Below are 72,089 nucleotides of genomic sequence, written 5' to 3' on the forward strand. Positions count from 1 at the left end.
CTTTATGCTGCCAGAGTAGTGCAATGGGGCCTGACTGTAGGCCAAGACTTGGCCCAATCAATATTCAGAACAGGGTGAGGTTACCTGTTTACAAATGGTATGACATTTTATATATCCATTCACTGCTTCCTACATTATTCCAGCTACAGAATACACTGCTGCCACCACCTTTGCTCTCACAAGAGTTTGCCAGGGGTTCACTTCATTCTGAGGGATTTCCCTGCTCTCTAAATTATCTTCCCATTTTTATTGCATCATTGTATGTATTCCTTATAAAGAACAAGCTTTGTCTGGATAGTTATACCTCAGCTTCCATGTCCTCATTCCCCACCCTCTCCATCCCACCCCCCTCATTGGTTTATGTGGTAATCAATACACGCCCATGACAGGGATTCACTTGAGTTAATGATAAAAGCTCCATTTCAGAAAACACCATGTTCTCACAACAGTCCATCAGAGTAGCTAATATAATCTTGAGACACTAGGAAGTAAGTTACCTAACAGATCTGTTTTACACCCGATAATATAGGGGGGGAAATCACTGTATTCAAGAAATTCAGAGTTCTTCTGCAGTCTAAATTATTGTCCTTCTACAACAGTCACAAAGGTGCAAATGTCTGGGGAGCAACGTGTTCTGCAAATCTTACTGCAGAGTTAATGTGCTCCAGTTAATAACCTTGAGCAACTGAAATTCTCCAAAAAAAAAATTATAAAAAGTTTTTTTTCTTTCCTTTGTTTTCAGAATAGTATCCTGCCACTAGCTTATGTCATTTGATGGATAAGATCAGAGATTGATTACCTACACAAGGATTTGGTACATGGCCCAGACCTCATAAACCAATGATTTATATATGGTGCCACTCCTAGAAATGAAAAAGAACTTTTGGCTTCTCTTGGTAGACAAGAATGGCCTTGGAGAGGTCATAGGGGCTTGAGTATGGACCCTCTCCAATTAAAACGTATTGGGGGATCTGGCTAACAGATTCTAACAGGTCTTTTTTTACAAACATCCATTTTTTCATGTACAGGTGTCTTGGCATATGTTTTTAAACCTCTCTCTGTTTTTTCATGCATGTAGCTCTGTTTCTTTATCATTTGTAGCTGTGGTACTACTTAGCAGTCATTGCTTTAGAGATTCTGGACCAATCGAATTGGTATCCCTGTATAGGTGAGGAGGGTCTTGGTTAGGCCCCTCTCTAATTATTCATGTGGGACAACACATTGGAACGTTTTAATTAACACTTAGATTTACAAACATCCATTTCTTCCTCCTTTGCTCATATTTTTAAAATCTCTCTCTCTCGTGACATTTTAGCTTTTCTCATTATTTTAGCTGCAGTTCTTTTTCATTCCTAGTGGTGGTGCTACATACAAATCATTGGTTTAGTGTCATAGGCCACATAGTAAATCTTATTGGCTTTCTTCTCTAGAGCTAATAGGATATTGGTCAGGCCCCTCCTGCAGTTAAAACACATTGGGTTGTGTAACAATGTCCCTCTTTCATCATATCAGGGCTCGGCATTTTTCCCTCTGGCATTGAGAGGGCTGTGGTAAATCAGTCCCACTCTCAAGGTTTAATACTTCACATTGGTTTCTTTACAGGATAGGCCTTAGGGGTGGCCTGAGGGCTTTTTTAAAAAAAAGCTAAACAAAAACTTTTCCTAACTCCGACAGGAGTAGTGCGTCTTCTTAGATGGCTACCAATCGCTAGCTACCCTCTCTAACCTATTGTGGGCCCAGCTATGATGGCAACCAAGACCCCCTCTCCAATCACAAATAAACACAAGATTTCCCCTTGTAGGGGAAAAACAGCTCTTTACCTACAGGAAGCCTTTCCCCCTCACTGCACACATCCCTTCCACAGTTTGCTTCTCATCCCTCCTCCCTTTTCTCTCTCCCTGGAAGAGATTTTTAAAGGTCACAGGCTGCTCTTAATTAGTCTCAGGTGTCCATAATTAGCCTGAGGTAACCTCTCTCAGTTCATAGGAAAGAGGATTTTAACCATTCTGGCTGATATACCTGCCTTCGGCCATCTATAACACCAGGGAGAGGATGTTGGCTGAGGAGCTTGTTTGCGACTGTGGGGCCTATTTCCAGTCCTCCCTCCATTCACGTATCCAAGCAGAGTTCCTCTGGGCGGCATCCACTGGCTCCCTTGACACCTTTGAGGAGCAGTGGGCTCTGTCTGGGATTCTCTGCTCAGTGTCCCCTTCAGGTTCTCTCTTTTTGACCCTATCACCTTCACACCCGCCTTTATTTTATTTTTTGTTGTCCCCCCGTAATCAGTTGAGTTCCCGGGTTCAGTGGATCCTTCCCAAAGGCTGGGGGAGGGTCCTTTGGCCGTGGGCAGGCTTATGCCCGCCCACTTCCCCTGGAATTTTTAATAGGACCAGCCTTCCAGTTTGAGGAGCAGTGGACGCTGTCTGGGGTTCTCTGTTTGGTATCCCTTTCCGCTTCCCTACTTCTGACCCTTTGACCTTCACACCTGTCATTATTTTTTCTGTTGTCCCCCATAATTATTTGAGTCCCAGGCTCAGTGGATCCTCCCCATAGGCTGGGAGAGGGTCGGGGGAGGGTCGGGGGAGGGTCCCGCCCACCTCCCCAAAACCCATTTGGACCATCGTTTCCTGTGACGTTACTGCTGCTGATGTCATCCTCCTTATCTTATCTCCCCAATCTCTTATCTCATCTACCATCTTATCTCATCTCTTTTTGACATGATACTACTCTGAACTACTCTTCAGTTCAGTCAGTTGAAACAAACTGGTGTTGAACAGGGCTATATGTTTGAAGCATTCTCCATGACCGAACTCTTAGTTTTGTATGTGCTATGAGCTTTCTTTAGTGAAGACCAGGTCAAAGAAGTGTGCTCTTCACTTACAGTGCAAAGCAATGAGGTTTCAGGTAGTTCTTAGTATCTAAAGGAGTTTGTTCCAGAATCTTAGATCTGCCCCTGACGATCCTCAGCTACACACACAATCAAGCTTCACCCTTGCAGGGAATCATTTAATTGTGCCACAGAAATGGAGTTAATGACCACAATCTTCATCCAAATGTGTGAGGTTTGTTTGAGATCCTGGATTAAAACTATTAAGGGCCTTGAAGATAAAGACTGAAATTTTTGAACTTTATGCAATATTCAATGGGGAGTCAATAGAGTGATGATAGGATGGGTTTGTTGTAGGGCTGTCAAGCGATTTAAAAAATCGTGATTAATCATGGGATTAAAAAAAATAAGCGCCATTAATTGTGCTGTTAAATAATAATAGAATACTATTTATATAAATATTTTTGGATGTTTTCCACATTTTTAATTATATTGATTTCAATTACAACACAGAATTCAAAGTTTACAGTGCTCACTTTATATTTACTTTTGATCATAAATATTTGCACTGTAAAAATAAGATAAATAGTATTTTTCAATCTACTTAATACAAGTACTGTAGTGAAATCGCTTTATCATGAAAGTTGAACTTACAAATGTAGAATTATGTACAAAAAAAAACTGCATTCAAAAATAAAACAATGTAAAACTTTAGAGCCTACAAGTCCACTCAGTCCTACTTCTTGTTCAGCCAATCACTCAGACAAACAAGTTTGTTCACATTTGCAGGAAATAATGCTGCCCGCTTCTTGTTCACATCTTGCATCTGGCATGTAAATATCTTGCAATGCCGGCTATAAAAGTGCCATGTGAACGTCTGTTCTCACTTTCAGGTGACATTGTAAATAAGAAGCAGGCAGCATTATCTCCTGTAAATGTGAACAAACTTCTTTGTCTGAGCGATTGGAGGAACAAGAAGTAAGACTTAGTGGACTTGTAGGCTCTAAAGTTTTAGGTTGTTTTGTTTTTGAGTGAAGTAATGTAACAAAAAAAATCTACATTTGTAAGTTGCACTTCCATGATAAAGAGATTGCATTACGGTACTTGTATGAGGTGAATTGAAAAATACTATTTCTTGTGTTTATCATTTTTACAGTGCAAATATCTGTAATAAAAATAATATAAAGTGAGTACTGTTTACTTTGTATTCTGTGTTGTAATTTAAATCAATATTTGAAAATGTAGAAAAACATCCAAAATATTTAATAAATTTCAATTGGTATTCTATTTGACAGTGTGATTAATCACAATTAATTTTTTTGAGTTAACTGTGATTAATCAACAGCCCTACTTTATTGTAACCTGTGTTGCTGAGTGATTTGTCCAAGGTTACAGAGGAATTCAGTGGCAGATGCAGGAATAAAGCTCAGGTCTCCTGACTAGTACTTTGGGCCCAGTTAAACATGCAGTCTCCTTGATTTACAAAAAGGGTGCTTATCCATACACTCCAGGCACACTTGATATAAATTTTAAAATGCAACATAATTAGAACTGAGGAAAAAACTGATTTTTCGGTTTGTTGGCCAAACCAAAAAAATCCAGCAAAAGAGTTGGTTTATTTTAAACTTAAACTGATTTTTTGTTTTTTTCACGTCAAAATGAAAAGCTAAAAAAAGTCATTAGGAACAAACAAAACATTTCAAACCAACTTTTGTTTTTTTTGAAAATGTCATTTTGAATTGGCATTTTGTTTGGAACATGTGGATTTGAAAGAAAATGTCCAAATGAACTATTTCAATGTTTTCCAAAAGAAAATTTCAAGGGGCGGGGGGAGAGTTGGCCAAAATTATCCACCAAAAGTGGCTGAATTTCCTAGTCACTGAAATAACTTCATCCATCTTTATAAACAATGCCCTAAGTAAAACAGGACCATTTAATATAACCCACCACCTCCAGAAATCCACACAATATAAAAACTCAAATCTCCCTCCCCTTTCAATAATCCTCCCCCCTCCCCCCATTTTATAGGTCCCCTCCCCATTTTCAAATGCCTGGGGGGCAAGATTAACTTTTCAACTTTCTCCTTTTTTTGTTTCATGCACTTTTAGAGATTTTGGTGTGTTTTTTTTTAATTTTGCCACAGTAAATAATAATAATTGTTAGCATTTATATACTGCTTTTTGTCCATAGATCACAACGTGTTTTACAAAGGTGAGTAAATATTGCAATCTCAATTGTACAGACAGGTAAATTAAGGCTGCTAAATTTCGGTGCCTCAATTTTTGAGTGCTAAGCTTTAAACAAAAGGGTAAAATCCTGGCCCCATTGAAGTCAAGAGCAAAACTCCCATTGACTTCATTGGGGCCAGTATTTCACCCCTAGGGCCTGATTTTCAGAGGTGCTGAGACTCTCAACTTCAAATGAAATCAATGGGATCCTATGTGCTCAGAGTATCTGAAAATCAGGATCCATCTGTGGCTGTCCCAAATTGGGCACCCAAAATCTGAGGCACCCAAATTTAGGGGTGAAATAAAAGCCAGAAGTTTCAGTTTCATCACTTTAACACAACTGTGCTATTCAGTGCTGCATTGCTGGATACAGCTTGATCCTCCTCAGGCCACTGGAGGGAGAGAAGGGGATGTGACAGGGATCAATAAAGTTATTTGGACAAGATAGAGGAAGTGGGGAGTCTGTCTGCTCTGATAGCTCACTTTAGTTTACCAACAAATATAATAAGTTTTGACATTTTGCCAACTTTGCCATCCAGGGGATGCATGCCCTGACTAATCCAGTGTTATAATAGAAGGTCTGAGGCAAGGGGTGAGCAGAGTCTGTTCATTTTTTATGGCAACCAGTGGAAATGACAATAAAGATGTTTAGTAGAACAGATTAGATTTAAGCAATCACCAAAGGAATCTGTTTATTTGCATGGAATTTATTATTCACAGTGACTGGTTTTCTTTACAGTGCATAGGGTGCACAGGTAGGGATAATTTGTGTTTGAAAATGCATTCACTTGAAGGGCCAAGAAGAGCAAAAGGTAAGATTACAAACTCAGAAAAAAATATTGCAAGAGTGGAAGCAGTGCAGCACAATAATGGATTCGCTTATTAGAGCTAGGTAACTTGAAATTTGAACAGCCACTAAAATTAAGGTTTTCTGATAACTCTAAGAATGGAATAGATATCTATTGTGAGTATGATGCTTTTTTTATTTGTTTTTCTTACTTCTGAATAATAAATGTCTTTATTTTTATGTCTCTTGACTATTTCCGAAGGGACAATCATCTGAGGGTATGTCTACACTACGAAATTAGGTCGAATTTATAGAAGCCAGTTTTATAGAAATCGTTTTTATACAGTCGATTGTGTGTGTCCCCACATAAAATGCTCTAAGTGCATTAAGTCGGTGGACCGCGTCCACAGTACTGAGGCTAGCGTCAACTTCCAGAGCGTTGCACTGTGGGTAGCTATCCCACAGTTCCCACAGTCTCTGCCGCCCATTGGAATTCTGGGTTGAGATCCCAATGCCTGATGAGGCAAAAACAGTGTCGCGGGGGATTCTGAGTACATGTCGTCAGGCTCCCCCCCCACCTCCGTGAGAGCAACAGCAGAGAATCGTTTTGCGCCTTTTTTCCTGGGTTACCTGTGCAGACGATATACCACCACAAGCATGGAGCCCGCTCAGCTCAGCTCAGCTCACCGTCACCATATGTCATCTGGGTGCCGGCAGACGTGGTACTGCATTGCTACACAGCAGCAGCTAATTGCCTTTTGGCAGTAGACGGTGCAGTATGACTGGTAGCCTTCATCGGCAATCTGGGTGCTGGCAGACGTGGGACTGCATTGATATACAGCAGCAGCTCCTTGCCTTTTGGCAGTAGATGGTGTATTATGATTGGTATCCATCATCATCGTACTCCTCAGTGAGTTCGATCAGAGGCACCTGGGCAGACATGTTTTGTCTCCTGGAGACTCAGTCCTGCCGGCAGTCCTACTGAACCGTCTTGACGATGATGGCTAGCAATCGTAATGCAGCATCTTCTGCCAAGCACCCAGAAGATGCCGATGACTATCAGTCATGCTGCACCGTCTGCTGCCAGCCTAAGATGTAAAAGATAGATGGACCAGATTTGTTCTGTATTCATTTGCTTCCCCCTCCCTCCGTGAAATCAATGGCCTGCTAAACCCAGGGTTTTGAGTTCAATCTTTGGGGGGGACATTCTGTGTGACAGTTGTTTATGTTTCTCCCTGATGCACAGCCACCTTTGTTGATTTTAATTCCCTGCAAGCCATGTCGTCACTCGCCCCTCCCTCCCTCCGTCAGACAATAGTTTTGCGCCTTTTTTCAGCCCAGACGCCATAGCACTGGGATCATGGAGCCTGCTCAGATCACAGTGGCAATTATGAGCACTATGAACACCACGCGCATTGTCCTGGAGTATATGCAGAGCCAGAACATGCCAAAGCAAAACCAAGCGAGGAGGTGATTGCAGCGCAGCGACGAGAGTGATGAAGAAATTGACATGGACATAGACCTCTCACTAAGTACGGGCCCCAGCAATGTGCAAATCATGGTGTTACTGGGGCAGGTTCATGCCGTGGAACGCCGATTCTGGGCCCAGGAAACAAGCACAGACTGGTGGGACTGCATCGTGTTGCAGGTGTGGGGCGATTCCCAGTGGCTGCGAAACTTTCGCATGCATAAGGGCACTTTCATGGAACTTTGTGACTTGCTTTTCCCTGCCCTGAAGTGCCAGAATATCAGGATGAGAGCACCCCTCACAGTTGAGAAGCGAGTGGCGATAGCCCTGTGGAAGCTTGCAATGCCAGACAGCTACCGGTCAGTCGGGAATCAATTTGGAGTGGGCAAATCTACTGTGGGGGATGCTGTGATCCAAGTAGCCAACACAATCGAAGACCTGCTGATATCAAGGGTAGTGACTCTGGGAAACGTGCAGGTCATAGTGGTTGGCTTTGCTGCAATGGAATTCCCTAACTGTGGTGGGGCGATAGACGGAACCCATATCCCTATCTTGTCACCGGAGCACCAAGCCACCGAGTACATAAACCAAAAAGGGTTCTTTTCAATGCTGCTGCAAGCCCTGGTGGATCACAAGGGACATTTCACTAACATCAACGTGGGATGACCAGGAAAGGTACATGATGCTCGCGTCTTCAGGAACTCTGGTCTGTTTCAAAAGCTGGAGGAAGGGACTTTCTTCCCAGACCAGAAAATAACCATTGGGGAGTTGAAATGCCTATAGTTATCCTTGGGGAACCAGCCTACCCCTTAATGCCATGGTTCATGAAGCCGTACACAGGCAGCCTGGACAGTAGTCAGGACCTGTTCAACTATAGGCTGAGCAAGTGCAGAATGGTGGTAGAATGTGCATTTGGACGGTAAAAGCGCGCTGGCGCAGTTTACTGACTCAGATAGAGCTCAGCGAAACCAATATTCCAATTGTTATTGCTGCTTGCTGTGCGCTCCACAATATCTGTTAGAGTAAGGGGGAGACATTTATGGCGGGGTGGGAGGTTGAGGCAAATCACCTGGCCGCTGATTACGCACAGCCAGACACCAGGGCGGTTAGAAGAGTACAGCAGGGCGCGGTGCGCATCAGAGAAGCTTTGAAAACCAGTTTTGTGACTGGCCAAGCTACGGTGTGAAACTTCCGTTTGTTTCTCGTTGATGAACCCCCACCCCTGGTTCACTCTACTTCCCTGTAAGCTAACCACCCTCCCCTCCCCTCCCCTCTTCGGGCACCACTTGCAGAGGCAAGAAAGTCATTGTTACTTCACATTCATGCATTCTTTATTAATTCATCATACAACTAGGGGGATAACTGCCAAGGTAGCCCGGGAGGGGTGGGGGGAGGAGGGAAGGACAAGGACACACTGCAGTTTAAAACTTTAAAACTTTAACTCTTATTGAAGGCCAGCCTTCTGATGCTTGGGCACCTTCATCTGGGGTGGAGTGACTTGGTGGCCTGAGGCCCCCCCACCGCATTCTTGGGCATCTGGGTGAGGAGGCTATGGAACTTGGGGAGGAGGGCTTTTGGTTACACAGGGGCTGTAGCAGTGGTCTCTGCTCCTGCTGCCTTTCCTGCAGCTCAACCATACACTGAAGCATATTAGTTTGATGCTCCAGCAGCCGAAGCATCAACTCTTGCCTTCTGTCAGCAAGCTGACGCCACCTATCCTCTTCAGCCCGCCACTTGCTCTCTTCAGCCCGCGACTCAGCCCGCCACCTCTCCTCTCGTTCATATTGTGCTTTTCTGTAGTCTGACATTGACTGCCTCCACGCATTCTGCTGTGCTCTGTCAGCGTGGGAGGACATCTGGAGCTCCATGAACATATCATTCCAAGTCTGCCATTTTCTCCTTCTAATCTTCACTAGCCTCTGTGAAGGAGAAACATTTGCAGCTGGTGGAGGAGAAGGGAGAGGTGGTTAAAAAAGACACATTTTAGAGAACAATGGGTACACTCTTTCACATTAAATTTTGCTGTTCACATTACACAGCACATGTGCTTTCGTTACTAGGTCGCATTTTTCCTCTTATATTCAGGGCCTGCCGGTTTGGTGTGAGAGATCACTCACGCAGTATCAGGCAACAGAATTCGGCTTGCAGGCAGCCATGGTAAGCCACAGTCTTTTGGCTTTGTTAACCTTCATAACATGTGGGAATGGTTTCAAACAGCAGTGCCCTCATTTCCCATACCAAGCACCCGTTGGGTTGGCCATTTAAAATGGGTTTGCAATGTAAAAGGAGGGGCTGCGGTTTCCAGGTTAACATGCAGCACATACCCAACTAACCCCCCTGCCTCTCCCACACCCAATTCTCTGGGATGATCACTTCACCCCTCCCCCCCACCACGTGGCTAACAGAGGGGAATATTTCTGTTCAGCCAAGCAGGAACGGGCACCTCTGAATGGCCCCTTAATAAAATCACCCCATTTCAACCAGGTGACCGTGAATGATATCACTCTCCTGAGGATAACAAAGAGAGATAAGGAATGGATGTTGTCTGCATGCCAGCAAACACCGGGACCATACGCTGCCATGCTTTGTTATGCAATGATTCCAGACTACGTGCTACTGGCCTGGCGTGGTAAAGTGTCCTACCATGGTGGACGGGATAAGGCAGCCCTCCCCAGAAACCTTTTGCAAAGGCTTTCGGAGTACATCAAGGAGAGCTTTCTGGAGATGTCCCTGGAGGATTTCCGCTCCATCCCCATACACGTTAACAGACTTTTCCAGTAGCTGTACTGGCCATGATTGCCAGGGCAAATTAATCATTAAACACGCTTGCTTTTAAATCATGTGTAATATTTACAAAGGTACACTCACCAGAGGTCCCTTGTGTGCCCTCACGGTCTGGGAGCATGCCTTGGGTGAGTTCGGGGGTTACTGGTTCCAGGTCCAGGGTGATAAACATATCCTGGCTGTTGGGGAAACCGGTTTCTCCGCTTCCTTGCTGTGAGCTATCGTCATTGTCTTCATCATCATCTTCCTCGTACCCCGAACCCGCTTCCCTGTTGCGTGCTTCTCCATTGATGGAGTCAAAGCACACGATTGGGGTAGTGGTGGCTGCACCCCCTAGCATGGCATGCAGCTCTGCGTAGAAGCGGCATGTCTGTGGCTCTGCCCCAGACCTTCCGTTTGCCTCTCTGGCTTTGTGGTAGGCTTGCCTTAGCTCCTTAATTTTCACGCGCCACTGCTGTGCATCCCTGTTATGGCCTCTGTCCTTCATGGCCTTTGAGACTTTTTCTAATATTTTGCCATTTTGTTTACTGCTATGGGAGTTCAGCTAGCAGTGATTTGTCTCCCCATATGGCGAGCAGATCCCGTACCTCCCGTTCGGTCCATGCTGGAGCTCTTTTGCAATCCTGGGACTCCATCATGGTTACCTGTGCTGATGAGCTCTGCATGGTCACCTGTGCTCTCCACGCTGGGCAAACAGGAAATGAAATTCAAAAGTTCGCGGGGCTTTTCCTGTCTACCTGGTCAGTGCATCTGAGTTGAGAGTGCTGTCCAGAGCGGTCACAATGAAGCACTCTGGGATAGCTCCCGGAGACCAATACTGTTGAATTCCATCCACACTACCCCAAATCCGACCCGGAAAGGCCAATTTCAGCGCTAATCCCTTTGTCGGAGGTGGAGTAAAGAAACCGTTTTAAAGGGCCCTTTAAGTCGAAAAAAAGGGCTTCGTCGTGTGGACGTGTCCAGGCTTAATTCGATTTAACGCTGCTAAATTCGACCTAAACTCATAGTGTAGACCAGGCTTCAGTAGGTTATTTCCCAGCAAACGGAATTGGGAATGAATGAATGAATGAAATACATTAGAAGGAACAATACAACTTAGTTTTCTGTATTGTCTTGTGAAAAATATATCTCTGGATGCTTTAGAGTTGGAAATATAGTTACAGAGTTAAATTACAAAGAACAGAGGGAAGAAGACAGTAAGTGTCACGGGGACAGAGAAAAAGGTATGTTTTCAGAGGAGATTTGTAGACAATGTATTAATCAGGCAGAGAGGGATTTGGAATATTCTGTTTGGCAGGATACACAGAGGAGAAGGTTTTTTCACCAAAACTGGAAAGATCATAAGCAGGGTGCAAATGGAGATGGATACTAGATGGGTGGAGGAAATTAGGAAAAGTAGATGAGTAGATTCATATATTCAACAAAGAGCTGCTGATTTTCCTCTGAGAGCCTTTTCACACCATTCTTTCTTACTGTTGAACACACTCTCCAAAACACTGTCACACGCAATCTCTTCTGGCACTTAGGTCTGTAAACTGGGGTAATCTTCAACTCCTCCCTGGTCCCACATGCCAATCCTGTGTCCACATCTTCCTGCTTCTTGCTCCACCAGATTTCTAAGATTTGATCTTGTCCATCTGTCCAACTAGCTAAAACTCCTTACCAGACCCTCATCATCACCCATCTTGATTATGGTAACCTCTGATTCTCACATCACCCTGCTCAAGTCCATACAGAATGCAGCTGCTGAGATCACTTTCTTTACCTGGTCAATCTGATCATGTCACCTTCCTCTTTGAATCCCTCCACTGAATCCCCCTTTTCCATGGTATCAAATTCAAGTTTCTTGTTCTTTCCATAACTCTGTTCCTCCCTACTTATTCAGTCTTGTCTCTTATGGCATTGCTCCGTGGCCCCTCTGCTGCACAAGTGATGCCAACCCCAGTTGGTTGTTTCTTTGCATATTCCACAACTCACTCTGAACTTTTTTCTGTGACACACCATGCAAAGAATATTCTTCTTGGGATGGTCTACCATTCTCTCCTCATTCAAATCTTTCCTCAAGATTCACTTCCTCTGAGGCCTATAAACAACCTAAACAATCTATTTAACCTTCTGTTCCTTTTTTTTAAACTAGTATCATCCTGTATGCTAGTCTTTGCTGAGTAAATATGCAACGTTATCAAGGTTTCCCCATGCTTCCTTCCCAGACCTCGTTCCCCTATCCTGTTCTGTTATTTATCCTCTCCTCATTGCATCATGCCTGAAATTAGATTGTGAGCTTTCTGTGAGCTTAACTACAAACTGTTGGGCATTGTAAACAAAATTAAAATAATAAACTTTGGGGACCTCTGATTATAGGCTAGAGTTGGGAGGCTCCAAAGAGATTGAATATTTTGACTATTCTATAACCTACCTCTGACCATTTAAGGAAGTACTACCTCAAAAGAGAGGTTACATGGAGGGATGTCACAGAATCATGCAATGCCTTTTGGGTCTTGAATTAGATTCAAGTTTGAATGGATTCTGATTTAGCCTGCAAGCTAAACATTATGGGCCAGTCCCACATCCCAGGCTAAGGATGGTGCAAAGAGAGGATTTAAAGCTTCTCTAAAGGGGTCGATGGCATTTTCCTGTCATAGAGGAGTCACCCGGTGGCATAAAGCTGACATAGCCATTTCCATGCCATCTACTTCCCCTGCCTTATATGTAGGTGAACAGTCAAGGACAGGAGGGCTGTGGGTGGAGCACACCACGCTCTGACATTCCAGTTCTATTCCAGTCAGCATGAATTAGAGTAGCTCTGTGAATGTTCTCATTTGTACTGGGAGATGAACAGTGGTCATCTGGTGGTCCCCAAGGCAAGGACAGGTGGAAAGGTAATGCAATGCCTCCTCTGCCTCATCCTTTCCAAGTTTGCTCAGTATCCAGCCTATCTATTTAAGTAAATAAAAATAAAAGGCCAAATCCTGGCACAGTGGTAAGCACTTACAGCTCTTGGACACTGAAGCCAGACAAATTCAGACTAGAAATAAAGTACAAAGTTTTAAGTGAGAGTAATTACCCACTGGAACAACTTATCTAGGGATATGGTGGATTTTCCATCACTTGAAGTCTTTAAATCAAGACTGGATATCTTTCTAAATGATACGTTTTACTTCAAACAGAAGTCAAGGGCTTGATGCACAGATTACTGGCTGAGGATCTATGGCCAGTGTTATGCAGGAGGTCAGAATAGATTATCATAATGGCCTTTTGGCCTTAACAAAATCTATTAATTGCGTGGATAATCCTGGTCACTAAAGTCCTCTGTTTATTCACAGATGTGGCACAGTATGGGCAGCATGAGTGCAATATTCCTTGTACTGTCCCATTAATGTTACTTACTCCTAATCTGAACTCCTTTTAGGAGTCAGATTGCATTTCAGCCACCCCACCATTTAATTCATGGTTCCTCAGAGGTATTTGTTAACTAGAAACAATACAACCAAATTCATTTCACAAATGCTGCTGCACAGCCATTAGAGTCTATGAATTTTATTCATTACTGACACGAACCAGATTTGAACTTGTGATCTAGAGGGGAAAGGCTTTGTGTAGCATGACCAGCCCTGTGGCATCCAGTAAACCTAGATGTGTTCTTACGGTTATTTTAACTCTTACTTTTGGTAGTGTACTTCCCCAAATACACTTCCATTTCCCCCTCAGAGATAATCCTAAAGCTGTGCAACCCCTGTAGTGCCATATCCTGTCCCTTTTTGATAAGTCATGTGTTTCACTTAATAGAACACTGGCTGTTGACAGGCACTAGTGGGGATGAAAATGTCCATGCTTCTTCTTTCACTTGACATCAGCAGACACAAGCAAGAAGCATCTCAGTAAGTGGAACCTGCAGGCAAGGGTCACTCTCTATGCCTCATCTTTTATCTGATTTCCTGACTTTCCATCACCAGCATAGCTGGTTAATGTTGTTGTGCTTGCTGTTGAAGGGAGAGACTCAGCAGCGAGGTGAAGAAGGAAGACCGCCCAGGGACGTCTTCTCTGGTCATAAAGCTTTTAGAGCAAAGGTTCCGCTGTCTAGTAGCACTGCATGCTTCATACATTGCTACCTTCCTGAGTGAACAGGAATAAAAAAGCCACCATTTTTGAATGGGTTGCAATGAAAACACTATTTCATCCACAGAAGAAGGAACAAACAGATAAAAGTGCTAGTAATGGATCAAGAATGCCCTCTCTTCCCTACACTGAACAAACTTTAAAGCCTGCCTTCTACAGGAGAAGAGGTGGTGGTTGGTATAGTCAGAAGGATGAGCCTGGATGAGGTGGGGGCATGGATGATGCAATCAGAGAGATGGTAAGAGACACAGATGATGTGCTTGAGGTAAAAGAAGAAGAGAGTTTTGCATTGTGCCAGGTTAGCTTGACAACTACAGGATATATGTGAGGGAGACTGAAAAGTAGGAAGGAATGGACAGGACAGAATTCAGTAAGAAATCAGAAGGGAAGGAAAAGGCTAGGTAAGGAGACAGGTTTACTCAAAAATGTAAATATGAGAGATTAGGAAGCAGCCTGGCTGTTGAGAAGATGGGGCATAGCAGCTAGATTCAGTGTCTTTACACACAAGAGAGAACTTCCCTTATGTGGTTAGAAATTCCCATGTGTGTTTGTAGCTTCCTGGTTTTCATGGATCTGGGCCTTGTTTTCCTATAATCTACCCCTCCAGCTGGGAACCCTAACATAGGGATGGGAATTGATGATGGTGTGGGAGCCGTAACAGGAGAGAGGCCGCTGCTGCACGGGCATTCCCTCTCTTCTCTGTGTCCCAAGTGATTCTTGCATTTCCTCTGAAAATTTGGAAGCCTGACTTTGTGTCTTCTACTGTATTATACAAGTCACGCACCTGGAAAATGTCCTGTCATCCAGACAAGGAAGCAATACCAGTTACTACTTTGCAATTTAAATACATTTGGGGGAAAAAAAGTAACTCAGATACTTTGGCTGGGAAATATTGACTGGTTTGATATTTTTTACATATGCTTCCACCTCCATTTCTTTGAAGAGAGCTATTGAATATTTATACTCTTACACCTTTACAATTACTTAAAATGCATCCTTCTTTTTACCTCTGTTTTTCATTGTGTTTCCTCTTTTGGTGCAAAAACAATTACTCTACTGGATTCAAGATTTTTTTTTCCCTTAAGTTTCCTTTTTTAATAATGAGGTCCTGTTAGCAAATATGTATAAATAAATATTTACTATATTGATACGCACAACTAAGTTGGATTATTGCAATGTACTTGGCACAACCCTTGGAGAGCACTTGGAAGTTATGATTGCAGATGACTGCCCATTATATAGCATTAGCAGCAGGAAACGTACTATGTCAGTTCTCTAGGATTTCAACAGGCTTCTTTTGGCTTTGGGGTACATTTCAAGAAGTTACTGATCTACAAAGACCTCACTTAGGGCCTGGCTGCTTGGGAGACCATGTCTATATTTACTGTGGCTGCATATTAGGCCCAGTGAGGCACTCCAGCTAACAGACTTTATTTTGTGTGTTGACAGCTGATGTCAAAGCACTCTCAGTGGAAGCCTTCCCCCAACTCTGGAATTCAGTTCCCTGCTTGGTACAACAAAGCACTGGACAAAGTCTGATGACCTTTCAGCCACTGTGCATGGCCCATCTCTTTTCTCAAGTGTTTCTTTGAAAGTATGTGTAGGTGGGGTGAATCATTGTTTGTTTGTAGGGCAATGTCCCTTTTTTCTGCTCTTTGTACTAGCAGCAAAAATATACAATACTGTATTTTCAATTCTGCTATACTCTGTGAGATAATTCTGATAGGGAGCATTTAAAGTACAACATATTTAGTCAGACATTTAGCTCAAGGACTTTTTTTCCAGGGAACAAAGGAAAAAATCACGTAACACAACACCTTATAGCCGTGTATATTTAGCAAGACTCCTGTAATTTGAGAGCCAGAGCTAAATTTGTCCCTGCTGTAGCTCTGTGAACTTCAATGGTGCATGCCAAAGGTGAATATGAGTAAGTAAATGGAGAGTAGGGACTCACAAAAAACACATTCACCACAGGTGAGATTCTTGACTTGGATGTCTTTAGCCTAGCTAACCAGTCTTCCACCATTAGTGTTTTTCTTCTATTGCCTGTACAGTGTTTGAGGTAGGTGTACATTTCTGCCCAAATAAACTCAAATCAGCTTATTTATTTGAGCTCAGGCATGTTTGCTTGCCACTACCTTCCCTATTTATGACTACCCACTTACATTTTTTCTTCTTTTTCTGTAAAGTATATAATCTTACAGAGGCAGCTTGTCTGTTCTGACAGCCAGCGTTAGCTGAGAAACGTTGCATTCCTGCTGAATTCTTCTACGTCTCCCCCACTCCACACACACTCATTTATTATTTTGCTACCAGTTCTGCTGCAGCAGCAGCAGCAAGGTGAGGACGTGATCTCTGGTTTTGCATACTGGCTGACAGCTGCTTTCAGTGAAGTGTAACAGCCTAGAAGAGAGAGGAGACAGTGCTCTTATCAGTGCAGGAACAATAGCTTTGATTTGTTTCCCACTGAAAAGTGAGCTTTGATAAAATTATGCTGTTTTGATGCTTTGATGATCCAGAACAACCTGTCTATTTTCTGTTCAACTGTTTCCTGAGTTTCAGCCAGACACAGACATAGTACAGTGGGACAGTTATTCATAGCATTGTGAGATAATGAAACAAGTAAATATTCAAAGAGTATTTGTAGCATTCATATAGGGCATTGATGTTTTTTAACAGAAGCAGGGTCTGTTTCTCATTAACACTAACTCCCTTTTTAAGTCACTCTAGCAGGGTAAAGGGTCATTAAAGTGTATGATTATTACTATGTGTTCATAATACTAGTACACCTAGGAGCCATGTAAAGCATGTACAGCACGTCAAAAATTTCCAAACTTTCCACTTCCCTATCTCCCATTATATTTTAAAACCAGCTAATGTAAGGTTGATTAGCAGTACTAATATCACGTCACTCCTTCAGCAGTAGCCCGTTTCAAGGAAAAACAGCAGATCCCAAATTCAAAAGATTAAAGCAAACCTATTGGGACTGAAAGTCTGCTTTTGAAGATACAATGTAACAAAGAAAACCATTACATAAATTTATATATGATGTGAGGAGTGTTTTTTTTATGGGCCAGGATCTAAAAGGTTCTCAAGAAATATACTTGGAATGCACACACTTCTTTGAAGTGAATGTATAAGCAACACACAATAAGGGCTACATTTTCCAAAGGGCTTCCCAAATGTGTGTCCAGAAAGGTTACAGGCACCCCCTTTTTCAATGCATAAAACCCACATGTGTTCTTGCAAATCAGGGAAATGTAACTATAATTATATATGCCCTTTTGTATCAAAATGAGCATTATCCATATATCCAAATGAGCATTATATAAGTGTTAACTATTGACAACTGAATTTTTATTTAAAGTAATCATTATATAATAGCATTTCACATGCAGTAGTAATTCAGCGGGTCTTCACTAGACCTGCTAAATCAACCGCCGATGCATTGATCGCCACAGTGTTGTTCCTCCGGTAAGTGTAGACAAGTCCTAAGAGCGGCTATAGACGTCTCTCCAGCAGCTTTTAATCGGTATGACATTGCAGTCCTCAGGGCACCGGCTGTCGCTTACTCATGTCAAAGTTCCTTTGTTCAAGAGTTCCTGCCTGAAGGTCTCCTGAGGTTGCAAGCAGAGCTCCTGAACTTAGTCAAACTTGTTTACACATTTCTCCAGAGTGGGGGGGTCAGAAACAGTCTCCCCACATTGCTCAAATCCACTGAATTAGAAGCATTGCTGGACTCTTGGAGAGACCTCCCCTGGAATTAATCCCTAAGGTTTCATACAGCCACCCACACCACACTACCCACCACATCCACATAAACATATATATAACATTCATAAAATTAATACAGAGCTCTACCATATTCTTCATAGCTATTCATTATGCAGTGATAATATTACAATGAAGCTATTATAATGCAGTGTCAGTGCATACGGTCATTTGAGGAGTACTAGACTGAGCCGCAAAATAATCATGGCAATCTCCTCTCTCTGCCTCCTCGCTGCTGGGAGAGAAAAGTGCTTCCCTCTCCCCGAACCTTTATGGCTGCTTGCAGGGATGTTGTGGAGGTATCTGGTAACTCCAGGCTATTTGCTTTGGTATTCTCCCTGCAGTTTTACACCATAAAGGCCAGGAAGAGCAAGGAGGGCTTGTACCAAACCCAGTGGCCTCCACAAGATCTGCATGCAGGCCACAAATGTTTCCTGTGATTCAGAGATGCAGGTTGAGTATTACTAGTCTGTATTATTCTACAGTAGAACTATGTACAGTAACTGCTAAAACTATGTGCATGCTCTGTGACATACAGTACTAGATGCAGCTACAGCCTAAGCAAACTCATTAGTAAGGCCCCACCAAATTCATGGTCCATTTTGATCAATTTCATGGTTGTAGGATTTTTTAAATCGTCAATTTCATATTTATATCTGAAATTTCAGGGTGTTATAACCGTGGGGGCCCTGACCCAAAGAGGGCTGTGGGGGGGTCATAAGGTTATTGTGGGGGGGAGTCACAGTATTGCGCCCCTTAATTCTGTGCTACTGCTGACAGAGGTGCTGCCTTCAGAGCTGGGCAGCCAGAGAGCAGCGGGCAGTGCAGAAGTAAGGGTTGCATGGTGGGGGAGGGGTCCTCACTTTTGTGGGGGGGCAGGACTGGCCTTACGAGTGGGTGATAGCCCCCCCACACACACACACAGCCCAAGGCCCCTTTAACTCCCAAGCGCTGGGCCTGGAGCTGGGGAGGGGCAGAGTTGGGGGCAAGAGTGCCAGAACCATTGTAGAAGTGGGAGCACCACCAGCACCAGAACCAGGGGGCATGGGCAATGCCCCCCACTTTTTAGCATGGGCATAGTTTGAGGGACAGAGCATTGCTCCCCCCAAACTGCAAGCTTCAGGCAGGCACAGCTTCTCCCTGTACAGTGACTCCTTCTCCTGATGGGGGCAGGAAGCAAGGTGGGTGTTCAGAGCTTCCTGCAATAGGTGGAGGTTTGCAGAGGTGGGTCTGACCTGGTTCCAGGAGCAGACCCTGCAAGAGAAAAGGAAGTCCTGTCCCTCTCCAGTCCCGCCAGGACTAGTAGCTGGAGCCTGGCACATGGTAGGAGTCCCCAACCGGAGCACCCCCCAGCCCTGCTCCTCGCCAGCAGATTTCACAGAGGAGACCAGATTGCACGCTCTGTGATGCGTTTTTCATGACGGTGACTTTGGTAGGGCCCTAGGCATTAGTTATGGTAGCACTCTGCTGTGATGTTTTTCACACAAAACTTGTGGAAAAGATTGGTAAGTAAGTGGGGAAAAGCCAAAAACAGAGAGTTTATTTCTAGTTTCTAAATTATGCATGTTATCTTGAGAATCTTGATAAAATTTTGCTCACTACGAATTTGGGGACTCTGTACTAGAGAGTTCTCTTCAGACAGGGACAGATTACAGGGAGAGGACGACTGAAAATGTTTTTAGCAGAGTGAATGGTGATTTAGCAACTCAGTTCACTGTAGCATTTAGTTATGCACCAGAATGCCCAACCCCTCCTAGCTAACTTTATCAGATCTTGGCTAAAAAGGCTGGTCTCTTATTCCATTTTTTTCAGTTCTGATGTCAGTGTGAAGGAGGAATTACTCCTATGACTGTGGAAGGAAGGTCCTGTGGTGTTTAGATGCTGCATGTGATTATTAGAACTGGGAGCACTGGCTGTTGGGAGTCTGAAAGGACAGGAAACAGGAAGGAGGGGGGAGGAGTTGAGGAGGCTGGGAGAGTTACAGAGTGTGCAGCTACAGCTTGGAAAAGAGACTTCCACTGTAAATAAAGTTCTGTTGAAGTTTTTTAATACTTTGCTTGGTGGATACAACATTTTGGCGACGAGGATGGATCTTCTGCCTCTGAACCCACCTGCACCCTTTCTGCAAAGCCCAGGTGAGCCTCCAATTGCTTTTACTGCCTGGATCCGTATGTTTGAGACTTATCTGCTTGCAATCAGTGCTACAGAGATTTCTGAAGTAAGAAAGCGTGCTCTGCTAATCCACTGCCTTGGAGCAGAAGGGCAGCGTATATTTTACACTTTTCCCCTTGCAGATGATAAATATGAGACTGCACTCACTGCGTTAAAGAACTTTTTTGTGCCAAAAGTGAATGTAGTAGCTAATCGCTACAGATTTCGCCAGGGTGAGCAGAAACCAGGGGAGACTATAATGCAGTATATTGCTTCCCTGAGGAGTCTGATTGTAACTTGTGACTTTGGGAATATGGCAGATGAGATGATTAGAGACCAGCTCATTGAGAAAACAACAATGCTTCATGTAAGAGAACACTTACTTCTAGAACCACAACTTACACTAGAAAAAGCAATAACCATTGCTACTCAGACTGAGTCAGCTACAGCTGAAGCCAAAATAATGAGCCAGGGTACAGGAGGCCCAGTCCAGGCTGTGACTCCTTTGCAGAAAAGCTCACTATCACTGCAGACAAACAATTGCAAAAGGAAAACTAATGAAAAGCCACTGAATCAGCAAATGCTAAATACAGTAAAAGCATGCTTTCGCTGTGGATCCCCACAACATCTTGCAAGCTACATAGGATGTCCAGCAAAAGTAGCTCAGTGCAATCATTGCAAAAAGATTGGGCATTTTGCTAAAGTATGTCGCAGTAGCCAGTTCAATCAACAGGTGCATGCAGTTACAATACCAGATGTTACTGTGCTGAGTGTAGACAAAATATATACTGCACATATTCCAGAACAGATAAAGTGCACTGTAAATGTTTCTGCCATACCCTCAGGCAAATCACACACTCTTCAGCTAATGTTGGACACTGGCTCAGCAGTATCTATACTACCTGATTCCATCTATTTGCATTACTTTAAAGATGTGCCTCTTACTGAACCCAAACTTCACTTGGTATGCTATTTGAAAAACCATATTCCAGTACATGACTGCCTGCCAGCAATAGTTACTTTTGGTGATTGCTGTGTAACTGCAGAGTTCTACATTGTCCACAAAGGCACTCCTATGCTTGGCAGAGATTTATTAGCTGCTTTAAATCTCAGGGTAGTTAATGGACGAATTGATCTTCCCCAGCAAAGCACTCTTGTGGTACACACACCAGTTTCAGCTGGGACCCAACTCCAGGTTGAGGAGAAACTCGGCTGTGCTTATGGGTTTCTGCATAAAGCTAAAATGCGGAATAATGTGTTGCCTGTACGACAGAAATTACTGTGCTTACCATTTTCAGTTAGGGAAGCTGTTTCAGAGGAACTTAGAAAACTAGTTCAAAAGCACATTATTGAAGAGATTAACTCCTCGGAATGGGTTTCACCTATAGTAGTGAGACAGAAGAAGGGTGGAGACATTCGCCTTTGTGTGGACTTAAGGGAGCCAAATAAAGCTATTGTGATTGACAGCCATCCTCTTCCTCACATAGAGGAAGTATTTGCAGAACTCCGTGGAGCAAAGATGTTTTCTACTCTTGATTTGTAGAGCACATACTACCAGGTTATGTTGCATGAAGATAGCAGAGACCTCACAGCATTTATTACACATGAGGGACTATTTCGTTTTAAACGTGTTCCATACGGTCTCGCATCAGCCCCAAATGCCTTTCAAAAAATGATGTCATTGATTCTGAAGAATCAACATGGAGTTCAGTGCTATTTGGATGATATTATTGTGTTTGGAAATACTACTGAGAAGCATGACAATAACCTACAGTCTGTACTAAACTGCATCAGCAAAGCAGGCCTCAGGCTCAATAGGTCCAAATGCAAATTTAGACAAACTGAACTCTCCTTTCTGGGGCATACAATTTCACAGGCTGGACTAAAACCTGATCCAGATCATATCCTGGCAATTTCAAATGCTCCTCCTCCAACAGATTTGCAAACCTTCCGTTCCTTCTTGGGTCTTACCTCCTGCTGTGCAAAATTCATTCCCAGTTATGCTTCTGTCATTGAATGTTACGAGAATTACTACGGAGAAGTTCAACCTTAGTGTGGACAACGGATGCACAAGTTAGTTTTGAAAGGGTGAAAGACTTGATTGTACATAGTCCAGTACTTGCATTATTCAGTCCCGCATTGCCCACAATTGTAACTACTGCTGCATCTGATTATGGACTTGGGGCTGTCCTCACACAACTTCATGAGGACAACACAGAGAGGACTGTTGCATTTGCTTCAAGGACACTAAGTAATGCTGAGAGAAAATATTCTACAGTTGAAAAAGAAGCACTTGCTTGTATCTGAGCTACTGAAAAATGGAGAACTTACCTGTGGAGCCACACGTTCAAGTTGCGCACAGACCACAGCCCTTTGACAACGTTGCTCACCACGAAAGGACTGGGAAGAGCAGGATATCGTATTGTTAGGTGGTCTGCAAGACTACTCTCTTTCAATTATGAACTGGAATATAAGCCTGGAAACAAAAATGTGGTAGCTGATTGCCTTTCTCGCCTGCCTTTGCCTTCACCAGATGGTCCACCGGAGGATGAGGATGTAGTAGTTGCGCTTATTACAAGCACTCTTACTGCAGTTACAAGAGAACAATTTCAAGCTGCTTGTTCAGCGTGTCCAATTCAACAAAAATTACGGGAATTTCTGACAAAGAGATGGCCCAGTAACCCTAAAAACCTTGACCCAGTTTTGCTGCCTTATTTTAGAGTTTGGGATGAACTTTCTTTGCTCGATGGCTGTGTGCTACAAGGTACACACCGGCTACTTGTGCCAGAAGAATTACAGTCAAAACTCATACACCTGGCACATGATACTCATCAAGGAATTGTCAGAACCAAATAATGACTACGGGATCTGTATTGGTGGCCAGGGATGGACTCTCAAACTGAAGCACTCATAAAATCCTGTGTCACTTGCCAAATGCATGATAAGACAGCAGTGACATGTACCCCTCCATTACAGCCTGTTCCTCTTCCTGAATCTGTATGGGAAAAAGTGGCGATTGACATTGTAGGACCCTTTGATACTGCTCCACTTGACTGTCATTATGCCATCACTTTAATAGACTATTTCAACAAGAGGCCTGAGGTGGCGTTTACATCGCAAATTTCTTCTGCTACAGTAATTAAGTTCCTCTCTTCAGTTTTTAGCCGGGAAGGTAACCCCAAAGAACTGGTTTCAGATAATGGTAGTCAATTTACTTCCCTGGAGTTTGAAACTTTTCTAGCAGAGAGGAACATTTTACACAGGAGGTCATCCCTATATTACCCTCAAGCCAATGGGGAAATCGAATGGTTTAACAGAAGTTTGAAAGAGAGTTTGCAAACAGCTAAACTGGAAGAGTGATTGTGGATGCCCTTCACTACTGATTTCTTGCAAGCATACCGGGCTACACGACATGCCACAACGCAAAGATCACCCACAGAGTTACTTCATGGGAAACAGATGACTACTAAACTGAACATTGCTGGATTGTTAAAGGCACGACCTGATACCCCACACAAGGATGATGTGAGAAAGACAGTTGAACAGAACCAAGCAAAAGTCTAAGGCTTTCACAGACAAACGGCGGGGTGCTAAGGAACCAAAGTTTGAGTGTGGTTCCTTTGTTAGAATACGAAAACCTGGACTCTTACGCAAAGGGGACCATAAATTCACAGCTCCTTTTAAAATCATAGAGAAGAAGGGACCTTACACTTATCGACTTTCTGATGGGCGGGTATGGAATGCTTCTTATCTTGCACCTGCCTATGCACCAAGAGGAGATTATGCCAACACCCAGTCTGCATTGGATAACTTCACTGTAGAACCAACACAACAAGACATTGCACTGGAACCAGGGCTTGAGAGACGGCCTGTCAGACTCAGACGACCACCTGCCTGGACTAAAGACTATGTTATGTAGTATCTACAGTGTTTTCAGTGTAATATTCTTGCCTACAGTATAGTGTCTTGTTTCATATTTGTTCCTGTGGTTAGAACAACAATGTTTATTTTAATTTGGAAAGTTTCTTAAGAGAGGAGGGAATGTGGTGTTTAGATGCTGCATGTGATTATTAGATCTGGGAGCACTGGCTGTTGGGAGTCTGAAAGGACAGGAAACAGGAAGGAGGGGGAAGGAGTTGAGGAGACTGGGAGAGTTACAGAGTGTGCAGCTACAGCTTGGAAAAGAGACTTCCACTGTAAATAAAGTTCTGTTGAAGTTGTTAATACTTTGCTTGGTGAATACAACAGGTCCCAATGACCAAGTAGCTAAATAAATGGAAGGAGGCAGGAAGTAAATGTAAGGGGACTGTTGACCCCTTACTACAACTCAGTGGGAGTGTTTTGCCAAAAGAAAGGGGAATGATCGATGGGAAATCAGGACCCTGAGACTGACAGTTTCCAGGACCAATGGGAAGAGGCCAATGCTCCAGGTCAGCCTGATTGACAGGGCAGGCAGGCTAATCAGGGAGTCATGAGGCCAGGGGGGTCCCATCCTCCGTGTGAGCTGGAATTGCCTGGGTCAGACAGAGTAGGGCGAGCTAGGGAGAAAGCAGGGGCCCAAGCTGAGCTGGGGAGCAGGGCCGTGCCAGATCCAGAGGGGCCAGAAAAGCATCCAGGAAGCAGGTCAGTGCTGGGAGCAGAGCCACAGAAGCAGCCCAGAGAACAGACCTGTGCTGGGAGCAGAGCTGTAGCAACCAGAGCCAGAGGGGCCAGAGGAGCAGCCCAGGGAGCTGAAGGCAGAGCAGCAGCTGTGCTGAGGCAGGGTGGAGCTGGAGCTGGGGCTGGAGCAGTCCGCAGCTGAGTGCGGTGAGCAGCTGGGGAGAGCGAGGGGGACCCTGGGCAGCGGGCCCAGCGCAGGGAGATGCCCCTGGCCAAGAGGCCTTGCAGGCCAGACTTGGCGGGGGATTGTAACCCTGACGGGGCGGGAATGACACTGGGAAGAAGGGTCCTGCCCCCTAGAGCCTGAGGGTGTGTGGCCACCACCAGAGCAAGTGTCCAACCCTGCAGCATAGCCAGGGCCTGGGATGTGTGAGGGACAGACAGTGAACTTCCCTGACATTCCAGAGACACTGGTTGTGACGTCCCTGTGCCACAGAGCAGGGTTATGTGCTTTCCTTTAACCTTTCCCATTTTTTCCTTATTTTTTAATTGACTGCTGTTTAATAAATTGTATTTTCTTTGAACTATATGTAATGATCAGTAAGTTGGGGAAGCATCCAGTGATCACGACAAGGTTGGGGGTTGAGCCCGCCAGGAATCCTGGGCTCAGCCTTGTTGGGTTTACAAGGACTCTGCCACACAGGAGAGTGGAAGGAGAGCCCTTGAGGTCAGGCAGGCCTCTGGGTAAAGGAAGTGGGAGATCCCTCAGATTGGGAATTGGTGTGGATCCCTCAGATTGGGAATTGGTCCTGCTTTGAGCAGGGGGTTGGACTAGATGACCTCCTGAGGTCCCTTCCAACCCTGATATTCTATGATTCTTTCGCCAGCCCATTTCACCATGGTAGTGTATAAGCCAGGAAAGTTCCCCACAATAGCAGGACCATTCCCCAACTAACATAAAGGTGCTAACAAAACAATATGAAAGTACTAAAGGACGAGTGGGCATTACTCATGGAGGTCTGAATAACACATTTTGATGTCTGTGTCATTTCACATTTGCCCAAGACTTTGCACATATATACTCATGATTTTGAAGATAGAAACAGTGAGTCAGGGAAAAGCTTGAATCAAAGTGAATGTGAACTAAGTAGAAAGAAATAATTACAGTCATGAATTCATGTCATGGAAGGTGGTAAGACAGGGCAGGGTGAGCAACAGAAGCAGAGGAGGGACCTAAGGAGCAACTGGGTAAAATTGTGATGACCTGGTGACAAATAAAATGAAGGTTATTTATATTATCTTTAGCAGCTACATCTGGTGTTCACAGACGCTCCCATGAGAGTTTATTTAAATCTGCTGAGCACTGCCTGTTGATATTATTCTGCAAGAACCTGTGCATTATGTATGAGATAGCTGCACCTTGACTTAACAAGGTAAAATGCAAATGCTCCTCCATGACCGTGTATGAAACTGGTAGTACTGGTCTTATAGATTTTATAAGTGGAAGTCAGGGATAAAAGAGAGAGTTTGAATTAAAACACAGAAGTCATAATACTAGCAGGACAAACTCTCAATAGGGTTGCTAGAGGTCTGGTTGTCGGCTGGAATGCCCTGTGAAAAGGGACCCTGGCGGCTCCGGTCAGCACCACTGACTAGGCCATTAAAAGTCCGGTCAGCAGCGCAGCAGGGCTAAGGCAGGCTCCCTGCGCCACATGGCTCCTGGAAGCAGCGGTATTCCTCCTCCAGCTCCTAATGTGAAGGGGCAGCCGGGGGGCTCTGCGTGCTGCCCTCACCCCAAGCGCCAGCTCTACAGCTCCCATTGGCCAGAAATCGTGACCAATGGGAGCTGTGGGGACAGCACCTGTGGATGGGGCAGTGCACAGAGCCACCTTGCCGCAGCTTCACATAAGAGCTGGAGTGGGAACATGCCGCTGCTTCCAGGAGCTGCTTGAGATAAGTGCCATTGGGAGCCTGCACCCCTGACCCACCCTCCCGTGCCTCAACCCCCTGCCCCAGCCTGAAGCCCCCTCCTGCACCTCTCATTTTTAGCCCCACCCTACAATTCACACACCCCATACATAGCCCATAGCCCCTCCCACACCCTAACCCCCCCCTGCCTAAGTCCAGAGCCCCCTCCTACACTCTGAACCCCTCATCCCTGGCCCTGCCCCAGAGCCTGCACCCCCAGCTGGAACTGTCACCCCCTCCTACACTCCAACCCCCCGCCCCAGCCCCATGAAAATGAGTGAGTGAGGATTGGGAGAGCAAGTGACAGAAGGAGGGGGGATGGTGTGAGTGGGGGTGGGACCTCAGAAGTGGGGTAGGGACAGGGCCTCGGAGGAGGGGCAGGCAGGGGGTGGGGCAGGGGTGTTTGGTTTTGTGTGAGTAGAAAGTTTGAACATCTTGAGAGTTAGGGTTGCCGAGAAGCATCCAGAAATTGGAACCTGCATGCTAGAAATCTGGGCTAAAAAAAAATCTCAGAAGTTGCTTTCTTGAAAAATTTTCAGGTTCTTGTGGTGTTGGCTGAATCATAAATACCACGCGAATAGACTTTTATGCAATATTTCAGTGTTTCCATTTCTGATCCCGGCCCACCACAAGGTAATGCAGGAGTATAAGGAAATGCTAAAAAGAAGTGAACTTTTTCATCTCTTACTTCAGTTCATGCTTTGAAGAAAAATTTGGGTCAGTACTTGTTTTATCGAGTTTGTCTCTCAATCTTAGCCCAAGATACTGGTGCATAAATCAAATAAAGAAGAAAATCTAGGATCCTTAAAATGAAAGAAGAGCTAGATATGTGCTGAAGAAAGTCTGTTACCTGTATTTGTCTCTGAGAACTATTAGTTTTACATGGTAGGGAAAAAATTCACCCAAACATTTGTCCAAGTAGTGCAAGGTCTTCTCACTTCAAAGTGGGATTTTTTGTTAATCTGCTTTTAGAGAAGAAATGTTATGAGCCAACATGTATCATGATGTGTCAGTAAATTTGGAATACTGTAAAGTTCAGAGCTGCTTGAGTCATATGTTTTGGTTCAGGCCCATCTCTAGTGAGAAAGGCAGTCTTTTTCTGGTACTTCTCTGGTTACCAAAAGCAGTAACACCAGAAATCTGGAGCCAAGAACCTGTCATCATGAAGTTCTGCTCAGTTTTACTCATCCAAAAAATGTCCATGATCCAAAGTGTTGATTGCTTCTCTGAACTGACCTCCTGGCCCTTTTAAGTTTTGCCAATCACTACATAAAACTCTTAGACCAGAGTCAGCCACTTCCCACACAGATCCTAATAGCCAGGGTGACTCTGCAGCATCCTGCCGCAGTTTCCCTTTTCAGGACTCCTTAAATAAACCCCAACAGACCAAAGTACTTGACACATTCCCCTTTTGGGCCTCATCTAGTTGTATAGAATTCAAAACGAAACTCAGTTCTGGGGCTTCTACCCTTTTCCCAGGAGAGGATCCAAGCCTTCCAGCTTCACTCTCTGGCTGGAGTCTTGTAGGCCCTGAAGCCTCAGACTTACCTACAGCCTTCTGCTCTCTTTAGCTTCACTCTGCTACAGCTTCCTCTTCTTATTACCTGTCTCTCTGGCCCTTTTAAGAGACCAGAAACCCTCTATGGGTATATTTACACAGCCCAGGGCAGCAAGCCTCAATCAGCATACTGAGGGGCACTCTAAAAATAGCTCTATAGATAGCACTTTGAAGTTGTGGCTCAGGCCTGAAGCCCACCCTTCTCCCCAGGCTTCAGAGCCTGAGCCATAGCATCTACACAACTATTTTTAGCACAGTACATAAACCCTGCTAGACTAAGTCACTCAACCCAGACGGGGAGGCTCACTGCCCTGGGCTGTGTAGACCCACGTTAACAGGACCCATCAAGAGGCTGTTAATGAAGTGCACGTGGACTGGACCAATGCCTCTTAAAGGGTTAAGTGCACAAAGTGACACAGAGCACTATTACATGCAATGGCGTTCGAGTCACTTTTAACTTAATTGGTCAAGTCAGTTCCACAATCCACCAATGAGCTGTTCCATAGCTATGCTAAGATATGAAATAAGGTCCCAGCCCTGCAAACAAACACTTGCTTAATTTTTAGCACATGAAAAGTCCCATTGACATCATGGACACTACTTTCACCCTTCAGGATAAGCATGTAAGTGTTGCAGGATTGCAGCCTTTGGACAAATCTAAATTGTTTCTCTTGCAATAACAAACCTCTAAAAAAAGGGAGTTAATTTTGTTTTAAAAGTATGCTGGAGGTTAAAAGGATGCTCTGTATGAATATAATGAAAAATTCTCTTTCCACATCACAGAATCTGCTGGCAGAACTGGACAGTAATTGGAACACTTGTTGACAACCTCAGCAGAGGCGCCATGGACCTACCTCCTATTCTTAAAATGGACCCCTGTATGTTAGGGCTCAGGTACATAGGCTAGGTAGTATGAGGAATGTGCCCTGCTGCTGCCTATGCTGTGTGTGAGGTTTCTTCCCCTGAGAATGCAGAAAGAAATTCACTTTTCAGCATTGACCTTTTGGAAACTTTTTTACAAGTACAAGTTTCACTTTAAAGAACATTTGCTAGTGTTAATCCAGGGAGAAATCAAACACTCACAAATCAGGAATTAACAATTTATGTCTGTGTGGCCCCATCCCTTGTTTGCCACACACCATTCAAACTCTGCTCTGAATATGGAAATATCCATTTCCTCATTTGTATGGTGGTCATCACTCTCATATCTGAGTGCTTCACAGATATTAGTGAAGCACTCAGATACTTCCCAACACCCCAGTGAGATATTGAGGTTTTTCATATTCCAATTTAGCTTGGAAAAAGCGATCCATATTAAACATGCAAGCATGTTTTCTTTACCAAACTCTGCATTGATTTGCTTTGAGATCCATGAAGAATCTAAGAAGCTTTCAGGCATTACACGCAATTATCAAGCTGACTGCAAAGTCTAGAACAAAAATAAAAGATTACTTAGGTTCAGGGTGTTTCTTTGTCATCACTGTCCCTGGAGTCACTACGAATCAGCTAAATGCTGCATATGGTATGCTGTAAAAAAAGCACGATGACAGTTTTCTTCCAGTAGTAGGACCAGTGACTAATGCAGCTCTGCTGTATTTTGTCTCCCTTTGCTTTGATGAGTCACAAGGACTAGGTAATGGTGAACTCAGATCCTTTTCCGTCAGGGATTGATTTGAATACATGTTAATTTTTAAGGGCCGTATTCACTATAATCCGGATATTACATATTAAAGGAGGCGTACAAAATTACTGCTTTTAACAGTCTTTCCATCTGAAAAATAAATTTAGTGATAAGATGAAATCATTTCTTCTTGTTCAGAAAAATAGGAGGAGCTTATATATCAACTGCCCTCAATGACTTCAATAGGAATGTGGGGATTGAGTAATAGAAAGGATTGATCAGTCAGAGACAAATCTGCTCAGTACCAAGTATCTGGGTTGATGATCTCTGTGGAGGCAGAGGCAAGAACAGGTCATGCACTGGCAGCAGATCTGATCCTCAGGGCTTGTCTACATTACCCACTGGATTGACGGGCAGCGATCGATCCAGCGGGGGTCAATTTATTGTGTCTAGTCTGGATGCGATAAATCGACCGCCAAGCACTCTCCCATCGACTCCTGTACTCCACCAGTGTGAGAGGCGCAGACGGAGTCAACGGGAGAGTGTCAGCTGTTGACTTACTGCAGTGAAGACACCACAGTAAGTAGAGCTAAGTACGTCGACTTCAGCTACATTATTTACATAGCTGAAGTTGCGTAACTTAGATCGATCCCCCACCAAACCTCAGCTGCTACTGTCTTCATAGCCAAAGTAGCCTCCATGCTCTTTGCACCCCCACTCTTGATGGTGAAGCTGTATAGCAGCACACCCAAACCAATCATGATCCCCACCCAGCTCTACCACCTGACTTACGCAATTGCATTGACTGCCTCTTTGAAACTAGGCTATTGAGCTCTCTTATCTATCTCCCTGTACTCTGGGTTACCACATAGTATCTCAAAGTCTCACAAGCTTTAATGTATCTGTGCAACACACCCGTGAGAAGGTAAAGTGCTGTTATCCCCATTTTTCAGAAGGGGAACCGAGGCACAGAAAGACTAAATGGCTTGTCTAAAGTCACACAAGTCTGTGACAGAGCAGGGAATTGAACCCATGTCCCCCCTCTAGCATCCTAACCACTGGATCATCCTTCTTCTCTGCACCCCTCCTGAAATCCAGCACTCAAACATTGAGCCATGATTTTATAATCTCTGGAGTAATCTGAGTTCATAAACCAATGAATGGGTTACACCCATCCATGAAGGTAGTTTCCTATAACTATATAGGATTCCTATATATATATATATATATATATACACACACACACACACACACACACACACCCTTAGCAAGTATTCCAAGTTTATTTCAATACAAATTACTCCTAGGAATTTGAAATATTCTCCATTCTACATAACTGTTTCAGAAGATCACATGAGACAGACCCACTTGAATAGTAATTGTTTATATACAATAGGAGAGTTTTTCTAATGAGTTCAGTTGTCACAGTCCCTGGGTACACTGCCCTTTGAGTCGTTTTGCAGTCCCCCATGTCTCCACTTTTTTGGGTTGGACAACGTGGTCCAGTTGCTCTCCATGTGTGTCTTGGATTACAGGCCCCTGATTGTCAACCAGATTTAGCAGGCCCAAAAGACTTGATACCTTCCAGACATTTTCTTTGGAAGCCTGTGGACAGTAACAGCATGCAGTGACACAAAAGCAGCTTCTTTATTTTCCCAAAAGATGCATAGCACTTAGAGAAGTGAATTTAAAACGACAGGGACCTCATGTATGTTGTCTCACCCATGCTTGGCATTCTCCTCTGGCTCCTGGTTTGGGCTGACTTGGTCCCCAGGAAGAACGAGGAGCACCAGGGCTAAGTTACAGCCTGCTTGCTGTCGGCCTGCATCAGTCTGTAGCCACTGACAACGTCCTCCTCCCTGTGTAAAGGGCAGATCCTTTACAAAATTACTGTCGTTTGATCCCTGGATTTGGCAAACAGGCCTGTCACCAATATTGAGGCTGAGGAGTCCCCCTTCATGGCTATAATCCTGGCTATTGTGCTTGAGGGGAAGGTCTTTAAAGCAGAGTTTTACCTTTCCTGCCAGGTTTCTTTAACAACCCCTTTTGAGCTAATGATGCATTCAGGCAAAAAAATATCACATGGGTAACTATCAAAATGAATAAAAATGAATGAATTTAAAAAAATGAATATTTCCCAGTTCTCCACATGTCATCTGAAAAGCCAGTTTACATCATCTTAGAAAATGCTTCTGAAGAGACCATGAATATTAATTTCCCAAGGAAAGATGTATTAATATATTTTATAAGAGTCTGCACATGCATGCCATTGCTTTTTCTGGTAACCTGATGCCTTCCTAATTTTGAAAGTAAAATAATTGGGGCAGGGACTATGTCTTCTGAGCACACTGACTGTGTTTAGTAGGTAGTGCAGACAACAAGGTTAATTTGTAATAGTTTCATGAATGTGACCTATCAAGATACTCCAGACATTGCCATATTGGGTTATTACAATGTGGAAATGGACTGGTGCCATTTCATTGGGAGCTGTTGGGAAACAAGCAGGAAATGAAACAATGACAGAGAGAAGATCTCAGAAGAAAACAAGGTTCCTTAGAAGAACAATGGGTGGCCTATTAATTAGAAAGTGCCTACCTGAATCCAGGTTAACAGGCTTTGTTCCAGGTCTGATGCCGGAGATCAAAGGACACTAAACTGTTCAAAACCACTGCTGAGAGGGGGAGGGGAGGCATGAGTAGTCAGCAGTTGCTCAAGGGGCGACATTGCAGGAGCAACACCAAAAGAGAGAGGGAAAACTGAAGCAGGGCCAGCTGTTCGTCTCAGTCCATAAATAGAGGTCTGTCTGGAGCTTATCAAAAACTAACAAGGAAAGGATAAGATTTAGGTAAGACCTAGACATGTAGGCCTTTTGTTGTTTTAACCCTTTTCTTTGCTTTTTATGTATCTTTGGGTGAATAAATGTTCCCCTGTGAGTGCCTCAAAGTAAAGCTGTGTCTGAAGTAGACTGCACAGTGGTACCTGTGCACTTACCATGAAGGAACATTCCAGTAGCACTATGTAATCCAGCATGCAAGGAGCTCAAAAGTCTGCAGTGCAGGGGTATCATAGCACCAGTAGACGCCAGTACAGCCTGGATAAGCAGCACGGTGGTGGTAGAGAAGCCACAAGGCAAATTGCACATCTGCATAGCCCCAAAGCCACTGAACCAAGCATTGAAAAGATGCCACTGCCCACAACTGATGAGGATATCTGGCCACAACTTTTCAAAGCCAGAATCTTTACAGTCCATAATGTGAGGAATAGCTTTTAACACTTAAGCCTAAATAAATTGTCCAGCATGCTGATAACTGTTGCAACACCATTTGATTGCTACAGATGGCTGTGCATGCTGATGGGCATAAGCCCAGCACCAGAGGTGTTCCAGAGAAGACTCACCCAAGTGCTGGAAGGACTGCCTGGGGTGAAAATAATTGAAGATGATATCCTCATTGTAGGTAAAGGGAGTAAAGATACAGAAGCTTGACAAGTCCATGACAGAGAACTACATTTTTTCCTACAGTGATGCAAGGACAAGACCATGAAATTCAACCCAGGAAAAATGCAATTTAAACAGAGTGAGCTGACATACATTGCACATCTGCTCAGAGCAGAGGAATTAAAAAACAGATCCCAACAAGATCAAGGCAGTCAGAGACACATCAGAGCCAGTGGATGTGAAAGGGTTACAGTGCTTCATATGAATGATACATTTTCTGGCCAAATTCTGTCCACACCTGGTGCAGTAGCAGAACCCATACAAGGCAGGATATTGAGTGGGATTGGGCAGGTCCTCAACAGCAAGCATTTAACACAATGAAACTAATGATAACAGATGCCCCATCCTGAAGTACTACCAGCCAAGAGAGCCACTAATACATCTCTTTTGCAGGAGCAGCTGGTCACTTATGCCTGCAGGACCATGTCAGAGACTGAACAGGGGAATGTCCAAATAGAAAAAGAACTTCTGGTTCTGGTATTTAGAGTGGAGCAATTCCATCAGTACAGCTATTGCCCCCCAATAATAGTACAATCAGACCACATACCCCTGGAGATAATCATAGCAAAGCCCCTTTTTAGTGCACAAAAGAGATTGTAGCACATGTTGATGCACCTCCAGTGCTACCAGGTAGAGAGATCAGATTTTGTCCATGAAGATTACTGGCATTTGCTGACACCCTGGGCAGGGCATATATACCCAGAATCTGCTAGTTTGGGGAAAGAGGATCAGGACAGCAAATCCATTAACATACTGCACTATCTCCATTTCAACAGCACAGCTAGAGGATATCAAAGAGGCTACAGAAAAGGATGGGAGTCAAGAGAGAGATACTAGCAGAGTGGCCAGAAGACAAAAAAAAATTCTAGTAGGAGCAGAACCATATTATCAAATTAAAGATGAACTGAGCATCTAGGGTGCAATCATATTTCAAGGCGAGAGAATTTTTTTCTCTTCCACATTACACAATGTATGTCATGAAAAAAATGCATGCCTCACACCTGGTCATTGACAGCTGTTTTAGATGGGCTTCAGAGTGTGTTTACTGGACGGGAATGAATACACAACTCTGCTCCTTGACAGAAGGGTGACACCTACCAGTCATGTGATAATTGTCATCAGAAAGACTTTTATCATACAAGCTGCCCACCCGATGATAGGAAAAGGTGGCAGCAGACTTATTTACCTCCAATGAAAAGTAGTACTTGATTACAGTGGACTACTATTCAAATTTCTGGGAAGTCGATGCCCTGCCTAATACAAGAAGAAATTCAGTCATTGGCAAACGGATGGCCCACTTTGCAAGATATGACAGTCCGATCACTGTATTCACTGACAACATACCCTAATTTATCTCAGAAGAATTAAAGGAATTTGCACACAAATGGGAGTTTGACCACCACACCTCCTCCCCAGCATACCCACAGAGTAATGGTAAAACAGAATTAGCTGCGAAAACAGCTAAGTGACTGTTACACAAGGAAGTTTCTTCTGATTCAGACCCCTTTTTAGCATCTTTGGCACACAGGAATGTGTCATTACAGGTGTACCAAAATGCTCCAGTTCAGGCACTGATGGGACAAAGGTCCAAAATCCTGCTCCAATGAGATTAGATCTGTGCAGCCAAAAGGATGGAGATGCCGCTGAAAGATGACCAACAATCAGAGAAAGCAGGCACTAGAGAACAACTGGTCAGCTAAGGACCTACCAGTCTTGGATACAGGCACTCTTGTGATGATCCAGCCATTAGAGAGACACCATTATGAGTGGACTAAAGGAATCGTGAGGAATGCAGTGGTAACCAAGTCATATGAGGTGATGCAAAAGGAAGAGAAGACACTTACAAGCCAGCAGACACTACTCTAGAGAAAGCCTACAGAGATACAGAGATCATCCACGATCTCTTTCTCCACAAAGAGAAAGTTTGTTAAAGATAGGTGACAGTGAAACAGGTAAGTCTCTCCCAGGGTGGGCATCTGTGAAGAGACTAAACTATCTCGAAGACTATGTAGCTTGCTGAGTCTGTAATAAAGATGAGACTCCACCTCAGCAATGTGCTAGCAACCTCTGGCTGAAGGGACACAGGGCATCAATTATTTATTATAATGTAAATGTTAACATGTTGTTAAAATAGGGAAGCTGTATCATGATAAGTGGAACTAGAGTCAGATGACCCATGTTCCCTGGAGGGACTGGTATTGAGAGGACACCAGGAAAACAAGTAATATGGGGAGTTGTGCTGGTAGCAACTAGCCATGAAGACAGAGCAGTCCACTGGGTTTAATAAAATTTTACTTGTTGTGAATAAAACATCCCTTATGGCCCCCCAACCCCCAGGTTGTACAGGCTAAGCCACTAGTCCGTAATCTGGCCCTTAAGAAGCCTGTGGTTAATTGTTGACAAGGAACAGCTGTGTCTTGATGACTACGGCAGTCAGAGGAGGGTACATTGCTGACAAGTCACATTTTTGTTTGGGGGAGGGTTGATTTTATAAAGTAAATGTGTATGTGCTTAGGATTTTTCCCTTAGTTTGTATGTTAAATGTTTACAAAAGCACCTTCACCCCATGAGGGTGGGGAAAGCATTATAGCCCTGCAGCAGAGTCCAAATAACTGTCCTTTTCCTCAGGGCGGTATGTCCTAATGGTCAGAGTCAATAGGAACACCCTTCGATGCAGGGCAGTATGACCCAGTGGCCAGAGTCAGTGGGATTGCCCTTAGCCTTCGGGCAATATGGCCTAATGGCCAGAGTCAATAAGACCATCCTTCAGTGGGGTTCTATCTGAAACATGCTGACTCGGTTCCCGGTTTCACAACCAGATCAATGTTTGGTTCCCCTGAGGTACTTCCCACCCTGTCTTCCGGCTCTGTAGGCTGTAGGTCCTCTGGGTCTCCAGGGTAGTCGGCAGGTGATGCTCCTGATGACTCCTTCCCCTCACAGGCTTCCATAGCCTGGGTTTTGACTCTTTTGCCTGGGTCTTGGTGTGGCTGGACTCCGTGGTCTGGGGCTCTGACAGCTCCTGGCTAGGAGCCTGCAATACATGTCCTCTCTCCTCTGCGGTCAGAACAGACTGAACTGGGCTGCTCACTGTTATACTGAGATTCCAGTTGGAGCATGCCCAGCAGGGGCAAGGGGGCCGTATGGGGTTAAGCCCTTTCTGTCCAGTACGGGGCAGGTGTACCCCATCACACAGAATAGATGTGTCTCTACAAATAGAAAACAGACCACACAGGCATCCTGATGGAGATATCTACAATGCATAGTTATAGTTTAAAAATACAACTTAGTGCTATCCATTACTGGATCTCTGGATGGCAGCTGATCTCCTTGATGAACAACAAGGATAGAGAGAAGCCCTTGGCCAAAAGCATTTTTCAAGTTTGTAAAGTGAACATTTTTATAGAATGAGCAAACCAAATGGCCTTTTTACCCTTGATCCAGACCAGAATTTTCATTCTGTTTCTATGTGAGCCCTGAAGCTGTGAAAAAAAATGCCTCATCAGCATCATTTAGGTTAATGTCAGAAGAAATTAATCATTAAAAAGCTGTGACTGCAATAACTATGCCATCTCTGTCGGGGAAAGAAATTAAGGCATTCCCCTCTGTCCAATGGTCACTCTGTGCACAAGGGGACTAGATGTATTTAGTGGAAATAGATCTTTCCTGATATGGTAAGGCTGGAGGAGATAAAGAAATTCAGAACTCTGTTTTCTCTCTCGTATGTATTAAGAGGAAGAAATTGGATGCAGTTGCCTGCTAAAAGCTACTCCATACGTTATAATACTATATTAATACCTGTCTATTAAATGCAGCGATAAGTACTTGCAAGAGTAACTTTTTGTTATTTTTAAAGGTTCATTTTTCCCCTTTGTGCTGCCACTGCCACTAGCAGAGTAAGTGTAGAGAGAACATCCCCTCAGGAAAGGAGTAGTTTTAAATTAACTGAAATGCACTATGGCTTCAATAGACCTATTAAAGGAACATTTATTTTCCACCTTCAGCTTCATGAACTGCTAACTCACACCAGACTCGGATATCAAAATGCAACATTTATAAACAGAAAGATGTGAGATAACCTTTTTGCACCTCAGTATTAGAAATCTCTTTCTTTATACTCCACTCATTACCACTTTAAAGGAGTGTCTTACAACATTAAAAAAACAAAGGTGTATAACTTTGTGGCTTAACTTTCTCTCTCTCCCCCTACCCATTAAAGCCCAGTTCAGCAAAACCTTAAGCATATGCTTAAGGGCTTTGCTGAAATTGAGTGTGATGGGGTGGGACTCACCACTGCGGTGCCTCCTACTGGCTGTCTGGGGAATTAGCTCTGCACCCTCTTCTGGTGGTGTCTCACCCACCATCACCTCTGCTTCTGAACCCATGTCACTCCCAGGACCACAGTGTCCTCTTCATAACACTGCCCTCCAGCTGTGCCACACTCTGTGTTCTCCCCTTCCTGGGGACCTGCAATCTCTGCCCAACCACTTCCCTCAGTGGCAACTGCAGTCCATTGCCCCGGGGCCATTTCCCATCCGGCTCCAGCACCGTCTTCTGCCCTTACCTTAGGGCCTCAGCCTGCAGGCCCCAGCAGCCATCCAGGAGCTCTCGCTAACTCCCTGGTCCGCACTTGCAGCACTGAATTGTCCCAGGTGCTGGGGCTTCTTCCCTCTGCTAGGAACCTGGGCTTCTCCCCTCAAGATCCAGTCAGCTACTGAACTCTGCTCTGCCTTGCAGCCCTTCTTATATGAGCCTGCCGGGCTAGGATTGGCTGGTCCTCTCAGCCCCTTTCTAATTGGGCTGCCTCCGGCGCAGCCTCCCTAGTGCTGCTTTTAACCCCTTTTCTGCCAGTGAGGGGCAGCCGCCCAATCATAAAGCCAGTGCTTTTAATTAAGGTTTTAAATAGGGCTGTCGATTAATCGCAGTTAACTCACATGATTAACTCAAAAAAATTCATCGTGATTAAAAAAATATATCACCATTAATTGCAGTTTTAATCGCACTATTAAACAATAGAATACCAATTGAAATGTATTAAATATTTTGGATGTTTTTCTACATTTTCATATATATTGTATTCTGTATTATAATTGAAATCAAATGTATATTATTTTTAATTATAAATATTTGCACTGTAAAAATGATAAACAAAAAATTGTATTTTTCAATTCAGCTCAATTTCACTGTAGTGCAATCTCTTTGTCATGAAAGTGCAATTTACAAATGTAGATTTTTTTTTGTTACATAACTGCACTCAAAACCAAAACAATGGACTGAGTGGACTTGTAGGCTCTAAAGTTTTACATTGTTTTATTTTTGAAAGGAGTTATTTTTTGTACATAATTCTACATTTGTAAGTTCAACTTTCATGATGAAGAGATTTCACTACAGTACTTGCATTAAGTAAATTGAAAAATACTATTTCTTTTATTTTTACAGGGCAAATATTTATAATCAAAAATAAATATAAAATGAGCACTGTACACTTTGAATTCTGTGTTGTACCTGAAACATCCAAAAATATTTATATAAATAGTATTCTATTATTGTTTAACAGTGAGATTAATCGCGCTTAATTTTTTTAATCCTGCAATTAATCATAATTAATTTTTTTAATCGCTTGACAGCCCTACAACAAACCCATCCTGTCATCACTCTATTGACTCCCCATAGAATATTGCATAAAGTTCAAAAATTTCAGTCTTTATCTTCAAGGCCCTTAATAGTTTTAATCCAGGATCTCAAACAAACCTCACACATTTGGATGAAGATTGTGGTCATTAACTCCATTTCTGTGGTACAATTAAATTATTCCCTGCAAGGGTAAAGCTTGGTTGTGTGTGGGGCTGAGCATCATCAGGGGCAGATCTAAGATTCTGGAATGAACTCCATTACATAATGTGCTAAGAACTAGGTGAAACCTCATTGCTTTGCACTGTAAGTGAAGAGCACATTTCTTTGACCTGGTCTTCACTAAAGAAAGCTCATAGCACATACAAAACAAAACTAAGAGTTTGGTCATGGAGAATGCTTCAAACATATAGCCCTGTTCAGCACCAGTTTGTTTCAACTGACTGAACTGAAGAGTAGTTCAGAGTAGTATCATGTCAAAAAGAGATTGGTAGTTGAGATAAGAGATTGATGGAGAGATAAGATAAGGAGGGACATTACATCAGCAGCAGTAACATCATAGAAAATGATGATGTGCCAGATTTGACATTATGACATAAACGCTTGCCAGGGCCAGCTCTAGGCACCAGCGTTCCAAGCATGTGCTTGGAGCGGCACTCCGGCCTTTTTTTTTTTTTTTTTTTTGCTTGGGGTGGCAAAAAACCTGGAGCCGGCCCTGATGCTTGCCCACTGAATATTAGGCCTAACCTCTTCTGCCTCTGACCCCCAACTGAAAGGCCCACCTTACCTACAGAGGAAAGTCAATAGGACTTGATGTTTGATCCAGAACCTCTAAATCAGTGACTGATAGTGCCACCCCTAGAAATGGTAAAGAAATACTGTACAGGGTTTGAAACAGACCCATTTTTTGGATTTTCAAATATTCTTCCCAACTTTTTTAAATCAAAAATATTGTTGAAATGTTTCAATTATGGAAAACTGAGTTTTGGCTAAATGAAAATTTCAGTAACTATTGTGATAACAGTTTTGATAGCATCTTCGATAAAAATGTTATTGCAAAATTTCACCAGTCAAGTAGGGTTTGGTTTTGTGGAAGATTGGTCCACCTTCTATGGGGAGAGGAGACTGTACTGTTTGGCTGCCCTCCACCTCAGTACAAGGGGGAATCAGTTTCCTTGGGGACAGGCTGGCTAGACTAGTTAGGAGGGGGTTAAACTAATAACAAAAGAGGAGGGTAAAAAGAGAGAAGATATGAGCACTCAGCAGAAAATTGAGATGTTGAGAGCAAAATTAATCAAGGAAACAAAGGATATGAAGAAAAGCAATTCCTGAGTTGCCTATAAACCAGTGCTAGGAGCCTGGGTAACAATCAAAAGGAAATGGAATTGGTTCATTTCTGAGCATAAATTCTATCTAGCTGGTATTACTGAAACCTGGTGGGATGATTCACACAAATGGAGTGTTAAAATCAATGGTTATAACCTATTTAGGAAGGCTAGAACAGGCAAAAAGGGAGGGGGAGTGGCACTGTATGTCAAAAATGGAATTTCCTATTTCCAAGTCACTTATAACTCAAAAGAAAATTATCTTAAATGTTTATGGACCAATGTTCTAACAAATAAAGCAAAAGATGTGTACTAGTTGGTATCTGCTACAGACCACCAAATCACACTAGGGAACAGGACAACCCCCTCCTTTCACACCCATGTATCATGTAGAAAAAACACCTGTGTAATCATGGGAGCCTTCAATTTGAGTGACATATTCTGGAGGTCTCATGCTGCCTGTACTTAAAACATCGTTAGAACTTCTAAACATTATAGATGACAATTTCCTAACTCAAGAAGTGTGCAGCCAACACAGGGGAGTTCTTTATTAGACCTTGTCCTAAAGATAGAGGAATTGACCAAAGATCTAAAAAACAATGGTAGCTTAGGTACAAAGCGACAAAGAGTCCTGTGACCAGAGGTGAAAGTAAGCTGGTACGCCCCAGTACGGCGTACCAGCAAGAGCCGGTGCGCTGTACTGTGGCGGCCCAGCTTCCCCAGGTGGCAATTTAAAGGGCCTGGGGCTCCCAGCAGCGGCTGGAGCCCCAGGCCCTTTAAATTGCCGCCATAGCCCCGCTGCTGGAGCCCTGGGGTAGCGGCAGCGGGGCTCTGGGGGGTTATTTAAAGGACCGGGACTCCCGCTGCCTCTACTGCCCTGGGCCCTTTAAATAGCCGCCGGAGCCCCATCGCCACTACCCCAGGGCTCCGGGGGCTATTTAAAGGGCCTGGGCGGTAGAAACAGGGGAGTCCTGGGCCCTTTAAATAGCCCCCAGAGCCCTAGAGTAGCGGCGGGGCTCTGGGGGCTATTTAAAGGGCCCAGGGCGCCCACTGCCTCTACAGCCCTGGCCCTTTAAATAGCCCCCAGAGCCCTGCTGCCGGAGCCCTGGAGTAGCAGTGGCAGCCGGGGGCTCCGGCAGAGGTTTAAAGGGCCCAGGGCGGTAGCAGCGGCCGAGCCCTGGGCCCTTTAAACTGCTGCCGGAGCCCCCAGCTGCCACTGCTACCCTGGCGGGGGAGGGGGAGAGCACTTACCGGTACAGGGTGGGCCAGGGCTGGCTCTGACACCCGCCCCATCCCCACTCCTTCCACCCAAGGCCCCGCCCTTTCCAGGGGCCAGAGCCGGCCCCAACCCAGCCCCGTACCGGTAAGTCCCTAGTTCTACTTTCACCCCTGCCTGTGGCACCTTATAGACTAACAGAAATATTGGAGCATAAGCTTTCATGGGTGAATACCCACTTCGTCAGACATGCATCTGACGAAGAGGGTATTCACCCAGGAAAGCTTATGCTCCAATACTTCTGTTAGTCTATAAGGTGCCACAGGACTCTTTGTTGCTTTTTACAGATCCAGACTAACACGGCTACCCCTCTGATAGCTTAGGTACAAGTGATCATGACTTGACCACATTTATAATATGCAACCAGAAGAAAGTCCAGACCAGTAATATATGTACTTGGTGCTTTAATAGGGCCAATTTCACAAAGCTGAAAACAATTATTAGCCACATCAGTGGAGTAGAAGAATTGAATCAGAAAAATTGAATGATAATTGGGAATCATTTAAGAACACCTTACTAGATTCCCAAAAAGCCACAATCCCAGAACTGAGGAAGAAGGCTGTGCTGGTTAAAAAACTGACCTGGTTTAGAGGCAAAGTGAAGGTGTATGTATATTTTTAATACATTAGGAACAAAAAGAATCCTGACAGTGGTAGAATTATCAATAATAATGCAGAAAAGGCAGAAGTGTTCAATAAATATTTCTGTTCTGTATTTGGAAATAAAAACCAAAAGAGATAGCCTCATCATATGTTGATGATAACACCCGTTCCAATCCATTAGTATGTCTGGAGGATGTTAAACAAAAGCTATGAAAGTCAGATATTTTTAAATCAGCAGGTCCAGCTAACTTGCATCCAGAAGTTTTTAAAGAGATGACTGAGAAGCTCACTGTACCATTAATGTTGATTTTCAATAAGTCTTAGAGCAATGTGGAAACTCCAGAAAACTGGAACAAAGTTAATGTTGTGCCAGTTTCAAAAAGGGGTAAATGGGATGTCAGCCTGATATTGATCCCAGGCAAGATAACGGAGTAGCTGATACAGGATTCAATAAACAAAGAAATAAAGGAGGGTAATGTAATTAGTGCAAATCAACATGTATTCATGGAAAATAGAGTCCGTCAACTTAACTTGAATTTTTTTATGAGATTACAAGTTTGGTTGATAAAGGTAATAGTGTTGACTTAACATACTTAGAATTCTGTAAGTCATTTAACTTGGTACCGCACAACATTTTGATTAAAAAACTAGCACGATATAAAATTAATATGGCAGGCATTAAATGGATTAAAAATTGGCTAACTGATATGTAACTGTAAAACAATGTAACTAAACAATGAATCATCATTGAGTGTGTTTACTATGTGGTCCTTAAGGGTCGGTTCTTGGCCCTATATTATTTAACATTTTTATCAATGACCTGGAAGAAAACATAAAAATCACTGATAAAGTTTGAAGATGACACAAAAATTGGGGGAGTGGTAAATAATGAAGAGGATAGATCACTGATTCAGTGTGATCTGGATTGCTTGGTAAACTGGGAGCAAGGAGACAATATGCATTTTAACACGTCTAAATGTAAAAGTCTATATCTAAGAAATCACAACATTGGCTATACTTACAGAATGGGGCACTCTATCCTGGGAAGCACTGACACCGAAAAAATTTGGGGGTCATGGTGGATAATCAGCTAAACATGAGCTCACGATGTGACACTGGGGTACCTGGCATTGGTCACTGTTGGAAGACAGGATACTGGACTAGATGGACCATTGCTCTCACTCAGTATGGCTGTTCTTATGTCCTTAAAGAGCTAATGCTGGGATGCATAAACGGAATCTCGAATAGGAGAGAGAGGTTATTTTAGCTCTGTATTTGGCACTGGTGCAACCATTGCTGGAATACTGTGTCCCGTTCTGGTGCTCACAGTTCTAGAAAAAAGTTGAAAGGGTTCAGAGAAGAGCGATGAGAATGATTAAAAGATTAGAAAACATGTCTTATAATGATAGATTCAAGGAGCTTAATCTGTTTATCTTAAGAAAGAGAATGTGAATGGGTGACTTGATTACAGTCTATAAGTATCTACATGAAGAACAAATATTTAATAATGGTCTCTTCAGTCTAGCAGAGAAAGGTATAACATGATCCAATCGCTGGAAGTTGAAGCTAGATAAATTCAAACTGGAAATAAGGCGAAAATTTTTAACAGTGAGAATGATTAACCATTGGAACAATTTACAAAGAGTCATTGTATATTCTCCATCACTGACATTTTTTAAATCAAGATTGGATGTTTTTCTAAAAGATACACTCCATGAATTATTTTGGAGACGTTCTATGGCCTATGTTGTACGGGTGGTCAGATTAGATAATCACAATGATCCCTCTTGGCCTTGGAATCTATGAATTAAACAACTGGAAAAAACAAAGTCAGCATTTTTTTCACAAAAGTTTTCATTTTTGAGATAAGTCCATTTTTATTCTAAAAACCTTTTTACTAGAAAAATTTTAACTAGTTTTATTATTCAATATTTATTATTCCTAGCCAGTCATAGGATGAGAAATAAAGTTCTGTCATGGATTAGAAACTGGTTAAAAGACAGAAAACAGAGTAAGAATAAAAGGTCAATTTATTCTATTCTATTGTATTGTATTCTATTCTACAGATGTTCTTACACCATGCTCATAACCACAGTATCTGAGCATCTTCCAGTAGTGCATTAAACAAGATGATTAACATCTGTTAAGTAGTTATTCTCTCATCCTTTCCCCAGGGGGAGAAGCATGTGCAGCGGAGTGTCTTGGTTTTGGTTTGGTCTTGGGAAGTAATGGGCAGGGGGGTTAAAAAATAGACATGTTGCTATGTATTTACGTTAGAGAAAGTAAGGGCAAAGAAATGCACCTTGCACTTGAAAGTGGTAAGGTTGTACCACCTAGCAATTTACAACATGGCAAAAGACTAATAGTGGAGTGCCACACCAAGACCAGTGTTGTTCAATATGGTAAAGGATGTGAACAATGAAATGGCTAAATATGAAGACGAGATAAAGTTATTTGTGTTGCTCAAGACTAGAAAAGACTGAGGGTTCCAGTGAGACTTAACAAAGCTAGTTAAATGGACAACACAATGACAGATGCAATTCACTGTTGATGGATGCAAAGAAGAATACGTTGCAAGGAATAATTTGATCCACTCAGCGACCTTACTGGGTTCTAAATTAATTGTAACCACTCAGAAAAGTATCAGAGGGGTAGCCGTGTTAGTCTGGACTCTTTGCTTGCACCCACGAAAGCTCATGCTCCAATACGTCTGTTAGTCTATAAGGTGCCACAGGACTCTTTGATGCCCACTCAGAAAAAAAAAAAACCTGGGTATTAATGTGGACAGCTCAATGAAACTTCTGTTCAATCTGTAGCATTGGTCAATACAGCAAATTCAATGTATGGATGTATAAGGAATGGAAAATAAATATGTATAATGGCATTATAATATTTTCACATCAATGGCATTTCCTCACCTTTTGTTCTGTGTTCAGATTTGATCACCCTAATTCAGAGATATAGCAGAGAGAGGAAGGGCCCAGAGATTACAAAGATGGTTAGAGGCAAGAGAAAAGTTCCACATTAGGAAATATTGAAAAGATTGGGACTGCTTACTTTGGACGGGAGATAAAGATGAGGGGACATAGAGGTATATGAAGTAAGGAATGGTATAAAAAGGGTAAATGGGCACTCCTCTGTTCACTTTTACATAATACAATTTTTCAAACTTTTCAGTACAAAACAATTGTAACTTTTACCCACTCTATCCTTGGCCCTTTCACAGGCTTCTGTCCACAGCCCTCCCATGCTCTTTCACCAGCTCCCTCTCAGCTGGGAGCACCACCTCAGGTCTTGCCCAGTATACTCCTACTTCTTTCCCAGCATGCCTCACTATCAGACCTATTGTTCCTTTCAGCCCTGAGAAATAAAATTTCCAGAATGCCTTTGTTCTGGGATGGACCAGGAACAGGACCAGGATAGGCCAATAGCCTGTCTTGAACAGCCCAGTGACAAAAGACATTACAAATGTTGCATTCTTCTGATCTGACCACCACCTCATGCAGGTGAAGATCCCAGCTTTGCTTCTCTCCCACCTAATGAAGCAGCCAAGCTGCTTTACCACAAAGGCTTCCTAATCCTTTTTGGTTTTAGTTTTTTCCAGGAGAGCAAGCCACCACCCAGCTGCAGGGCCTAGATGTCAATGAGTTGGTAAAACAACATTGTGAGCAGTGGTGCACGGAAACTGGTTAAAGTCAGTAGCCGTGACCACCCCACCACAAATGAGGAGGCAAGTGATGTAGGTGCTCCAACTATTAGAATCCCATACATGTCTAACACCCAGTAGCTAACCCAAGAAGGACATACACACACAAGGGTCACAAAATAAACAAAGAGCTTTACTCCCCATTTAGGTGGGATAATATAGAGGGATTCAATAAAGTAACAACAAACAACCAAATAATGCTTGATTCATAAGAGAGACCTTTTTATATTGGCAAGAATCCCAATGGGCCCCTGTGCACTTCTGCAGAATACGCAGTCCAAGACAAACTCATAGACTCATAGACTCTAAGGTCAGAAGGGACCATTATGATCATCTAGTCTGACCTCCCGCATGATGCGGGCCACAAAAGCTGACCCACCCACTCCTGGAAGAATTCTCTCCCTTGACTCAGCTGTTGAAGTCCCCAAATCATGATTTAAAGACTTCAAATCGCCAATCTACCCTGGAGGAAAATTCCTTCATGACCCCAAATATGGCGATCAGCTGAATCCCGAGCATGCGGGCAAGATTCTCTAGCCAGACCCTCTGGAAAAAGTTCTCTGTAGTAACTTTTAATATCCCATCATTGACCATTGTTACTAATTACCAGCGACGACACGTTATTGATCTATTGACTAAAATCACTTTATCCCATCAAACCATTCCCTCCATAAACTTATCAAGCTTAATCTTAAAGCCAGAGAGGTCTTTCGCCCCCACTGTTTCCCTTGGAAGGCTGTTCCAAAACTTCACCCCTCTGATGGTTAGAAACCTTCGTCTAATTTCAAGCCTAAACTTCCCGACGGCCAGTTTATATCCATCGTTCTCGTGTCCACATTAGTACTGAGCTGAAATAATTCCTCTCCCTCCCTGGTATTAATCCCTCTGATATATTTAAAGAGAGCAATCATATCCCCCTCAGCCTTCTTTTGGTTAAGGTAAACAAACCAAGCTCCTCGAGTCTCCTTTCATACGACAGATTTTCCATTCCTCGGATCATCCTAGCGGCCCTTCTTTGTACCCGTTCCAGTTTGATTTCATCCTTTTTAAACATGGGAGACCAGAACTGCACACAGTACTCCAAATGAGGTCTTACTAATGCCTTGTATAACGGAACCAGCACCTCCTTATCCCTACTAGAAATACCTCGCCTAATGCATCCCAAGACCGCATTAGCTTTTTTCACGGCCACGTCACATTGCCGACTCATAGGCATCCTGCGATCAACCAGGACTCCGAGGTCCTTCTCCTCTTCCGTTACTTCCAACTGATGCGTCCCCAGCTTATAACTAAAATTCTAAAACTCCTACCCAGCCCTCTAGGACTGAGGCCTCCCCCCAGTCCACTGAAAGCCAACACCTCTCCAACTACTGCTCAGCTTCCAGCCTTCCATTACCAGGCAAAAGCAAGGAGCAAATAAAGACAACCAAGTTCCAGCAACCATTATCCTCTGCCAACATCCTCTTCCAAATTATTTGAAAGACCAAGAAAACATTGTAGCAAGATTATTTGATTCCTGCAATCACACTTACACACATAGCACCTGATGCATTGGATCCTACCAATATCCAACATATCTAATAAACCCTTATGCTTCAAGGTGTATATCCCTTTAAAATTTCCTAGCCTATGTATAAATAGTGCTCAGTCATATTCCCAGCTCCCTCCTCTTCGCCCTGCCTATCTCCAGTCTTTCAGGTCAAATTCTTAGCAAGTTTCTGGGAGAAAGACAAAAATGTGTTTATATTTTAAAAAACGGGCTGATGAACCACACTCATATGAATATTAGGAGCAGCAGCAGTGACAGAAAGATGAGCTTGTCATGGTCGTAGGAGAATAATCAAACACAGTGAAGAGCTCTGATGAGCTGTAGAAAATGTCCCTACTATACAGTTACCAGCTGAGGACCTGTCACATTACAGGATGTCATTAATAAATCAAATGCCAGTTGTGATTATCTTGCATGTCAAGTCATACTTCCCTTTCCATGTTCAGACTGTTACAAAGTGCTTGTATGTTTTTTTTGTTGTACCTTTCCATCTCCATAGATGCGATTTCAGAGGAGCTATTTTTCACCCATAGCAATTGTAAGAGAATTACAAATTAGCATTGTCTCCACCAAAAGAAGGGATTGGTGTAAGCAAATCTCTCTTTTGTGTCTTAGAGACAGAACCTGTGCTGGCCTAGCTATACTGATATCCCTATGCCATCATAGCCCTCTAGCATAGACACCGCATAAGCCAACAGTTTTCTGTTGGTGCAGAAACACCACCTCCCCATATGATGTTAGCGACATCAACAGACACTCTTCTATCAACACTGCTGCATCTACACTGGGGGTTCGTTGGCATAGTTATGCCAGCCAGGAGTGTTGTTAAGAATTACGTGCCATACGCATGTCTGGTATAATACCAGTTACACCATGGATCAGTTTGGCCCAATAATCATACTGATACGTAGTAGCTTCTTTTCTGGTTCAGTATAATGTCTGACAACCTGTAATGTTGCACAAAGTACTCAAGAATCAGGATGGTTGTGGAGAAGACACAACAGTTTTATTAACTTGATGAGAACACATCTGAGCCAGACTGTCTCAGATTTCTGGAAACATCAGTGATGAAATCTTGGCCCTCGCTGAAGTCAATGGCAACACTCTTCCTTCAATGGAGCTAGAATTTCAGCCCAGGTTTAGGCTGGTCATGTTCAGAGTCATAACAGAGATATCACCATAGCCACATCCACACTAGTAGTGCATCATCTCATTACCATAGTCACTCCCCTACTAACATGATACCTGCTTATTTATATTCATGAGATTTTTGAGGGAGTTGAGGCTTTTTTGTTTGTTGGTTTTAGATCTGATGAGAAATATTTCAGGCACAGTTTTAACAAGACCTAGTACCTCTGTGTCTCTGTGGTGTAAAATAAATTCCAATCCCACAAGAAAGTGTGTTTTCTCTTTCAGCCCCCATCTCTCATTTAATGGCTTCACAAGGTAAATGATTCGTGTATCTCAGCAGAGTGTTTCAGATGGCCTTTCAGTTTATGCTAGAGCTTTGTGCATCACAGTTATTACTCAACCAATTCATTGTTAATGCTGAAGTGGAGACAAGGCTATAAAAGTAAAACATGCTTTGGAAATTGTATTTGATTATTGTTTTTGTACGTGAAACTGCTTGGATTGTGGGAACATTGACGGGCTCTAAAAGGGTAATTTAATTTCTGTAAGCTCAGCTGAAACGGCTGCTGTTTTTAGGCAGTTGCCAACTTCATTTTCCTGTAGCATACAGAAAACAAATTCTGTTCTCAATAATGAGCCAATTCCAATTAGGGTAATTACCATGGGATAATTGTAGAATATCTATGGGTAATTAGGGCTCCATTGTTTGTTTATAACATACCAGGACAGTAAATATTTGATGATAAAATAATGCATGAATCTGCAGTTACCACTTCATTTAATATTGTTACATCATTGTGTTCTTTTGCTGCTCTAAGTGTATTTAAGATAAAATTAATAAATATTATCTCTGGTGCCACACTGGACTCTTTTCCCTGCCAGTAAATTGAGGTAAACAGATCCTTCCCATGTTGTCATTTTCCTGGCGGACTCCCCTCTCATGGCAAATTTAAGTGCATTCATCAGGAAAAATGAGTCCAAAGAACACATCCGAATTTGAGCCTCTGAACTTGATGATGAATCTAAATGCAAGGGTGAATGCAGTAGAGATACTAAAAATAGGCCTTTGGGCCAAGTTCTGCCTTTGCTGTGCAACTGCATTGGGATTACACAGGTGCAACAGAGCACAGTATTTTGTTCCTTCACATTCAGCATGAGATCACTTTTGGTGCTTTTCTCCAGACCGTAATTTTTGTCCCCGGTGTTGATGAGGTAGGAGATCAACTTAGAGTGACCTGTCTTGTATTTTGTAGACTGTCCCTTATTTGGTGTCTAATATCCTATGATAAAAACTTGCTAAGAAGCAATGGATCAAAAAGCGTGTTGTCAAGCAACAATGTATAAATAATCATGAAAGCCTATGATTTGTACTAGGGATAAAGTGTTGTGGGATAGTGTCCTTGGAAATAAGTTTGGTTCTGTATTTTGCATACAGTTGTCTTATATTTCCTAGCTGAACCTGAAGCTGATTTAGTGACACCATGGAGAGAGAGAGAGTGTGTTGTTGGAGAGGATGCACAGACCTAGTTCAGAACTGTAAGGAGCAGTTTAGAAGATAAGGCAGGTCAGGAAGTCAATAGAGGTGGTGTGGAGTAAAAGAAAATATGCAAACAAAAACTGTCTCCACGGTATTGACTTTAGACACAACATGAATAGGTAACCCAGTATGCAAGAAAAAACTGATACCTATTTAATAAGGCCCAAACTGGCATTTAAGGGTACAAAATGGGTCAATATGTCTTAAAGCATATTCAAATGTGGGATTTGCACAAGCAATTTAATTAGGCACTTCTGAAATTTATAGTCTCACTATACTAGAACAAAAAAAAAAATCATTTCAGCCCTCTCTTAAGGCAGAAAAGCCCAAAACCTCCTCTTCTCTCCATCTCTTTTTCCACTGTGGTTTCTTTCACTGAAACCTCTTTCTTTTCACGATACAAAGAGGAAAAAAACCCCACAAAATCCTCAATATCTAGTTTTATGTCAACATTCACCATTTTTATCAACATTTGTTGGTAAAATGATCCCATTCCTCTCAACTGAGAAGGGAAGGAATGTTTGGTCAAACTTTAAAATAATATTCTTATTTCTTATTACCTATTTAACTCAAACCCCTGCTAAAGCAGTTGATATAATAGAGCTGGGAGGCATTGCCAATATCAAGGATGTCAGAATATCATAGAGGAATAACTGCATGACTTTGAGGACTGCAGTTACATTAATGGGATGAAATTCAATAGTACAAAGTGCAAGGTCATGCACTTATGGTCTAATAATAAGAATTTATTCTATAAGTTGGGGGCTCATCAGTTAGAAGTGCCAGAAGAGGAGGGAGACCTGGGTGTTTTGGTCAGTCAAGGGATGACTATGAGCCATCAATGTCACATGGCTTTGAAAAAGGCAAATGTGATCTTAGGATGTATCAGGAGAGGCATTTCCAGTAGAGATAGAGAATTATTAATGCCTTTGTAGAAGGCACTGGTAAGACCTAATTTGGAATACTATGTATAATTCTGGTCACCATGTTCAAGAAATGAATTCAAACTGGAACAGATGCAGAGAAGAGCTACTAGGATGATCAGAGAAAGAGAGCCTATCTTATGAGAGGAAGAGCTTGACTTGTTTAGTCCACCAAAATGAAGGCTTGGAGATGATATGATTGCGCTCTATAAATACATTAAAGGGGTAAATACCCGGGGTGGAGAAGATCTATTTAAGCCCAAGGCCAATGTTGGCACAAGATAAATGGATCTTATATCAAATGGATATAAACTTGCCATGAATAAATTCAGTCTGGAAATTAGAAGGTTTCTAACCCTCAGAGGGTGAGGTTCTGGATCAGCCTCTTAACAGGAGTTATAGGGGCTTAAGAAAGTGCTGAACAAATTTATGAGAGGGATTGCGTGTTGTGGATGTGCTGGCAGTGGGCAGGACTGAGCAGCCTGGGGGTCTCTTCCAGTTCATGTCTTATGTTCCTAAAATTTCATACTTCAGGGCTTCAGCTGGTAACCTGAAGGCATCAGAAAAGGATTTCCCCCCTCCCATGTATTTTGGGGAAAGGGGTGTCTCCAGTCTCTGATGCATCAAAAGGTGGGACAGAGTGGGTCAGTGTTCTGAGGTAACATGAACATTCTCTCTCTCAGGTGAGTGGGTGGCTAGTTCTTGCTCACATGCTCTGGGTTTAACTGATTGCCATAATTGGGGCCCAGGAAAGAATTTTCCCACAGGTCAGATTGGCAGTGACTTTGGTTGGGGTTTCCTCTGCACATGGAGTGTGGTTCACGTGCTGGGATCAGCTAGGTATATCTCACCTAATTCTCTGCCACTCCAGTGGCCTCAAGCATTGGTGTTCATCGGTTCTTCCTATTATCTGCCTGTAACACACAATAGTCTTATCTCTTGGGGGCTGTAATACTTTGGTCTAATTTCAGTTGTTGGGTTAGGTGTGCAGATGGCTGAGTGGTGCTGGTAGCCTGTGATGCACCGGAGGTCAAACCAGATGATCTGGTGGTCCTTCTGGCTTTAAACTCTGCTTTTCATTATGAATTATCTACATACACTCTCCTTCAAGAAAGGGTCAAAGCTTCAGTTGACATTTCAACCTATTATAATGGTGCTCTCCATCTAAGTTACCCAGTTCTCCAAAGGTACTATAGCAGGGGTCGGCAACCTCTGGCACGCGGCTCGCCAGGGTAAGCCCCCTGGCGGGCCAGGCCAGTTTGTTTACCTGCCGCATCCGGAGGGTTTGGCCGATCACAGATCCCACTGGCCGCGGTTCACCGCTCCAGGCCAATGGGGGCAGTGGGAAGCCGCGGCCAGCACATCCCTTGGCCCATGCCGCTTCCCGCAGCCCCCATTGTCCTGGAGTGGTAAACCGCGGCCAGTGGGAGTTTAGTGCCTGTTGAAATAATGCCACACTCAAAGTATATCCTACATTAGAGGTTATTGTCTCTCATAGCATTGGCTGTATTTATGCCAAGGATTTTCTTGTTCCCTTCCTCCCTCACTCCATTCCACTTTTGAGACCATCACAAGCATAAGTAATTCTTCTCTGTTGGTGGTATGGAAGCAGGGCCACATGTATTCCATGATTCTGTGTCCATGGAACTCGTCCCTTGTCACAGAATTTTTGAAGACAACGTTTCTAGCCCCTTTAATTATGAAGAAATCTTCAAAAAAAAATTGGAACCTGTGTAAATGATCCAATACTGTCTGCCTGAGTCTGCAGACAGCCTGAAATAATAGCTCTGAAATGTGTGAACGGCCCCATTCATCTCAGTGGGCTGAGAATTCTGAAACATCAACGCAACAGTTTAGATGCCGACATTGTTAAATATTTCATAACTATTCATTTTAGCAGAAATTTCCTGCAAGTGTGTATATTGTACAATCCGAAACTGCCTCCTATGCTTCCCCTCGTGCCAAAAATCTCAAATGGCTCATACCCAGCTGCCAAAACCTACAGCTTCCTCCTGGCAACTTAAATGATTCAGTTAGGCCCTGTCAATGCAAACATCTAAAGCATATTGAAAAATGAAAATGTAGGGACAGCACAGAATAAATTGAATCAAGATTTTTTATTATTATTTAATACTAAAATCAGAAATGCAGGGTCCACTGTGCAGATTGTACAGATTGTTTCATATTTGATTTAATAAAAACTTCAATTTCTTAAATATATCTGAAGCTGTTGGACCACAGTTAGCTAATCTAAGCACAGGGATTTATAGGGAGCAAAACTGGGTCAGTGTGAGGAATTAAATCCTGCCCAGCACATTGTAAGAGAGATGTGCTGTGGAGAGATGGGGACCAAGTCTGGCAATAAGCGTCAAGAAGGATGCATCTCTAGGAACAAGGCTGGAACAGAGAACAGAGTCACAGAGAATGCATGCCTCTCCCTCTCCAAAATTTAACTGAGGCCAATCACACTACGCAGGACCGTCTCTAGGCACCAGCAAAGCAAGCACGTGCTTGGGGCGGCATTCTGGCCATCCTTTTTTTTCGGGGCAGTTGCGCTCTCGGAGCTGCACCACTTAGACGGGGCGAGGGCGCTGCGCCCCCGGCCACAGTGGAAAGGGGAAGCCCCAGCCCCAGGATGCTGAGCTGCCAGGGCCCAGCCACTACCTGGGGAGGAGAGGGCGAGTCCTGCTGGGGAGCTGGGGCTGCGCCACCTCATCTGCGCACTGGCTGCTGCGCTGCCTTGTGCCACCCCTGATATCGGGGCTTCTCTGCATGGCCAGGCGGGGGAGGAGGTAAAGCCCCTGCAGGCGCTGGGAGAAGGTGACATCACTCCCTCCGCTTCCAGCGCCACCTGCGAGCCCCAGCCCCACCTGAGCTTGGGGCAGCAAATTTTTTGCTTGAGGCGGCAAAAAACCTAGAGTCGGCCCTGACACTAGGACATAGAAACATAGGGAGCTCAATAGGCATTAGATGCAGTCTCTATTTGTTTCCTCATTAATTCCCCCATCTTGAAGGAAACGTGGATAATCTTGGACATCTAAAACTATTTTCTGAATCAGCATTTCTTGTCTGTAAACTGTAGCAAGTAATCTAGCTGTGTTGTGTTTTATTTTCAATGACAAGACAATTGAACAGAGGCATTAAATGCTTACAGCTTCATTTTGGAGAGTAAGATTAAGCAGAGTTACCTGGCATCCAATCTGTCCTTCATTTCCACTCATTAAAATTTCAGCATTAGTTCACTTCCAAAAGTAAAGTCCTGCTTAAATATGCAAGAGATAAAACTAATAAGCCTTAAAAGAAAATTTTAAACATGCTACCTGGAAGCTTATTCAATAAAGATAAATCCATCCGATCTAATCACATTTCACTTTCTTGAATTTGTCCTAATCTTTAACTGCCCAAATCAGCTCAGGAGAAAATAGGGTGACCAGATGTCCCGATTTTATAGGGACAGTCCCGATTTTTGGGTCTTTTTCTTATATAGGTTCCTATTACCCCCCACTCCCTGTCCCGATTTTTCACATATAGGTTCCTATTACCCCCCACTCCCTGTCCCGATTTTTCACACTTGCTGTCTGGTCACCCTAGGAGAAAACCAGATCAATCCATGCAGTGTCAGAGCAAACTAGAGTTATTTTTAGTTTGCACTTTGTGGCTAGAAGTCTAAAACCGCAGTTCACTCCAAGAAAGCACTTTGTAATATGACATTGTGGAATCTCATCTCAATTGGGTTGTGACTTTAATCTGTCAATAGATCATATTTGATCAAGAATAGGAATAATAATGATAAAATTAAACTTCTGAAAAATACAAGCCATGCCTCTTTAAAACAATTGGTGTTAGAGTAACTACTTAAATCCTTACACTAAACATGTAAAAGGAGGTTAATAGTAACCTGAAAAGATATCTTCAAAACACAGGCAATCACCTTGGAGGTGGGGGAATTGGAAGGAAGGGGGTAAAGGAATAACAATTATATGGATACACTTTCAAAAGAACTTTAAGAAATAAATTGCACAAGGAATACAGGGGAAAGAGGAACCCAAATATTATTCAAAGCAATGTAATCCCGATTTAAGAAACAGACTATAATCATTACATTAGAGATGGGCTGTTATAGCCCTCAGAGGTCGTACCTGTGATAATACCTTTGGGGAACAGGATCGAAATAACCTGAAATATATAACATAGCAGTTGAGACATGGATACCAAAGAGAATTACATCTACCTGGAGACGGCAGATTGTGGGCCTGATTGTTTCTTATTCCATCTCTGCACTCAGAGCAAGACTAGAGTGGGGATGGAGGGAGCAAAGATGGCTTTACGGTGGATTTTCTTTAGTTTTAAAAGGTGGCTTTAAAAAAAAAAAGGACAAAAATAGCAAAAACAGAGCACGCAAAAAAAAAAAATCGCAACCCCACAACCAAAAGCAAATACCAAGCCCTACCTTCTGGTTTGCTTTAAGTTTTATACCTTTCCAGTCCATGGAAAGCTAAGCAATCTGTTACAACAGTGCATTCCCATGTTTTCCTGCAGTTCTGTTACTCAAAGCAAACTTTGAGCTTAAGAATGCCACAGTCATGATGCAGCCTCAGGATATGCCAACAAGAGTCCAGTTCTCCAAACTAAGTTCTCTTTTGCATCAAGTCCTCTTTAGCATGACTTTAGGCCTTGTTTTAGAGTCCAAGAATAACCATTTATTTACCATTACCATTACCATAACCATTCTTTATTCTACAGGTCTTAAACTTCATCCAGCTTCTTTCCTTTGGAGAAGCCAGGTCTATCAGTCTAATTGTGACAACAGACAGTTGAGGGAGAACTGAATGAATGAGATATTGAGGCTGGCATATTTGGCAGAGTGATGCAGTAACAGAGGAGGACTTTATGCAAAAGGTGGCGAGAAATCCACTTTTCACACACACAATCTCTCTCTCTCATACACAAATTTCTGTATATATAGATATATCAGATACTTGAGGAATGGCATATTTTCTACACTTTCAATCGTTTACACTGTTCCACATGACTTACACATTTATATCTATTATTTCCCAGAGGATTCTGGCTCAAGTTCATGCCCAAACTGAAAGTGAACTTCCCCGGGCTCTCCCAGCCCTAAAGTTTAATGCTCTTCATTCCTGACTAGCTCATCAGTTTAAGTGAAACAGTTTCTGCTCCTTCAAACTACATCCTTTTAGCACCTGCCTATTTACACGTCCTTCTAGACTTTCCAAATGATTTAAAGCAATTCAGATATTTAAATGGATTAGGAGCGTCACTTCATTAATTCACAATTACACATGAGAGGTTTCTGAAATTGTTTCGGTAACTATTATGAGCATAGTTTTAAAAATGGAAGCCTTTGTCGAATTATATCCTGCTCTGTCATAAACAACAGCACGATAAAGTCTTTTGCCTCCTCTCAAGGCGAATTTATAATAAAGCTAATTTCACAGGAAGTTACATATCTCTTGTGCTGTGTAGGGGACAACAACACAACTGCAAGTAATTCCCTGCTTCAGTTTGTTTACAACTCCAAGAGTCCTTTCAGATTTGCTCACAGAGTCAAGAATTTTGCTGCATCCCCTCTCCTCTTTTCTTACCCCTGCTTATTCTTGCCTTCTTGCCTGGCTGGTGAGAGAGCTACTGAGCAAAATCCTTGTCCTCCTATAACTTTCCCTCCCCGTGGTCAGGTGACGTCCCTGGCCATCCTCAAACCCCTATCAGGTGATCGGAGTTCCCACCAGGGATTTGTTCCTTCATTTCCAACCTAGCTAGGAGAATGCGTTTCCCCAGGCAATAGCCCATTGTTTGTCCAACCGTGCTTCCGCTTGAATGGAAAGTCATCAAGGTTTAATGATCCTCCATTATTAGGTCTTGGCTTGGTGCAAGCGTTTTTCCTGACACAACATGAGCTCAATATGGAGGCCACAGAGCCAACGGGAAGGCACAGGATCATTTTATTATTAAACAATGTGGTGTTTGCAGATTGATACAGATGCATGCAGACATCTACTAATCTGTCAAACCCCTGAAGTCAATGGAAAGACTCCCGTTGATTTGAAACAGGCCTTGGATCAAGCCCTTCATGGGCAGGGTGGCGAGGGATGATAATATCTGCACTATTTTACACTTCTATAGTAGCTTCCATCAGAGGATCTCAAGGTGATTTACAAACATTTGTCCTTACAATTTGCCACTGTGAGGTAGGCAATTGCCCTCATTTTACAGATGAGGAAACTGAGATATAGTAAAGATGCGGTCAAAACTTTCAAATGTAGGTGCCTAAAGTTAGGTATCCAAATCTAACTGTCCTGATTTTTCAGTGGTGTTGAGTGAGCATGCACAGCTTCCATTGACTATAATCAGCATTTTTGAGAATTACGTTATTTAATATTTAAGGTTCCTTAATAAAGAGCCTAACTTTAGGCACTCAGACCAAAATTTTCCAACTCAAGTGACATGCCAAGGTTGCATAAATTCCATGGCAAAGCAAGGAGTGCTCTGTCCTGTGCTGTAACTACTGGACCATCCTGCCCCTAGACTAGACTTCTGCAACTATGGATTGAAAAGGATAAGCAGGAAGGAGAATGGGGGGAAAATAAATGAGGGCTTGAAGGAAGAAAATTTAATATGGAAAGTTCTCTCTGGAAAAGGGCAGCAGCAGCAGCAACCTTTCTGAGGTTCATTATGCAAAAACTATTGGGGCAATAATACAATTATTGGTATCATGATTGCTTCTGCTACTGCCATTAAATTGTCACATGTTCAATACTTCTCAGTGCTGCGTCTAGAGTACTTTTGTTGTTTCTGGCTACTGTGAGACCCTATCTTTGCATTTTTAAACACATCACAATGATCATTTTGATGAGGCCATCAATTTAAGAAGCAGTATCTATAATGAAGGTAAAGTGGTGATATAAAACATCCATCTGGTTTTTAAAATCCTCCACCTGCCAGGCTTTAAAACATCAGTTGTTGCAATTAAAGTACAAAATAGTCATCTGCTATTATAAAGGCCAGGTCAGGATGTGCCACCTGTTTAAATGGCACTGATACATAGTACTGGCTAGCTGACAGCACAGGGGAGGGAAGAAGGAGACAGATATTGCTGTGTTTTTGAAACTTCTTTTTGCATTAATTCCAAATTCATTTTGCACTCACTTCAGCTGTTCTTCCCCAATTCCCTGTATATGATTAAAGTAACCAGAGTCTGGCTGAAAAATTGATAATATTCACAGACAAAGACATTAATGTTTGAATCGGGAAACCTGACGGATTAAGCAAAAGCTACACAATTAAATGTTAAGGTTAACACTCAGTTCTTAACTCATAAAGGCAAGAAAGGAACCACGGGGTTCTACAGTTGCCAGGATCTAGTGTTTTAACACATCATGCAAATGGTGCTGAGGCACTGGAAATAGCTCATTTTTATCCATTGATCTCAAATCATTGATCACTGCTTGTGTCGATTATGCATGCTGTCTGTTCGATATTAGCATGAGTACCGAAGAGCTTAAATGGCAATTACTGTCAGATGAAAACCATGTATCCCAGATGGTAGGGAGCATTTCTTTTTCAATGGTAGAGCGCACACATAAATTTCTGCAAAATGTAGTTTGTCACGTTTATGGCTTTCATATGAGTATTAAAAGGCCAGAGCAAAAAGGCACACAGACAATATCGGGCTGTGCACCAATCAGCTAATTGGTCTAGTCATTTGTCTTTGAAATATTACTTGTCGCTTGATGTCAGGCTCTTCCAGAATATGAAAACCATACCATAGTGTGCTATAAAAAAAATACAGTACTCTAGAGACATTTAATAGAACCTGAGAAATTAGCGATGAGCAAGACCTATTACCTCATCCTGTTCACCTCCCTATCAGTGAAAGATTGCTCCATACATTATTTATTTTAGATTACTGTCCAGTCTAGTTCAATATATCTTAAACGACAGGCTTTTGGAAAATGATTGCCTAGACAAATAGATCTCTTTGTTAGAAAGTTTTCCCTGATATTTAGTCTAAATTTTCCTTTTCTTAATATAATACTGTCACTCCTAGCTATACCTCTAAGTACTATCCAAAATAATGACTTTCCCTCTTTGGTGTTTATACCTTTCGGGTATTTGTACACCCTCACAATGCTTCTCTTCCACTATGCACCACCCCCACCACCCAGCAAATACATACCTTACTTTTCTTTCATTTAGTATACAGTTAGCCTTTTAAATCTCTTCATAATTTAATCTGTCCATCTCCCTGGTCATTTTAGTTGTTCTTCCCTGTAATCCCTCTAATTTATATATCTTTCTGGCAATGAAGTGCCCAAAACTGAATTCAGTACTCCAGATGCAGTTTCCCCAGAGCTGTATAGACAGTGAATTCCACCTTGGCCCTGGATGCATCATCGGATGCAGCACAGAATTGATTGGCCCTGTCTACTGCTGTCTCACATTTGAAATTCATGTCTATTATGCTTATGTACACCTTGAGGTTTCTTTCATTCTCAGTGCTTTCTAGGACGAAGATTTTTAAAAATAGCCTAAATTTAGCCTTCTAAATCCATATTTAGATTCTTGCATAAATGATCTAATTTTCCAAAACTATGAGCTCCTGTTAAAGTCAGAGCTCAGCCCATTAAGTTTACCATGTTCCTTTCATCCCTAATATTTAAAAAAGAAAAAAAACACCACTATTGCCTGTAAATTTGTTAGTCTCTAAGGTGCCACAAGTACTCCTGTTCTTCTTACTATTGCCTGTGAGTCTTTTGCCATCTGGGAGCCTAATTCTCCACTACCTTGCACCTTGTAGCAATTTAGCACTGTGCAAAAGGAGTGCAAAAGACTACCATTTGTGTCAGAATAGGCTGCTCGAGACACCATCAACCTACCAGAGCTTATCTTTATAATGGGACTCTCCTGTGAGGTACACAAGAGGGTGGGAGATCTGCATTTGAGCGTGGCTACAAAAAAGTCTTGTTGCCTCATGCTGAACCTAATGGAAACCTTTATCTTTTATTTTATCTCATGGAATATGACAAGGCTGTTCACTTTTGCCATTACTTTTTATATTGGCCCTAGCAGCAGAGCTACTCTAAGCAAAACTGAGGTAAAATTATAAAAAATGGTCAAATAGCACATGCTTGCGAGTGACGCCATATTACATTGTGCTAAATTTTCTAATCTCTCATTTAGTCAACAGAATACCTCAATTTCAAAAGTATAATTGTCACCCTGTCTAAAGTGGCTCACGACTGTGAGTGCGTACCTTCAGGCACGCTGTCAAAAGCAGGGAAAACACGCCAAACTGGTGGTGTGTTCTATAAGTAGATTTCACCAAGCCAGTAACAAATACGAACTCCTGGATCACGATAGCAGTCTTACCATGGAGTCACAGACAGTTTCATTAGACCAGTGGTGGGCAACCTGAGGCTCATCAGGGTAATCCACTGGTAGGCCGCGGGACGGTTTGTTTACATTGACTGTCTGCAGGTACGGCCACCCGCAGCTCCCAGTGGCCGCAGTTTGCCGTTCCCAGCCAATGAGAGCTGCAGGAAAGCGGCGTGGGCCACAGGGACATGCTGACTGCCACTTCCCACAGCTCCCATTGGCCAGGAATGGCGAACCGCGGCCACTGGGAGCTGCGGGCAGCCGTGCCTGCGGACAGTCAATGTAAACAGTCTCGCAGCCCACCAGCAGATTACCCTGACAGGCCTCGTGCAGCCCGCAGGGCGTAGGTTGCCCACCCCTGCCTTAGACTCTCCAGCCTATCTTGCCACCCACACAAACTGAATTTAGTGATAAATGGTCACTTCCATCAAAAATCACATGACAAGCAGGTCCCAAGAGACAAGTCGCTTACCCCAGATCAACTGGTACTCAGGATCTTACACCTGTAGCCAATCCTGTAATAAACTAGCTAAAGGTTTATTACTAGGAAAAAGGAATAAGAGAGTTATTTATAGGTTAAAGCAAGCAAACCTATAAACTCAAATGAGTTACCATCTAAATCCTAAAGAGTGACAGAGTTGTGGTGATTTGTCAATTCAAAGGGTCTTTCAGGGCAGACCTAGGAGGCAGCCCCTGGGGAATCTCTGGCTTCACTTTTGAGTCTCTGGCTCTTCAGAGTTCAAACAGCCAAAAAGATGGAAAATTTTCCTGTGTCTTTATTTTCTTTCCTTCATTCAGTTTACAAGTCCACAGGAGGAGCTTCCTTGCAGGTAGCATTTCCCAGGTGCAAAAAGGCTATTAACCAATCCTTTGTATTGCTGTGTTCCTTGATGGCCCATCTGATTTTGATAGTCCTTCTGGATGGGCAGGGGGCGGGGCGAATAATTCCCCGGTCTGAGTTCACAAGTTCAGAGCAAACATTTTCAAAGTTGTAAAGTAAAACTTACGAATTTTCTTATAGCACAGAATACAGACATAATAAGTGAGATTAATGCATGTAGCAACTTACAAGCATTTCATAGACTCTAAATACTAAATATATTCTTATAAGACTAATGCCTATTTTGAGCAAAACTAACATACAGGTGAACTGGTCTGGTCCCTACCTATAAGTTTGTCAGTTCTTAGCTAATGCCTGCAGTGTGGGCAAGAGCTGACATCTGCCCTGCTAGCATCACAATCCCTCCTTCAATGACTGCTACTGAGGCAGTGCATCTAACTTCTTATGTGACTCAGGCTCCTAAGAGCAATGACTGTGTTCAGAATTTGATCACATCACGCAGTAACAGATGTCTGCCTTATTGTAGTGGAGGAGCCTATAAAACAATGCTTGAAACCTGAAATAACTGGCTCAGAGGCATCCTGCTTTGCCTTTGGTAGTATGAAACATCCACCTGACAATCACCCAGGGGAGATGTTGGAATCAGAAAACCATCAGTTAAATAAACCCAATCCATGACTTGCTCATCATTCCCTTTTGAACAGTCCATGTTTATGAACTGTCCAGATTATTAAACTGGGCACACTGGCAATCAAAAGCCTTAATACAGAGAGGGTTTATAACAAGCTGATTAGTCTGGGAACCTTTTCAGGGTAATTATGCAATATGCACAAAACCTTCAGGATTATCAGAGGGGAAGTACAATAAAATGAGGTTATCTTTGTCTAACATACTTTTGCTGATTTCCTCAGTGACTTCACTACTTTCTAAAATCACCATTGCCTCATACAAGACACCTAAAACTTGTAGTATAGTATTTTTCCAAAATCTAGTTTAAACCATTTAAAAAGTAAATGGGAAGTGGTCAATATTTTCTGTTAAACCACGGAAAAGACGACCAGTATTCCCTTGGGAATCCTTCAGGTAGCAAACTCAGATTAGTACAGTTTTCAACACTATGGGTAAAACCCTGGCTGTGTTGACAGCAATGGCAAAGCTCCCATTGACTTCAATAGAGCCAGCCTTTCACACCTGTTTTTATTTATAGCCAAGTTATTAAAAAGAGGATGGACTGAAGTTCTCAGATACTTCTGAGATGGGGTCCATAAAAGATCCTAAACAGGTAGACAAATAGGTGTAGTTATCAATTGTAACAGTGAAAATATCTTAAAGTCATATCTGAGGACTCTGTCTTTGTAGAGGCTAACTGGTGATACGATAAATGCTTTGGGGTTTATAGTACCTCCTTCTCCAAGATGTGTTTTATTACCCAAGTTGTGGGGAAAAAATTCTCAAAGGAATGGATTGTTGGAGTGGATAAGGCTCAAAAGGAATAGACTGCTGTTGCTGAAGTGTGTTTAATAAGCACATTCTGATTGGAAAATGGCAGAATCCTTTACCACCAGCTCCTCAGAATTGGTTTTCAGGCATAAATGAAATTGTTTCATTCACAAAGTTATTCATATGCTCTTCTTAAATCTATGGAAGTATGATAATTGAATAATGGCTACATGATTTAGCCACTAAAGCCCCCATCCAATGAAGCACCTCAGCCTGTGCATAACTTTAAATGTTTTAGTAGTCCCTTTGACTATACACAATCTATCAGAAAAAGAATGAGATGTGGGTAGCCAGTTTAAGTCCTATCCAAAAATTGTATTGCTTATCTTTACCAGGTTTTGGGAGACTGATGGCTTTTAAGATGCGCCAGATTTTCGGCAGTCTTCCATCATTGGTGACCCTTGTGAAGAACTGAGCCAACCAAGAATGAGAGCGTTGGCCGAGATGTTTCAGGAACTCTGGAAGGATGTTGTCATAGCCGGCGGTGGTGCCAGATTTGATGCTATACGGCACTCTGTCCAGCTCTGGGATTGTGAAAGGCTCAGGGCAAGCTCTGAATTTGTGCAGCCTGTGGAAGACCCTCCACTTGCTCTCGACTCTTCACTTCTTTTTCCAGAAGTATCTTTCCCATGCGAAGCAGGTGAACTGGCTACTTGGTTAGCACTCACAGATGATTGGCTTGGTGCTGGTGGTTGCTTGGCTTCTCCAAAGCGACAAAGTAAGCTCCAGCATGTCCAGCTGGAATGAGTAAAGTCCAGGTTCTTGGTCTTTTCCTCCCATCTGGCTCAGCAAGCACAGTTCAAAGCTTCGATTAAGTGGTCGGCCATGTCCAGGTCACCAGCTGACTCATACTCATGCTGCAGGCTACACTCTCTGACATTCTCTGAGCTGGAGAAGACCCTGAGTGATAACGTTGCAAAGCTGGCCAACTACTGCAAGACATGGTGCCTTCAGCATAGCACCAGCAAGACAATCTCTAGCACATACCATCTCCACCATGCCAATGCTAAGAGGGAATTAAACATCCTAATGAATGGCCAGAGACTAAAGCATGAAACATACCCAGTTTACTTAGGCGTGACCCTCAACCGAGCACTGACATACAAAAGCCCCCTGAGCAAGAGAGCAGCGAAGGTCAAGACATGCAACTACCTTCTCAGCACACTGGAAAGTTCCTCAGAGGGAGTGGATGCTCCAACCCTAAGTACCTCAGCCCTTCCCATCTCATATTCAGTAGCAGACTAATGTGTGCCAGCATGGAGTCAATTGGCACACACCAAATGTGTTGACATGCAACTCAACTCAACAAAGCACATCATCCTGGCTGACATCTTCCCTGGCTTCCAGTTCTGAGCCACATTGCTCCCCGTTACAGCAGGAGGGAGATTGCAGCTGGCAAGCTGCTTGAGAAGGTACATGCCAACCCAAGCTTGACCTTGTTCAACAATTTTTTTAGCCCACTGTGGTCGAGGCTGGCATACCAGGATGTGACCACAGAGTCTCTGTGGCAGGTAAACTGATGCTTAACATCAACCACCAATCAGTTCCTTATCACAGACCCTACTGCTCGCCTGCCCAGCTTCAATCTTCTATGTCATCAGTGGGCCCTTCTTAACCGATTCCGGACTGGACAAGGCTTCTGTGCAGCCAAATAGCACCGTTGGGGTCTTCAAGTCAATTCAAACCGCGCCGCCAGAGCGCCCACCCCCGCGGAATGCCGCGCTCCCCCCGCCGTCCCTTACCAGGTGCCGCCCCAAGCATGTGCTTGGGTGCCTGGTGCCTGGAGCTGGCCCTGCTTGCTGGCTACATCACACTGTGTCATAGGGTGAAAACTTATTTAATCACCTCCCATTATCTTCCAGTATAGCATTTGCAGCTGACAACGTTCCGTTTCAGAGCTCAGCTGCTCCACATTCTGATCAAAATGACCCAAAACTCCTGCTGTAATAGATTTTTTTAATAATCCATAACTTCAACAATACTGTAGTTGCACTTGCACAGTGCCAACAATCCCTCTGATCTTCCTGTCCTACTCAAATGAAGTTTTCTTGCACCCTGTTGCTGACAACTTTCCCTCTTTTATAGTGTGCAGTTTTGTTTTGCATTTTTAAACTCCTGCCATACTTCCCTGACACTTTGTGGCTTCCCACCCCCACCCTTGCTCTATGTGGATACATTTCTTTTCACTCCAGGGAGCTTCTCTCTCTTATTCCAGGGTTTGGGAGGCTTTGGAAATACACAGACTCCAGCAAAATAGATTGGTTTCGCTGACCAGTTCCTCCTGCAACTAGAAAATTGGATCATTACACTGCAATTTATTCTCTCTCTCTTTCTAAGCTGCACAATCTTCTTTGGTTCTTTTCTCCCTTATGGCAGTGTCACAGTGGAGTGGTTGTCCCCATTACCACTGTATAAAGATTCAGCCTTACCTATTGAAAAATACATGAGCTTTAAACCAACAACAACTCTTCTTTATTATGTTTCACTGCAGAGAAAACAGACCTGAAATGGCTACTGTCATCCTATAACTTTTAAGATGGACTACTTATTCCCACACAAATGATCAATATGTAATAGAAGTGGCATTGCATTTTTCCCTTTTCCCTTAATGTCTATGTCTGAATGAAGTGGTTCAAATACAACTCAACTTGATCATATTTTACAGGAGACCGAGTGACATCTTCTGACTCTGAGATCTTTCTTTGAGAAAAAGCTTCCATTTCCAGTAGGTTTTTTTTTTAATTAAAACATATTTATTAAAAAGCAACAGAGGGTCCTGTGGCACCTTTGAGACTAACAGAAGTATTGGGAGCATAAGCTTTCGTGGGTAAGAACCTCACTTCTTCAGATGCACTTGCATCTGAAGAAGTGAGGTTCTTACCCACGAAAGCTTATGCTCCCAATACTTCTGTTAGTCTCAAAGGTGCCACAGGACCCTCTGTTGCTTTTTACAGATTCAGACTAACACGGCTACCCCTCTGATACTTAACATATTTATTGTATAAGCAGTGCATTAAGTTAGTGGTGACAATCTCGTCTATCTTTGCTCTGGGTAGAGCACCACGCACCAGAATATCTTAAGGTATGTCTACACTACAAAATTAGGTTGATTTTATAGAAGTCGATTTTTAGAAATCAATTTTATACAGTCGATTGTGTGTGTCCACACTAAGCGCATTAAGTCGGCAGAGTGCATCCTCACTACCATGGCTAGCATCGACTTACGGAGCAGTGCACGGTGAGTAGCTATCCCACAGTTCCTTCAGTCTCCGCCACCCACTGAAATTCTGGGTGAAGCTCCCAATGCCTGATGGGGCAAAAACATTGTCGCGGATGGTTTTGGGTACATGTCGTCAGTCGCCTCTCCCTTCACGAAAGCAACGGCAGACAATTGTTTTGCACCAGACACCCGGGCGATTAGAAGAGCACAGCAAGGCGCACTGCGCATCAGAGAGGCTTTGAAAACCAGTTTCATGACTGGCCAGGCTCCTGTGTGACAGTTGTGTGTGTTTCTCCTTGATGCAAACCCACCCCCTCTGTTGATTCCCTGTAAGCCAACCACTCTCCCCCTTCGAAATACAGTAACTATTGTTTTGAAACCATGCATTCTTTCTTTATTAATTAAAAAAAAGAGAGAGCTAACGGTCTAGGTAGCCCGGGTGGGGTGAGCGAGGAGGGAAGGACAAGGCCACATTGCTTATTGTAGACACACTAAAAATCAAACTGTTTGAATGACAGCCTTCTGTTGCTTGGGCCATTCTCTGCAGTGGAGTGGCTGGGTGCCTGGAGCCTTCCCCCCCCAAGTTCTTGGGTGTCTGGGTGAGCAGGCTATGGAACTTGGGGAGGAGGAGGGTAGGCGGTTATACAGTGGATGAAGCGGGAATCTGTGCTCTTGTTGGCTTTCCTGCAGCTACAACAGACGCTTCATCATGTTTGTTTGCTCTCCCAACAGATGCTTCATCATGTCCATTTGCTTCCTTATTAGCCTCAGCATTGCGTCCTGCCTCCGCTCTTCGCGCTCACTTAATTCTTTCCTGGCCTCTGCCACCGAATGCCTCCATGCATTAAGCTGTGCCCTATCAGTGTGGGAGGGCTGCATGAGCTCGGAAAACATGTCATTGCAAGTGCGCTTTTTTCGCCTTCTAATCTGCGATAACCTCAGGGATGGAGATGATAGGGGGAGCATAGAAACATTCTATGCTATACGATTCTGCGGGGACTGCATGGTCATCTGTGCTGCTGAGTTCGCCACGCTAACCAAACAGGAAATGAAATTCAAAAGTTCCCAGGGCTTTTCCTGTGTACCTGGCTAGTGCATTGGAGTTCAAAGTGCTGTCCAGAGCGGTCACAATGGAGCACTCTGGGATAGCTCCCGGAGGCCAATACTGTTGATTTGTGTCCGCACTACCCTAAATTCGACCCAGCAAAGTCGATTTTAGCGCTATTCCCCTCGCCAGGGAGTTGTACAGAAGTCAATTTTAAGAGCCTTTTAGGTCGACGGAACGGAGTTGCTTTTGTAGACGCATTCATTTTTAAATCTACCTAACGCAGCTAAATTCGACCTAACCCTGTAGTGTAGACCAGGCCTAAGAACCACAATTGTTCAGGATCTAACTGATCACCAGGTATGGGGTTGGGAAGGAAGTTTCCTCCAGCTCAGATTGGCAGGGACCTTGGGAGTTTTTCACCTTCCTCTGCAGTATGGGGTGTGGCTTGGCATAGCCGGGCATCTCTCACCTAATCAATTCCCTGCCATTGCAGGGAATTAGTGGCCATAGCTGCTGGAACTAGGGGTGCTGTGGGTGCTGCTGCATCTCCTAGCTTGAAGTGGTTTCCATCATATACAGAGTTTACAGTTTGGTTCAATGTCTCTCAGCACCCCCACTATAAAAATTGTTCCAGCACCCCTGTTAGTGGTAGCTTGGTCTCTCCCATTCTCTCCCTGTAATATTCCATCTCATTTCCTGAGGACTGAAATGCTTTAGTTCAACTGAAATATTTGGGCTTCATATGAGAGTATCTGGGAGAAAATTAATGTCCAGTTGTGACAGGGTTGGGGGAAACCCTGTCCTGTGCGGGGCGAGTGCACCCGCCTTTTTTAGGGAAAAGGCGGAGGGCATACGTATCTTATGTCTACATCCCTCCCAGCCTGAGTCCATATATTCGCCCTTTTCAGCAGAACAGTATGGCCTAGTGACTGGAATCCATAAATTCACCCTTGTCACTGGCAGTAAGGCCTAGGGGCCAGTGTCCATCAATCCACCCCTTTTCGCAGGGCAGTAAGGCCCAGAGGCCCAAGTCAATAACTTCGCCCCTTTTTGCAGAGCAGTGAGGCCTAATGGCCAGAGTCAGGAAATCTGCCCCTTCTCACAGGGCAGTAAGGCCTATTGGCCCAAGTCAATAATCTAGTCCCTCCTTGCAGAGCAGTACACCCTCAGATTGTCAGGAAATCTGCCCCTTCTCGCAAGACAGTAAGGTCTGGCGGCCAATGCCGGACACAGGGGGAGGGGTTGTGCCCCCCGGCAGGGGGGTCTGGGCCCTCCCTTTCCACCGGACCTCAGCCCAGGGCCCTGGTAGTGGCCGTAGTGTGGGCCATTGAGACAGCAGGGAAAGGCTCCTACCGAAACACGCTGACTCGAGGCTTCGGCTCACTCACCGGTCTGCCGTTTGAGTCCCCTGGGCTGCTTCCTGTCGTCGTCCCTGCTGCTGTGGTCTGGGCCTCCCTGTTACCACTAGGTTCTCTGGTCTGCTCTGCCTCTGAACCCTGCGAGGCCTCCGGGGTTGTCTTGACGTCCGCCTGGGCTGCAGCGTCTCCAGCTCCTAAGGTCGCGGACTTCCGCTGAGGCTTGGCTGGAGCAGGCAGCACACGTTCTTCCTCTACAGCAGTCAGCCCCAACTGAGCCGAGCTGCTCCCCTTTATACTGGTACACCTCGAGCATGCTCAGTAGGATGAAGGGGGTTCCTCAGCCCACAATGTAGGATTAACCCATTCCTGTCCAGTGTGGGGCGAGTGCCCCCTGTTACACACCCTCCCCTTTAAGAGTGGAATGGATGGGGACTTGGTGTCTTTTTCCTCACCCTCCAGCCGAGAAAAGAAATCAACATTGGCGTGCGCCTTTCCTGGGCGGTGATTCACTTGGAAATCATAAGGCTATAGAGATAAGTACCATTGCATTATTCAGGGGTAGCTTTCTTTCATGTGGTGCAACCAGCGCAGGAGTTCATGTTCAGTAACCAGCCAGAATGTGTTTCCTAACAGGTAATACCTTAGAGAGTCTATGGCCCACTTGACAGCTAAGGCCTCTTTCTCTACGGTCAAGTACTAGGTTTCTCTAGGGAACAGTTTGACTCAAGTACAATACAGGATGTTTCTCTCCGGCATCTCCCTGAGACAGTACCACCCTGATTCCGACCTCAGATGCATTGGTCTGCAGAATGAAGGGTTTCTGGAAGTTGGGATGGACCAAGACCGGCTCTCGGGTCATCCGTTCTTTTAAGGTCTGGAAGGCTGCCTCACATTCCCGAGACCACTGGACTTTCTGAGGTTGTGACTTCCTCATTAAGTCAGTCAAGGGGCTGCCAAAGTCACAAAATCTGGTACAAAACACCGGTAATATCCAGCTAGGCAGAGGAATTGCCATACCTGTCTCTTTGTTTATGGTGTGGGCCTGTCCTGTAGTGCCAACTAAGGGTCGTAGCTCTCCGCCCCCGACAGTATAACCAAGGTAGGTTACTTTCTTTTGCCCAAAATGGCATTTTGTTGGACTGGCTGTGAGTCCCGCCTCCTTCAATGCATGGAGGACCTTAAAGAGATGTTGAAGGTGGTCTTCCCAGCTGGTGCTGTACACAACAATGTCGTCAATGTAGGCAGCCATGTACCATCCATGGGATTGCAATATCTGGTTCATATAGGGTGACCAGACAGCAAATGTGAAAAATCAGGACAGGGGGTGGAGGGTAATAGGAGTCTATATAAGAAAAAGACCCAAAAATTGAGACTGTCCCTATAAAATCGGGACCTCTGGTTACCATAGATCCATAAGTTGCTGAAAGGTGGCCGCTGCTCCATGTAACCCAAATGGCATGGTCACAAATTGGTATAGGCCAAAGGGGGTTGGAAAGGCCAGCTTCAGGCATGAGGTCGGAGTCAGAGGGATCTGCCAATACCCCTTGGTGAGATCCAGAGTCAACAGAAACTTGGCCCCCCCAACCTCTCAAGGAGTTCATCAACCCATTGCATTGGGTATGCATCGAATCGAGATATATCGTTCACTTTTCTAAAGTCAATACAAAACCGGATGGAGCCATGTGGTTTCAGAACTAGGACTATCGGGCTTTGCCACTCGCTATGGGAGTCTTCTATCATGCCCACATCTAACATGACCTCCAGTTCCTTCCGAATGGCCTCCCACATCTTCTTGGGCAGGGGCCGGTGGGGGTTGCATACCTTCTGTCCTGGTACAGTGGCAATATGATGATTCATGATGGTTGTCCGTCCTGGATGGGCTGACAAGACCTCTGGGTAAGACTGCAGGAGTCCTTGGAGTTGCTCTCTCTGGGTCGGGTTGAGTCCTATTCCTATTGCTACAGGCCCATCCTCAAAGGGTTCATCAGCCAGGGGTCCTAATTCTGGTTTGGGAGAGTAGGGAGTAATCAGTAATGTCTCCCTGCTCCTCCAGGCTTTTAGCAAATTGATGTGGTACGTACATGTCTCATGGCACCGGCCTGGTAGCCTAATCTCATAATCAATTGGCCTGATTCGCCGTGTGACTTCAAAGGGGTCTTGCCACTTAGCCAATAGTTTGGATTCAGTTGAGGCCACAGGGACATGCTGGACGCCATTTCCCGCAGCTCCCATTGGCCAGGAACAGCGAACCGTGGCCACTGGGAGCTGCGGAGGGGCGTGCCTGCAGATGTTCAACCTAAACAAAATGTCTCGCATCCCACCAGCGGATTACCCTGATGGGCCACTTTTCAAAGGTTGCTGATCCCTGTTGTAGGCAATGCTATACTATACTTGCAGCCTTTCAACCCTGACATGCAATTATATATCAAGGCTATATTACCTTCTTCTTAGTCTATTGTGAAACAGAACACGGCTGCTGTCCTTCCTCCCACTGTGAAAAGTCTGTTGGGATGCATCGGTTTAAAGGAAGCCAGCTGGAATGGACAATCATAAGGCATTTTTAGTAATTAAGCAGGATTAGAAAGTTTTTCATATTTTGGGAGACTGCGTCTGGCTTTATGCTTCATTGTTCTTTAAGCTTTACAATAGCATCCATGAATGAAGAATGCACAGCTAAATGAAGGCATCATGACCCTGGGGTCTCAAACCCGGGGCTGCAGGGTCTATAGAAGCAGACACACTCAAATTCTTCATCTAATAGCCTGCTGGTGCTTGCTTACCTGGGACCCACAAAGCCCAGCCACAATTTGAGGCTCTGCCCCTGAAGTCCTATTGGTGGAGTCCTGGAGCACCTGATTGGCCCACTGCCCTGCTTAAGCCAGCAGCAGGAGTAAGAAGCTATGTGAACAACTGGTCTCAATCCTGTTCTGGATTGTGTGCCTCATGCTCCTGCTCCCCTAGCTTGATTTCCTAGTATCCTGACCTGGAGTGACTCCTGGCATCTGATTTGAGATTCTGCTCTCCAGTTTGTCCCTTGATTCTGACCCAGTTGACTCCTGTCTTGCAACCATGGACTCTGGCTCTGACTACTAGGTCTGTCCACCCACCTCCCAGCCGTAATAATTTGTTCTGACCAAAATTACCCTGAGGGGCTGAGCCTGCCCGAAGACGAATGAACCCAGATGCATCACTGCAGCCACTAGAAGCACTGGACTCACCCGAAGAGGCCCTCTGCCTCCAAGCAGATAATGAAGTACTGCAGGCCCAAGTTGCTCAGTTTACCTCAGACAACCAGCAACTGCAGGAGAAAGTGAGGCAGCTCAGCACTGAGAACACTACACTATGAATACAGCATGCAGTGCCTTGGCCTGAACAATACCCTGGCCCCAACCACTTGACAGGAACCACCGCAGGTTCTGGGGTTTCATGAACCAATGCTGCCTTCTGTTTTTGATGCATTCCCAAATGTATGCGTCTGACCAGGCCAAAGTGACCCTGGTAATCAGCCTGCTCACAGGAGATGCATCAGACTGAGCCTCCCCGTTTCTAGAAGGCCATATCTGGGAGTGGGAAATATTTCTCCAATTGATGTTAACCATCTTCAATGACTTGTGCTGAGTGTGAATGGCCGAGACCACCCTGAAGGGACTCCGGCAGGGGCAAGGCACAGTG

General features: G+C 43.7%; 1 protein-coding gene across 5 annotated transcripts; it reads right to left on the minus strand.

Moving 5' to 3' along the window:
• Positions 1–8,637: 8,637 nt before the first annotated feature.
• On the minus strand, positions 8,638–38,081 carry LOC122174562 (uncharacterized). 5 transcript variants are annotated; one of them, XM_065579763.1, is made up of 3 exons: positions 37,936–38,081; positions 10,179–16,613; positions 8,638–9,252 (listed from the first exon to the last, which is right to left on the minus strand). In XM_065579763.1, the coding sequence occupies exons 2-3, from the start codon at positions 10,579–10,581 to the stop codon at positions 8,732–8,734; spliced, it is 924 nt and encodes a 307-aa protein (XP_065435835.1). In that variant the 5' UTR covers positions 10,582–16,613; positions 37,936–38,081; the 3' UTR covers positions 8,638–8,731. The 5 variants fall into 5 exon arrangements, 1 of the variants encoding a protein (XP_065435835.1); XR_010596709.1 differs by lacking the exons at positions 8,638–9,252; positions 10,179–16,613 and adding exons at positions 26,923–31,483; positions 31,601–36,580; XR_010596708.1 differs by lacking the exons at positions 8,638–9,252; positions 10,179–16,613 and adding exons at positions 26,923–31,483; positions 31,582–36,580.
• Positions 38,082–72,089: the final 34,008 nt, after the last annotated feature.

This window comes from Chrysemys picta, chromosome 1, assembly GCF_011386835.1.
Source record: "Chrysemys picta bellii isolate R12L10 chromosome 1, ASM1138683v2, whole genome shotgun sequence".
In the NCBI taxonomy this organism is placed as follows: Eukaryota; Metazoa; Chordata; order Testudines; family Emydidae; genus Chrysemys; species Chrysemys picta.

Bases quoted from the DNA above. Each gene is read 5' to 3' on its own strand.
- LOC122174562 (XM_065579763.1), bottom strand. From the start codon at position 10,581: ATGAAGGACAGAGGCCATAACAGGGATGCACAGCAGTGGCGCGTGAAA. The intron at 9,253-10,178 runs GTGAGTGTACCT...CTCCTCCACCAG, and splicing joins GGGCACACAAGGGACCTCTG to CTGCAAATGTTTCTCCTTCA.